The 60,948-nt window shown below is 42.1% G+C and overlaps 2 protein-coding genes across 3 annotated transcripts in view; both read left to right on the top strand.

Moving 5' to 3' along the window:
• Window positions 1-1,341: 1,341 nt before the first annotated feature.
• LOC139459821 (cholesterol 7-desaturase nvd-like) lies at window positions 1,342-45,718 on the top strand. Of its 2 annotated transcripts, XR_011652703.1 has the most exons (7): window positions 1,342-1,851; window positions 33,720-33,908; window positions 34,623-34,801; window positions 36,719-36,964; window positions 37,849-38,022; window positions 41,557-43,808; window positions 43,905-45,718. XR_011652703.1 is itself a non-coding variant. In XM_071241517.1 (6 exons), exons 1-6 carry the CDS (start codon window positions 1,395-1,397, stop codon window positions 41,722-41,724), a joined length of 1,413 nt encoding a protein of 470 aa, XP_071097618.1. In that variant the 5' UTR covers window positions 1,342-1,394; the 3' UTR covers window positions 41,725-45,718. The 2 variants fall into 2 exon arrangements, 1 of the variants encoding a protein (XP_071097618.1); XM_071241517.1 differs by having other exon boundaries at window positions 41,557-45,718.
• A 3,536-nt stretch (window positions 45,719-49,254) lies between these two features.
• Window positions 49,255-60,948, top strand: part of LOC139459820 (cholesterol 7-desaturase nvd-like) — a 22,775-nt gene continuing 11,081 nt past the window's right edge. The window contains exon 1 of the mRNA XM_071241516.1: window positions 49,255-49,966. Coding sequence (XP_071097617.1) covers window positions 49,510-49,966 — 457 coding nt within the window. The 5' untranslated portion in view covers window positions 49,255-49,509. The remainder of the gene's footprint in view (window positions 49,967-60,948) is intronic.

Genomic DNA, 60,948 nt, shown 5'->3' with positions numbered 1-60,948 from the left:
AATCATTATCTCATCCAATGTAATGCCTGGTAGTGGATGAAGTTCATTGAAGCGCCGTAAAATGAATACATCTCGTATGCGCCATAAGGTGTACGTGACTTAACGAGTGTTCCGTAACCAAGTGGAATGAATCGCTTATATTCCTTCATGATTATGTATCCGGGGGAGGGGGGGGGGATATTCCCGAGGATTTGTAATAAAGGATAAATGACTGATTAAGTGAGTTAACATCCATCACCACATCGTCAGGATGTCATCCTCATAGCCGGCTCGAAGATATATTCACGATTATTGTGAGCAGTAAATGGTAACATGTAAACAATATCAAGGCAACGTGTGGATAAGTGAGTGAGTTTATTAAAATGTTTGTTTGTTGTTCCAGCTGTATGACGGCGGTCTGTAAATAATCGAGTCTGGGCCAGACAATACAGTGATCGATATTGTGATCAGCGATCCACACGATCAGGGTACGATGACACGCAATCAACCAAGTCACCGAGCAAAACCACCCGATCCAGTAGATCGCCTCTTACAAAAAGAGGTGTGCAGAGATGTGTCCCTTGGCCACGCCAGAAACCTATGATTGTGGGTTCGAATCCCGGTTCGCCTCGATTATGTTTCTAGGTTTGTCAGCACCATACCCATGCTCATGGGTTTCACCGAAGTGGTAAACGTCTGAGACCTGCATCACTTCGGACTTTCCTCCCACATGAAACTCACACGGCGTGGTATAACTGGAAAACTGTTAAAAAAAGTGGGGTTAAACCAACTCACCCACTAACTCTTACGAAAAGTATAGATTGCTGGGAACCGTTCTAACCCGGAATCCCCATGGGGGTCAATCAAGCAAGTCCCCGACTCCCTCACCATGAGATATATCGCTGACAATACTTGACAATGGAAGCAATAGCCCATGAACTCAAACCCTGATATCCGCTGTCGTGTGTGTTCTTGGCTGTCCTGTACGCCAGCCGTTACATGTCTTGATTCTTGATTCTATGGGTTTCAGCCCAACCCAGCCATACAGCTAGGCTTCACCTAGACCTGATGTTGATGTGTTGCTATGGTCAAATACTACACAAACGTAAAGTCTTTCTTTCTGTATGTGTGTTGTCCTTTATCTCTCTGCCTGGAAACAAATTACAGTCTCAATTTTGATTGCCGATTACGCTATTGTCTTCAATGAACGAGCGCCACCTCATTGAACACCGCTAATTTGAGATTTAACGCCGATATAGCCGTCACTATTTGACTCACGGCTCTCAGCGTAAACAACCCCCGGCATCGACACTGCTAGTCACGTGACTACCGCGTTCGTAGTAACAGCGAGGGTTGGTGGGGCTCATTTTACTGTTGGCAGTAGGAGAGCACGTTGTGAGGTTTTCGCTGTGATCATGTCGGCCTTACGAGGCAATGTCGCCACACTCGGCTTGGTGTCCGTGTTTATTATTGCAGTCTCCGCATCGGTGACAGAGAAGCTCTTACAGGTGTCGCTGTTCCGAGTCGGTGAATTATGGATAAGCGCATGTACCGCTTTCATGTCTAGTCTGGTGTCGTTGATCACCACAGTGCCAGATTTCACGTGTTGGAATACCTATTTGTATCTATCACTTACATGTGCAGTAGGATATTTCGGATATAAAATTCTCTTCACGCCTTTGAACCGGGTACGTAAGTTGGGCGATGTCGGGTATGTACCCGAGGGAAGCTGGAACAAGAAGGAGGTGGCGAATATGGTCAGGAAGCGACGCCAGGTGGGGGAGATCCCCCCGGTGTACCCCAACGGGTGGTTCGGCCTGATGGAATCCTGGAAAGTCCAAGTGAAGGAGGCTGTCAATGTGAGCGTTCTCGGTAAGTCATTTCAATCATTAAATGTTTAATTTAACTAAGACAGTTAAGACAATGCATCTGAAGAATGGTTCATGGTTTGTCAGTCGGTTTTAGTTTGTGTCCAACTTGAACCTATATTCCATATCCCGATACACTATGAAGGAGATCCCCAGTATAACATCTCTATACATGTATATGTAACATCGTTGTAAGCGTGATAATCATTGAACTTTGAGGCGGATCCAGGATTTTGAAATACAGGATGAGGTGCAGATTATAACTATGACTTGGCCGAGAGCTCTCTCTCTCTCTCTCTCTCTCTCTCTCTCTCTCTCTCTCTCTCTCTCTCTCTCTCTCTCTCTCTCTCTCTCTCTCTCTCTCTCTTCGCCCCATGTGGTTTCAAGGGATCCCCCAGATCAACCCCTTAACAATCGATATAGGCTATAGGCTCTCTGTTGGTCATGTATTCCATGTGTTAGAAAGTACATAATGTGTATATAGATTCAATACCTTCTGCAGGCAAGGTCTCTTTCTGTGGACTAACGTGGCAATAATAAGTAGGTTGCAGATCCATTGACTAGTTTTCCAACACTTGCCTTTCGTTGATTTGACTTCTCAGCGTTGCTGGAGTAGATTGATCATTGTCACGGAAGAAAAAGCTGACATCATTTGAAAAACACTTAACAGAATACGCATCACTGCCCCCTGCGTGATGGAATCACGCAATCTTGGCTTTGGTATCAGGAACGACTGATTTAATTTCTTACGCTTGTGGAGAGATGAATGTCTTGAGAGGAGGAACGTGTTCAGTGCAGTGGCACACTACCAACATGTTATAGTGATACTTATGCGAAACCAGGAATATCATAACGTATTGAAATTTGTATTTATGATTATTTTAACTTAAACTGAGGTTAGAAATGTGTCAGTTCTATGGCAAAAAGCGACTGTGCTGGTCGCAATAGGCGACTGACGGGATCGGGTGGTCAGGCTCGCTGACTTGATTGATACATGTCATCGATCCCAGTTATGTGGATCGATGCTCATGATGTCAATCACTGGATTGCCTAGTCCAGACTCGATTATTTACAGACTGCTGTCATGCGGCTGGAATATTGCTGAGTGCGGCGTTAAACAAAAAAAAACAAATAAAAACTATGGTTACATGCAAGCATCCAGTGACATTCACTGAGAATATCTCCATCACAAACTGATCAGCAGAGGCCGATACGTCCCTCGCTTCTATCATAGATTACCGGATCTTTTACCCCAATACGATACCTCTCTTTCGATTACCGTAGTACAGTAAACTACGTTTATAACGAACACGCTTATAACGAAATTAGGGCTACAACGAACTGGTTTTTTTGTCTCGTCCATTTGCTGTATATACGCTGTATATTTGATTATAACGAACTACGGTTATAACGAAATGAAATTAGTGGTCCCTTTGAGTTCGACATAACCGTAGTTTATTGTATAATCTTCAGTCCGCCTTGATGTAGCTGTATCACTGCCGATGTCGTCGTAACGCAGCCGATGTAGCCGTAACGCTGCCGATGTAGCTGTCAATATTTTAGAGAATTATATGGTTTATTTATAAGTTGGAAAAATTACTTAAATCTGATTATTCCGAAAGGGAATCAACAGATTCTCGTGATTTCTCCTTTACCGATTGTAGTTGTTCCCTGGAGTGAAAGAAATGGGTGGGATAGTGTAAAGTATGGAATGGAATCTGGAATGAGACAAATGGAATATACTCTATTTACAAACAAGTCTTCTCTCTTCTAAGGCAGTTTATAAACAGATGCCCCCGACATGTGACAAATCAGCTAAGGGACGTGGGTGTCAGGTTCTCACTCCAGCCATTGCCCACAGCGTTTAGGAAGAGGAGATATACATAGACGATGAATCAGTTGATTCAACACACTAATGGACTTACGGAATCGGGTGGTCAGGCTCACTGACTTGGTTGATGCATGTCATCGATCCCAAATGCGTGGATCGATGCTCATGATGTCAATCACTGGATTGTCTGGTCCAGACTCGATTATTTTACAGACCGTCGTCATATAGCTGGAATATTGCCGAGTGCGGCGTTAAACAACAAACTAACAAAGAAACACTCTAATGGCTCATGGTAATCTAATGAAGCACTGCAGAACACCACGTCAAAGTATACACAATTTATGGATAACAGCTTCTTTAATACTGTAAAGGCGACGTTTCGGTATATTCCTTGTACCGTTGTCAAGGAACCTAACCGTGTATAAACGGTCAGGTGAGTATATTCCATTTTTTCTCATTCCAAATTCTATTCCAGTATTCCAAGCAAAACTCCATTCCATACTTTACAATATACCAAATTGTGTTAACTCAGACACACTGGTATGGAGCTCACGTGAAATGTATACCATCGTTAACACTGACCCGAGATCAAAGAGAATTTTTATATTGTGTGAAATTATATCTACAGGCTAATTAAGTCATTTGTGAGTCGGACACAACAGAGCTGAAAAGTGACCCAAGTTTTCTGTAAACAATCGTTGTTTGTCCTTTAAGGGTTAAATGCCATTTATTCAAGAAACCATTTCGTTCCGACGTCTTTGTGAACACGAGGCCACAAGCACCATGGGGACATAACGAGCTATAAGAGACTGTTTCAAAGGCTCCGTGTCGATTAAACATAACAGTTATTGTGTAAACATAAAAGCACTAGGGTAATTTACTTTGATTTATATCACCGCGCGTCAATCACAACGTGGTAATTATGCCCCCAAATCGCGCACCGACACGGAAACACGTGAATCAGAGGGGAGGTGTCTGTATGAATACATTGACAGTTCAACTTTCAATAGAATGAAACAAGTAAGATTTGACTTCAAAAAGGAACTAAACTCACATGTGTAATGTCAAGAGAACAACAAAAAAGAACCCGGAAATGGCTGAAAGACATGCTACTACGCACGTTTCCCGGCAGTTGCACACCGCACTTAAACAAACTCGCGGCCTTCGCCTCGATGAGCCATTCGGAGGAGTGTCTTAACGAGCGAAATGAACCAAGGAAAGTGGTAATGTTAAATTACGATGAACTGTGTGTTGCTAGTGTTAACAGGCGGGCGAATCAGACCTGTAAACCACACCACTAACAGGAAACGAGGGTTTGGGAAGAAGGAGGGGGGGAGCCCTTATCGACTACAAGCGGCGGTTATAACCAGCAGATTATGGAGGGATGGGTTTTATGCAAGGGATTATCTAGCGTGTATAGAAGTGTGGGGGGTGTTTGTTGGGGCTGTAGTTATGTTTATACGAGGACAAGAAGTATGCAACGTGGATTGTGATAATCCGGGAGGTATTAATAAGTTGAACACTATGAGATAATTAGCTGCCATGGCTGGGGACCCTTGTTTTCAAATCGCCGGGTACAAGTGCATTCCTGCGTATACCAATACTGGTGCACTAGTACTCACTCACTCACTCACTCACTCATAAATAAATAAATGACTACACCCGTCTCCATAGATACCGTTTTGTTACAACTCGTGTATTTGAAAATGTATCTTTGACGGACTTTACATAACCAAGTATGTCAAGTCTTTGAAAGCCATTTAGAAGTAATACACATAAGGAAGAGAATTGATGGATGTCAACTTCTTTATTATGAGGAACACAACGTTTCGGAGTATACACTTACTCCTTCATCAGGTGAATGAATGCCATGAGGCAGAGAGCATATATATGTACATGTAAGGACAACAAAAGTAATAAGATAACAAAAGATGGAAACTTAACAAGGGAAGCCAACATATGATTGGCGTTGATAGGTGATTAGCAATAGACAATGGAAGCCAACACTTTACAGTAATTCGCGCTGATAGTTATGGACAACTGGAAGCCAGGACTAAACCATCACTTATTAGTAATTGACAATGGACAATGGACAATGGACAACCAGGAGCCCGGGGTTAAGTAGCAATCTTGTAATTAGCTATACATAGGTAAAAAAATAGAAATAGCAATGGGCAAATGGAAGCTAGCTAGATAATTGACACCGACAAAGATCAAAGCAATAGATGCCAAGCACTGGGCAGACTGGGATCTAGGCCGACAGTGTCTATGCATCTCTGGTGTTTTGTGAACACATCGCAGTGTCTGTCAGGATAAGAGTGGACGTTGTAGAGTTGTACAATACCACCGACGCCGCCATTGGAATGACCTACTAATGACAAGTATAATCCTGTCCGCACCTGATGGTATCACACAATGTGTTATAAATGTCTATTGTTATTAAACGAATGATCTCTTCTTCGTGGCTGGGTTATGCAAATAAGAAGATTAACCCACTCGCAGCTCGGTACTATGGAAATATTGCCAAGCATTGGAAATAACAATATATATCAAGTCTGATTAGCACTCAAATCAACAAACGTTAATCCGACAATCGGCTTTATCCAAAATTAAAGATTATAACAGATTAATTCATTCGACACAGATAATCTCTCGAATTGTCTTTAAATCTGTCCAAAAGCGGCTGCAGTGTACATGGCGAAAATACTCGACACATGCGAGGTCCAGATGGACTGGCGTCTGAGGTACGAGTACCCGACCAGGGGAGATAACTCTTATGTTCACTTGTCTAACCTGTTGCTAACTATGACACGAAACGGTATAGTGGACGCATTTAGGCTTAGTTGTGTAAGGCGACGCAATTCGCCGTGCAGAGTTACGTCCCTTGGAACACACAAGGAACCTATGAGCGTGGGTTCGAATCCCGGTTCGGCCTAATTGTGTTTCTAGGTTTGTCAGCACCTAACCTTGCTCAAAGTGGTAAACGTCTGAGATATGCATCACTTCGGGCTTTCCTCATACATGAAACTGACACGCCGTGATATAACTGGAATATTGTTCAAAAGGGCGTCAAACCCAACTCACTTACTACATATACAGCCGTGCTAGTATAAACAATATATCATAAACATGCCGACAGCGCATATACTATGCTTGTTTATCTAAAATAGGATATGTACGTGCGTATACTTTCTCATGCAAAGTAACACATATACCGTAAATATATCTCTCCTTGCAAACACAAAATATCATATACACCGTACATATACCTCTCCTTGTATACTCAAAATATCACATATACTGTAAATATACCATTCCTTGTATACACAAAATACCCATATACACTGTACATATACCTCTCTTTTTACACACAAAATATCACATATACCGTAAATATTCCTCTCCTTGTGTACTCAAAATATCACACACACAGTATACTCTTACCAGACTATGCAAAATACTGTAGACAATGCATGCGTATTTACTAATATGTACTTTCTTGTTAGTATACAACAGTAACAACAAATAACGCTTTCGCGCAGCCACTTACAATGCATACAGTTATAACATACAATGCAAGTCACGTCACATTGTACAGCGAACGCAGTGCGACCCGAACCAAATTGTTGCGTTAAATAACGCCCCCAAAACCCTGCAGAATTGCAGACCCTAGTTTAATGTCATCATGACTGGGCAGGTGCACACGCTGCATGTTGAAACAAAACAATGCTCTAAGCTTCGATCCAACAGTCCAAGTCATACAGGATCGTGTTCATTTTAGATCTCGTATTGCCCCAGTTAAGCAACTCACGCTCGTAACTTGATTAGGCGTATTGCTTCTGTTTCACGTTCAGTCTTAAGAATCCATGCACGTTAAATAATCTCGCTAAAAACATTATGTAAACTCAGTTTTACGTTTAAAATGATATTTTCTTGTGGATATAACTTTTAAATTGATATAAAAAATGGAAGGAAATGAGTGATGTTGTCCTGAACAGTTCCTAATCTGAAACATAAGCATTCAACACCTGTTGGAGATACAGGGGGCTCCTCACTGCGTACTAAGCCCACGTGTGGACAAAGATGTGAACGGAGTTGACACATTGAATCTGCTGGTCTGTCGGCCTCGGTAATTACCCGTCATGTTGGGAGTTTATAGAGTACTGCAAGATAAGGTCAGACCCCTTCTGTGCCCCCCTCCACCTGTTATAGGTGTAGGTGGGGGACAAGACAAGCAGGGTTCGTGTAGTGCGATTGTGTTTCTTGAACACGATTATTTAATAAAACATTGTGATGAGTTTCGCACAAGCCTCATCCCTGTTTCTGGCCTAAAGGCGTGGGCGTCAAACGTGCAAGTCACGTTTCCTTCTCACGTGTACGCGGGAAATGATAGTGTTCGATGATATGCTTATTCGGGGCCCTTCATAGAAAATGCCGATCTAGCATTTTAGCTCGTTCATGGAAAGTAGAATTTCACAGAACGAATCGATTAGAGAGTTTGGCAAGAACATACTTGACCCAGATCTCACGTATGTGTGAATACACGTAGAAACAAACCTATCACTGGTTACTTTATAACAAAATACAACTATATATGGACACATCAATAGCCTGGCATTGTATTCAAAGATATATTGGCACATTAAGAAAATGATATTGTATTCAAAGATATATGGGCACATTAAGAGAATGATATTGTACTCAAAGATATGTTGGCACATGAAGAGAATGATATTGTATTCAAAGATATATGGGCACATTAAGAGTATGACATTTTATTCAAAGATATATGGGCACATTAAGAGAATGATATTGTACTCAAACCATTCGTATATATTTATATATTTGCGAAGCGCCAAAATCTTTGCCTTATGATGTACACTAGTCCTGCACAATGACTGTGGAATATATTATTTTATTATTTTTGGTGAAAAAAAAAAATCGGGAAACAGATCAGATATAAGTTCGCTGTAGAGAGTTCGTTATATATGTCAATTTTATATGATATTATATAAGAGATAAATTGGGGATTTTTTAACAGTTCGTTGTATCCGTTTGTTCGCTATATCCGTGTTCGTTATATCCGTGTTCGTTATATCCGTGTTCTACTGTATGTATACGAAAGCAAGTCTAGCCTGCTCCAGCTAGCTCTATACACTACGCCACCAGCGTCGGGAAAATAATTTGTTTAAGTTTAGAGTCGAGAAGGGTATTGTGTGATACAAGATTTCATAGACTTAATGTTAGTTTTGATGTACAATAGTGGACAGTATTACTACTGGATAGGATAACTAATGGCATCTTTAGAATATCTAATGCGTTTCTTAAGTGCTAAGAAAATATATTTCCCTGTTGAGTAAAGGCGGATTTGAACTTGAGAATAGCATTTTAAGTTTTTGTTATTTACGTTGTATAATGTGCCACTTGTGTTTACACCCACCAAGCACCGGGAAGGGGCAACGCGTCCTCACATGCCCGGGTCATGATATTCACCATTCGCATCCATGGAGGAATCTAATTGGAATAAAAGTGAATTGAGTTCATTGAATCAAAGATCAAGCGGTAGCTGCATCCTGTTGATTCAATCACACTACTGTGACACGCTGGATCGGCGTCGTGCACAGTGAATGTCACCCCCCTCCCTTCCCCAGCCTCCGATTCTCTGCGAGTGTGGGTGTTTGTGCGTGTGTGTGTGTGTGTGTGTGTGTGTGTGAGAGAGAGAGAGAGAGAGAGAGGTGGTTGTTTGGTTTGTTTGTTGTTTAACGCCGCATGTTAAACAAACGAGGTAGACAAACATGGGTTGCTGAAGACCAATTCTAGTCCGGATCCTCCCTGGGGTAGACAAATATGGGTTGCTGAAGACCCATTCTAACCCGAATCTTCACTAGGGTAGATCAGCATAGGTTGCTGAAGACCAATTCTAACCAGGATCTTCACTGGGTAGACAAGCACCTGTTGCTGAGCACCATTTCTAAACCGAATCTTCACGGGGACCTTAACACTAGACTACGTATACCACATCGCAATTAATAAATTTCTTAAACAATTCATTAATTTCCTTACAACAGTACTGGCGCCGTTATATCACTACAGCCACCCAGTCTGTCTGCGCGTTACTACCATAGTACCGTTACACCGTTACCTTGGAGCCTAATGACTAAAGGTGGATCTGAACGTATCACGCAGCTATCCATTATGTATGTCAGGCTAGCTCATCATTAGCAACAGCACAAACAAATCCGCGGTGTGGGTTGCTAATCATACAGTCCATGGCCTCTTCAAGACTGGAGACCCCGGCACAGCATGCGATATATGGTTTTGATCGACGAAACTCAAAAAAAATAATCTTGCAATGTGTATAACAATGTCCTTAGACGGCAGAGACGAGGATCGTGTGGCTGTTGGTACCAGTCCTTTTGATAACTCACACTTAAAGACAAATATACATTTTCTCAAAGTCTGAATGTTTTAAAAATGTATATTCAACTGTCACATCAGGTATGTGTGTACACAACTTGGAACTGTAATAGCAATAATATACTAGTAAGAAGTTTTCCGATTATTGGATTGTGAAGACACTATCCACAGTTCGTCTCGTATCCTGCTCTTTGTGGTTCAAGTGCTCGCTCGTCACGCCGAAGACCCGGGTTCGATTCTCCCCACGTGTGAAGCTCATTTCTGGGGCCCCCGTCTCAATATTGATGGAATATTGCAAAAAGCGGAGTAAAACCATACTCACCCACTCTACACTGAGTTGAATATAACTGCGCACGTTAACACTTTATCCTAATACTTACAAATATAAACTTAAATATACAATAACCCTTACTTGGTTGAGAGTTGCTCGATATAGAATAACATGACATAAAAACAAAACTTGCGCATCTTGCAAAATATCTTCCTGATAAATGTACGGATATCAGTCGAGTCATTTACTTCATATACGCTTTCGTTCTTGTTGGAGAAGTTCTTGACCACTAGTTAGAGACACTTCTGAATCAAACAAGTATGTTATGTCTAGCATGGCGTTATTATACAACTTCGGGAGCACGGGTGACCCAGTCGTCTAAGGCGCGCAATTCACTGTGCAGAGTTGCGTCCCTTGGGCACGCCCGAAATCTATGATCGTAGGTTCGAATCCCGTTTCGCCCCAAATTATGTTTCCAGGTTTGTCGACACTATAACCATGCCTGTGGGTTTCACCGAAGTGGTAAACATCTAAGACCTGCATCACTTTTGGCTTTCCTCCCACATCAAGCTGCCACGCCGTGATATAACCGGAATACTGTTGAAAGCGGCGTTAAACCCAACACACTCATTTAGTTGTTCTGTGGAATTCCCTTCCATTTGTCATCAGAAACTGTGGCAATCTGAACTAATTCAAGGCGCAACTCAAAACCTATCTGTTTGCAAAACCTTTGACTGAAAGCGCTTTTGAGCACAAGTTTGGAAATTACACTATGTGAAATATCTAATTTCATTATTATTATTATTATTATTATTATTATTATTGTTGTTGTTATTTTCCATACATTTCCTTTTTAAGACACTGAGATCTCGTCCAGTAATCTATGACTTGTTTCAGTTCATTTGATATTTAGATTGAATTAAATCCTTGCGTCTCAACGCTTAAAGCAACCACTGATAAACCTGTGTTACGCTTGTGATGCCCCCAAACACAATGACCAAGCTACACCATAGAGGATGTGATGGGCATTGTAACCTTCCTGCGTCCTTCCCCCGAGTTTTTCCTTGATAAAAGTCACTCGACTACTTCCTCCTGTCAATAAGAAACGCCCTTTCGACGACAGGGTTGTCATGTCGGGTCGAGGGATTGCTTTGATGGGTCACTCGCTACTATATGTCACTCAGCTTATGAGAACGCCATGTTTGTTCAGCGAATGATTGAACATGGTCTGGACCCTGAATTGTTATGGCAGTGTCTTGGTTACCGGATCGCTTGTCACCTGCCACACCTACTCGGCTTCTTGTCCTATATATTGAGCATTTGCATACCGTCTTTCAGCAGTGTCTCATTACATGTATGAACGACATTACGACTATTTAACATGAATGGGAGACTTTGTGTACCTGTCCTATCCTCCATTTCATTGAAAAACCGACCGAATGTTTGGTTTGTTGTTTTACGCCGCACCCAGCAATATTCCAGCTATATAACGGCGGTCTGTAAATAATCGAGTCTAAACCAGACAATACAGTGATTGACATGAGCATCGTTGCACGCCACCATTGCATACTCACATCGTCCTTGTGGGTCAAGACAAATCCATGGAGACGACGCCGGTTGTAATCCGTAAGATCCCTAGTTCCTTTTCTTTCTTATACTGTCGTACTTTGGGATTCACACATTCACTATTCCTATTTCCGTCATTTCGACACAATAGTCATTAGTCACCACCACCCCCGACTTAATACATAACGTAAAGGTCCGTAGGTCAATGTTCACTCATAATATCAATGAGGGGTGTGGACAAATCCATGGACCCGGATGTCACGGAGATTGATCACCTTTATCCGAAAGAACGCTATTTTCTTTTCTTTTATATTTATCCATTCAACATTCCTATTTCCATAGCTTTTAACACACAAATCACAGGCCACGTTAACACAGAACGTTAAGACACGGAGATCTATGTTTTTTCATAATATCAATATTAATCAAAGTAGGTTACTGTAGGTTACTTGTTATCATGCACCGTGTAAGTTAGAATATTACGTCCAGAGACAGACATAAACAAGCGACCAAAACAACGTTTATTCCCTTGAATCTGAATTGTTTTTTTAATGTTTTTGTTTTTTTTCTGTGGGGGGGAGGGGAGGGGGGGGGGTTGTCTTTTTTGATGAGCAAGCGAAATTTAAGTCGGCCGTAATCACTGGTTGCCTAACGTTGATATAACATTTCCGGAAACCTGTTTTCGCAATCTTCAGTCCAACGCGAGACGCACTTAAATCTGTAGCAGTCTCCAGCGGTCCCATCTCACCCCCATTCAACCCCCACACACTCACACATGGACACACTCCCGACAGGGTGCTACATGCAGGTTAGTGTTATAGAATGTGTGAGATCGTGCGGGAATGTCCCCTCTCCATGTTCTCATCGCGGGCGAGACGACATGAGATCAGGTCGCGTGTTTCATCGCTACCGAAATAACTCGAATCAAAAAGGGACATTGTCTTTTATCCGTGTTAATTCCGAGGTCCCCAAGTCAAATATTTGAGGGAGTAGAGTCAGACGACGGGCATGTAGTGTAGCAGGACTCAGGTGGCTGGACCGCATGCCGAGGTGAGGAGAGCCCGACGCTCATGACGTCGTCTCTCTTCCCCCCACCCCGCCCCGCCACACACACACACGTGTGTTGCAAGCCATCCCACCTGTGGGTCAGGTGACCACTACGCCCAGTTCGTCGTCCGTTGCTAATTGTTGCTGATGATGCTGATCTAAATTCATTATCATAACTTTTACATAACCCCAACCTTTACGTGTTATTAAGTTGGTGGTTTAACGCCACACCCAGCAATATTCCATCTATATGTCGGCGGCCTATAAATAATTGAGTCTGGACCAGACAATCAAGTGACTGACATCATGAGCATTGTTGCACGCTACCTTTGCATACTCACATCCGGTACACAACTAGATCCAAGTATTATGTGACTGCATGACTAGATCCAAGTATTATGTGACTGCATGACTAGATCCAAGTATTATGTGACTGCATGACTAGATCCACGTATTATGTGACTGCATGACTAGATCCAAGTATAATGTGACTGCATGACTAGAGCCAAGTATTATGTGACTACATGACTAGATCCACATGACTAGGTCCAAGTATTATGTGACTGCATGACTAGATCCAAGTATTATGTGACTACATGACTAGATCCACATGACTAGATCCAAGTATTATGTGACTGCATGACTAGATCCAAGTATTATGTGACTACATGACTAGATCCACATGACTAGATCCAAGTATTATGTGACTGCAAGACTAGATCCAAGTATTATGTGACTGCATGACTAGATCCAAGTTTTATGTGACTGTGTATCACACGATCCAAGTATTATGTGACTGCATGACTAGATCCAAGTATTATGTGACTGTGTATCACTACATCCAAGTATCATGTGACTGTATATCACTACATTCTTAAACAGTGCTGTTATTCCATTTGGGATACTCTTGTTGTTTTGCCGCAGTGCTAACGCTGTTGTTATGCAAACGTAATGATACTGTTGAAATGATATTGTGTTAGCACTGTGGCTGTAAGATATCAGAAAGGTTTCATAAACTCCAATTACGGCGTGCTCTATTGTGTCTGAAACGAATACATGTAGTATAGCTGTAATGATAATATACCACAGGCGGATCCAAAATGGGGTAGGGGGTGTCCAGAGGGTCCCCCCCCCCCCACCCCCCCACCCCCCCACCCCTTTTTTGAAAAACAAATGTAGTATGTGTTTGGCAGTAAACTTGACTGTGAGAGGATTTTGATATTTTGGATCCCTCCTTTTCAACAATGCTTGATCCGACCTTGTAGACGACAAATTAAAGTTTGTCTATATGTCCATCATAAGTTTCTTTTCAATGATTTTCCAACAGAAACCGCGTTTTGCTTTACCACTCTCTCTCACCACGTCTGCAAGAGATGTACAAATGTCACTCTCATTTCCTAATTCAATTGGCCATGTACAATAGCAATTGGGTAAACGACACACTATATGTCTAGTCATGCGTAAAGGGCGTGCGGTCGAATATAATCATACGAAGAACATATATACACATCCATATAAACACTTATCCTAACACTATACACATAGGAATGTCAAGGTCTCGCGGCTCTCGTCGGAACCAGTTCACCCAAGTCCAAAACATCAAAAGACGGAAAAACATTTTATTTGAAGACAGGACGAAACAAAAGCAAAACAATTAAACTATGCGTGTGTGTACGAGTTGCTTGGCTACCAGAATAGTAGAATTGCCCCACTGCGATCTGATCTCGTGTGTACAAACAGATAGCTTTGGCACACGCTATAGACGCTTAACCTGAAGGTAATGTGCTCTGCATGTCAACGAGAAGCCCGTTTCAACATGACTTTTTCTTCTGAACGGTTTCCATTCATAGCAACACTTATATGGCAGATTCACTGTGGGTAGTCCTAATAATGATTTTCAGTTTGTCACCACCACCAAACTCTCTCAGTGTTCGTGCATGGGTTTCGCCAAAGTGGCAGTACCTTTAATGTTCTTTTCACATCAAACTGCCATGCCGGTTTATACTGGCGAATATGCTTGTCGTAAGAGGCGACTAACGGGATCGGGTGGTCAGGCTCCCAATCCCGTGGATCGATGTCCATGATGTCAATTACTGGATTATCTGGTCCAGACTCGATAATTTGCAGACCGCCATCATATAGCTGGAATATTGCTGAGTTCAGCGTTAAACAACAAACAAACAAAGAAACTAGCGAGAGAAAAACCCTGTATACCATAACAAATAACGTTACAAAAAGTGTCATGATTTTTCAATATCATGCATGGTAATCATGTGTACCCATGATGACCTTGAAATTACACGTGCATCCGGTTATTGCATGCATGAAATGCCATGAGTAAGACATTCGTCACAGAATCACATAACACGTCGGTGTGTTAAACGATTATATCGTTGAAGAGTTTTGACTGTGAAAAAGCAGGTTTGTTGACGGCTAAACCTCGTAAACGCGATGCCACGCCAATCTGAAAATGAGCGGTTGCGTGCTATTGAAATGACTGAAATCGGCATTGCACAATAGGTTGTTGCTGATCTTCGTAACACCTTACAGTCACTCTGGGATCAGAACCAACAGACAAGCACCACTAGGGACCGTCCACATTCTGGACGTCCACGACTAACGTCACGCCGTTAAGATAATCATATCCGTTTGGTTCCAGACTGAAACGGCCGCCTCCGTGGTCTAGTGGTAGAGCGTCCGCCCGAAGATCGGGGGTTCGATCCCCGGCCGCATCATAACAAAAGACGTTAAACGATGGTGTACTTGGCGCTCATGTTAAACTGCGGCATGGTATCTCAGTGAGCCAGCAATTTAAATCGGAATTTGTCCGAACAAGTTCAAAGAGCTCAAACCCCCCCCCCACCCCACCCTCCCCCCATCACACGTGCATGGACTTCGGTATATAAATGCAATACTCTAGGGCGCGACGTTAACCCCCGTTCCACCTCAGCTCAGACGGCAACTTTCGAAGTTGACTTTGAGGGATCGATTACGAGAGCACAACGTCCGACTCAGACGTCCAACTGTATCTGCCACGTCATCCAATTGGAAGGCTAGCATGGTCAAGACATGGCATCGTACAGGTCACAGGGTTGGGAGTATTTCCATAAGGATATCGACAATCATGATCTGAAAATTCTGCTGTCATTGTCATTTTCTAAAGAATCGTGGTGAAAAGCTAACGAGCTATACGAAGGCTTTGTTTATTTTCTGTCATTATTTTTCATTAATCACCGCGAAACATATCTGTATAGACTCAAGCTATTTGGGTTGGGTTGTATCTATAAAATGAATACATGAACAGATTTGTTATGAAAGTGAGGGAAATTCCAGGATATTTGCACAGTTGATCCGTACTCTGAGATGAATATTTATTACCAAAACGTTTTAAACCAAAAAGCGTTATATGACCCAGTGACGTCATTCTTCTGACTCCTTGACGCACGTGAGACTTGTTTGTTGTCAACGACATATTAACTTTCCGACAGAACCCTTGAGAAAATCCGAAAAGAAATTTGAGAAAAACTGAAAAGAGAAAAACGTTATTTAAAATATTTTACAAACTCAACCCAAACACTACATACTATTTAACTGCTGGGGTTTTAAAATAATACTGAAATAACAACACAATTATATAGAAACAACATGTTAAATTAAAATTAACGAAATAATCACAACTCAAGTATTTTCTTTCAAATGTTTGCTTTGACATGCAGAATGTGTTCTAAGTGCACCGGGATTGTTCTTACTTTTATTACTTTAGTTATTAATTGTGACCGCTTGCTGGAACCAGGCTTACAAGAATGTGTTGCATGGATGCTCATGTATGAGTTTCGCACTGCCTTCAGACGGGCAAACGATCTACGTGTCACATAAAATTTATGTCATCCCTAATTGGTTAACTGACACATGTTATGTATGCGTGGAGGTGGGCACGTCAGTGTGTGTGTGTGATGTGTCTTTATATATGGGATATTTGTGTAGGGAAAATGATGTGTGTCATGTGTTTTTTGTACGTGCGTGCGTGCGTGCGTGTGTGTGTGACGTATTTGTCTAGGGATGTTTGTTGCATAAGTATTATGTCCTATGGTTTTTTGTTTCGAAGAAGGCGTTAATGAAATTTCAGTTTATTCAAACAAACTGGTCTGGATTCCACCCCATTCTATCTAAAACTGTTGGCGCCGACTAACGAACATTCATATGGTATTCATTGAAATACCCAGTCAAACATTTCAAACCCAGTGTGTGACAAAACCAATAAACTTGCAATCAGTGTATCATTTGGTTTGATGATAACGTTTGATGACGTTTGTAATTTTTTGACAAACTTTTAAGTGTATTGTTACTTATACCGGCTGTTTACAGAGCTAATTTAGTGTGCGAAAACCTCAGCTGCGGTCGATGTTGAAACTCCTCAACCTGCACCTGCGGCAGATATCAATGACGGGGTCGATGCTGGTGTAGAATCCTTCTGGGCAGAACATACTATGCGATATTCTGCGTGGGGTTGTTTACTTGTGTTGAGTGACTGTCTACTGACAAATGATCTGTCACACTGGTGGGATGGAGAATTGTTCAATCCTGTAAACCAATACGTATAAATCCGTCTCTCTTGGGAACCACATCAATGGAATTTTGAAAAAAAAATTGTTATTAGGGTTGGATATATAACATTTCGATCGCTGCCTTTATTGCGAACAGTCGATACAGATTATCAATGATTGATGAAGTAATTTCAATTGCTGTGTCGGATCATTCAGTTTGTGAGCCTTGGGTGAGTTCGACCCTAGGACAAACAGAATTGCCCACGATCAACGAGGAATCCGAGATTGTCTGTCCTGAGTGAATGAAGGCGTTATCCCCGAGGCTGTGACTCGTATCCTTCATTCACAAAGGACGTTTAATCTTTCATGTTTCGAGTTACTATTCAGTGTTCTCATTACTCGATTACTCAATAACTCAATGACATTTTAAGAATGAAGAACCTACTGTTCCCATGACGTAATGTGGTGGCACATGGTCCCATGCACAGCACAGGCCACAAATCACAAGCAGCGCTGTCGCGGAGAGTAGGTGGATGGGTGACCTGACTCCTGAGAGTTTCTTGTTCCTGCCCCCCACTACACGAAACAGTGAATGGGTACCCGGAAGGATGAGATGGTGAATGTTAATCTTCTAGCTCCTCACAAGGCAAATTGGACTGAATACTCCCCAAAGGAGCAGCATTGTTTTGTCAACCAACCTATCAGCGGCGGCGTTGTTTTGTCAACCCACCAATTAGCGGCGGCGTTGTTTTGCCAACCCCCCAGGAGCCCGTACTATCCTGTCCAAGTTCATCGATTGCATAATTTGGCGGCGTTGTTTTGTCAATCCACCAATCAGCGACAGCGTTGTTTTGTCAACCCACCAATCAGCGGCGGCGTTGTTTTGTCAACCCACCAGGAGCGCCGTAATATTCTGTCCAAGTTCATCGATTGCATAATTTGCGGAAAATATTGTGCCATTTAGCGCCGTAATCAATTCATTACAACTTGACAAATCGTCGAAGCTGACTCGTGACGTAATGAAGGTAAATGATATTTACACAGTCGAGGCAGGTCGATGTAGATAGCATTGCCTCCCAGATCCACACGGACTGGGTTCCGTGTTGTAAGAACGTTCGCGGATATCAGCTAGGGTCATTACATACAGGTGTTTCCAAAAACGGCAGTGTTTCGTAAATATGTCACTCTAAGGGCACTTACGACAAGGACATAGCCCTCGGCGACCAAATGTAATACAAGATCGCAGTTCGAGGACCATTAATCAAAGATGGGCGGAAAAGGAGTTGAAAGGCGGTTTAGAAAGTTTAGCATTTCTCTAATGGAAACATTTATATTTTCGAATAGCAAAAATAGATGCTACTGATCCATATGTTCAGGAGACACACATGATTGACAACTTTTGTTTGTTTGTTGTTGAACACCGCACTCAGCAATATTCCAGCTATATGACAGCGGTCTGTAAATAATCGAGTCTGGACCAGACAATCCTCTGATTGATATCATGTATCAACCAAGTCAGCGAGTCTGACAACCCGATACCGTTAGTCGCCTCTTACGACAAGCATGGGTTACTGAGGCGCCGCGATTCGCTGTGCTCGTGGGTTTCACCGAACTGGTAAACGTCTGAGACCTGCATCACTTCGAGCTTTCCTCCCACATTAAGCTGACACGCCGTGATATAACTGGAATACTGTTAAAAGCGGCGTTAAACCCAACCTACGGTTGTTGCAAGAGGCGACTAACGGGATCGGGTGGTCAGACTCGCAGACGTGGTTGATGCATGTCATCGTATCCAAATTGTCTAGATTGATGGTCATGATGTCAAACACTGGATTGGCTGGACCATATTTGATTATTTACAGGTGTTAAACAGCAAATATACAAACTAAACTTAGTCTGAAACTCCCATTGGGGTTTATTTTCATTTCCAATGTACCTGCTTGTTTTTATCTGACTATAAATCTATAAATTATGTATTTTCAGAGGCTAAGCGTTTGTCTTGCTGATTCTGTGTACCTTCAAATAAACACGTTTTTAGCTAAGTATGAGGATATCATTCTAAGCGTGTAACTTTAGACCTTAAACAACATTTATCCCCTGTCAATATACATCTTAAGTGTAGATTTAAGGACACCTTTTACTCAGTATATGCGCGAAAAATCTTATTTTTTATTCAGTATTATCAAATATGGGTAGTCGTCTGCGTCTATTTCAGCCGTGTCACGTGACCTGAGGTGAAGGTAAACCCCGTTATTCCAGACGATTTTACCGGAAACGGAATTACAATAGTCAACGAAGCAACTTATGTAACTTGTACGCCTGATGTCGGTACTGTCAGGGCTGGGTTAACGGGGTCTTGGCTAACGGGTTTTATTGTATAACAATTAACCAGAGAATTCAACAGTTGTACTGCCGTATATTGTCCTCCTTATCTGACTGTCTTTTGATACAGTTTACTACCGTGATTATTTTCAAAAATACAAAAGAGTAATAAAACATTTTCTATTTGAAAAAATGTGAGTGTTTAGAATAGCAGTCACCCGAGAATGTGTACAGTTTAAGGTGCATTTTGAAGGTGAACTACACGATCAAGATTTCTATACATGCTTCGGGGCTTTTTGTCAAAGGCTATATGAGGTAGAAATATGATTGTCGCCATACATGTTTTAGATCAGACACATTTCCGTGACTGCGCGCTCAAACGATTCTTGTCTCCTTTGCTATGAATGTATTGGAGCGCGTGAGTGAGTTTCAATAAGATCCAATGCTCAAGATAGTGGACCATTTCCCTGTGTTGTGTGAGAGCAAAACTATGGAAGCGTATCAGGGCAACAGTCTAAATTATTTTTATCATCTACGTTGATAATACTTTCATCTACGTAGGTGATACTTACATTTACGTGGATGAAAAATAATGGAATAACATGGAAAAGATAATGACAACACAGTGACAACAGTTCGCAGAAACTCAAAGCAACAGTAGGGGCGATCGGGTAGCCCAGTGGTTAAAGCGTTCGCTCGTCACGCCGAAGACCCGGGTTCGTTTCCAACATGGGTACAATGTGTGAAGCCCATTTCTTGTGCCCCCGCTATGATATTGCTGGAATATTGCTAAAAGCGGCGTAAAACCATATTCAGTCACTCAAAGCAACAGTAAAAACAAAGTAGATTCATTCAATATACACACTGATTGTCTATCAGTATTCTATGAAAGCGTATTAGTGCCACAGTTCAACTTTTTTATCATCTACGTAGATAATACTTTCGCCCACGTAGATAAAAACTTACTTTTCCGTAGATGATACTTACTCCTACGTAGATCATACTTCTTTTTAGACTGTGGCACTATACGCTTCCATGGAATACTTATATACAACAAGTGTGTATATTGAATTAATCTACTTTGTGTTTACTGTTGCTTTGAGTTACTGCGAACTGAGACCTCCTCGGCCAGTGGGAATCCGTACAGAAGTCACACAGTTACTTCGTATGTATATAGAAGTACACGTGTTTCCATGCACAGAAGACAATGTCTAGTAACAAGAAGCTACTATCTTGTATATGACTGATTCCGAGATGGTGCTGCGAAGGAATCTTGAAACAATATGCTTCTATGTGCTTATCGTTAAAATGGTTAAGTGTTCCAAATTTACTTTTAGATTTAGTCATGGGAGCAGCGTTTATACCCATAGTGGGCATAGTGATATAATGTGTTATCATTATTTTACCTGTTACGCCCGGTGCACGGGTGGCCCAATCGTCTAAGGCGCCGCGATTCGCTGTGCAGAATTGCGTCCCTTGGGCACGCCAGAAACCTATGATTGTGGGTTCGAATCCCGGTTCGCCCCGATTATGTTTCTAGGCTTGTCAGCAGCATACCCGTGATCGTGGGTTTCACCGAAGTGGTAAACGTCTTTGACCTGCATAACTTCTGGCTTTCCTCCCACATTAAGCTGACACGCCGTGATATAACTAGAATACTGTTAAAAGCGGCGTTAAACCCAACTCATTCACCCACCTGTTCCGCCAAATGTAATCTGTTTCGGCAGATAATCGAGACTGATAATTCTTCTGGCGTTGACGTTTTATATTTACATACAGGCTCAGGGTATGTATTCAGTGTATTCAGTGTTTGTAGTAGTGCGTGTCATTTCTCATTAGTCAAGTCCCGTTAGGTACGCGTTAGGTCAAGTACCGTTAGAACCTGTAATATAAGCTGCATGTATGGATAATTCACCCCGTGGACGTGGGACTGTGGGCTGGCAGAGATCCACCCCCTCTCATAGCCAGCGGTATCTAGGTTAAGTCTCATATGTATGTCAGTCATTTCGAGATTTGAATCTAAAATCTAAAAATGTGTTTCTTTTAGCAAAATACTGATAGACACTCTGGCAAAATAAATATAAAATAGAGGCAAGTGTTCATTTCAGCTGTACAAGATCAAAGAGATTCAGAAAATTACGAATAGTTATGACATACGTTTGACGTCAACATGTTGGTTGCAATGGTATCGTGATTGTTACGTCATGTATTTGCGACGTTAAGTGAACTTGTCATTTCATCACCTGGTGATAAATAATATATACTAGTAGTGAGGTCAAAAGAAAGTATACCGCGTTTTTTTTTTTAGGTAATTGAAAATTAAAAGAACTGTTGTTTAATTTGATTATGTCTATTTAACCATCACTCATTCCTGCAACAGTTTGTAAAAAGTTCTCTGTGGCTGTGTACTGTTATGTACAACTAAATTAGTTCAATGAAGACTTGGGTAGGAAATAAATTTGTAGCCACATGCCCCTACCTTGTTTGAAATGTAAAATTGTACCAAAAAAGCAAATTGATTGATTAAAAAAGCAAATTATTGATTTTCAAAGATAAGATGTTAAGATACTAATAAGCAGTTGTATATTATAAAATCTTTTTTATCCGTTTATAAAATCAAAACATGTAGAAATATTCTTGATTGCTGCTTAACCGGCAGTACAATTAACTGTTTGGATATAATATATACTTAACATATATTTAATTGCAAATCAAACATATCAAATCAACTGAAAGGTATAGTTTCTTGTGCTCCTCAGTTTATATCATATATACTACGACGATCTAATTAATGTACTTGTTCATCGTTGCTATTAATTAACAACGATCAATACTAGGATATATACACCTTAACAGTCTTCCTTGCGCAATACTGTGTAGCTACGGCGCATGTCCTTGTTGTTTCGAAGCCAAGATGCCGGCTCCGGGTAGCTGTGCGTGTCCGCCTCACGGGGTCACGTGTCGGGTTTCAGCCTGATAGTGGTTTGACATGCATGATTTAATTACACATATTTCGAGTAAACAAACCACCAGTAAACGTCACCTCTAGCCTTGCTCCAATTCTGTACTGAAAGAAAAGTCAATTGATGTGTGATAATTCTATCCTCCTAATAGGCAAGTCCGGATATGTGGGCGATCTAAGGACTCAGGTCTCTTATAGGGAAACTGGTTATTATTTAAATGTCTAGAAATTATGGTTTAAACTAATAATTATTGCCTTAGAGACTTGGGCAAGTCTGCGTCACCACGGGCACCTCTTTACATGATTAGTCTATTAACTTTACCTCTGTATTTAAACGTAGGTTTTATGAGTTAAAAAAATAAACATTTCTTTTCTCAGAAGCCACACGACCATGAGACAAAATTGTGGCGTATGACCTTAAATAGTGTCAAATGGCGGGTTTGACATCTCCTTTGAAAGATTGACTGTGATGTGTTCATTGATGTTTGTCATCAATGGGGTGGTTCATTCCAAGTAAAGACATTGTGTTAAGTATACAGTTTAGGTATTGGAGTATTCAGGAGGTATGCCAAGAAATATTCAGGTTTCAGTGAGAAGACAAACAATGTATGCATTTCTGAAATATTATGCAAATATATTCATGTTGGTGAATACAATTGCGCTGTCATTGGGCTTTGTAGAAAAGGAAGAGCAATATATATATTGGTAGAAAACACTGGGACCCGAAGGATGTGGTGTTTTTCAAATTTATGTTTTACCATATAATAAAGCATATACATATCTGAATTTCTTCAATCATGAATTATTATGCCTATTTTGATTGCATGTAAGAAAATATTGTTTCTTTAAAGTAAAAGAAATGAAAATTTAAAAAACATAAAAATCAAATTCTTGTGAAACATCACAAATGTGACGAAAACGACAATAATTTCACCAAAATTTATTCCGTTGGAATGAATATGATATTATATATCCAGATGCGCTACAGTTCTTGGCGCTATCAAGTACACTGGAGAAGTGAGAACGTGCCTGAATATTATGTTTTTACGCATTCCTTATTAAAGGTGCACCGACAATTTATTGAGTTGCACTCATTATGATCTACGTACGCCACATTACATTAATCAAAAGGATTTTGACGAGATGGTTCCTTATGTATTCGTCTTGACAATTATCTGTTTCAGGTACATTTATAACTACCTGCATAACAAAGTAAGCCGTATTCCCACCCAGGGCAAACTATTATGCAAATAAGATTGTTTGCGTTAAACATCTATCAAGTGGTAATTCCTTCCTTTGACAGATGCATGGCTTCAGCTCCACGTAAACTGTCGCGCAAAAGAAAGCATTCTCTTGAAAACTGGATTGACCGAAAAATTACAAAACTTATCAAAACGTTACCTGGCTGAACTGTAAACTTATTATCCTCAACACAACTTTGATACCCGTATCAAATAGATCATCACCAAATAGTAACTTTCTTGTTTGTTTTATTTTCACCCACAATCAAACATGGGTGTATAATTTCGTTTGCGCGGCAGTTTATTATAGTAAGGAAGAGAATTTATAGATGTCAACTTCTTCATTAGAGTTTGGTTTTAAGCCACTTTTAGCAATATTCCATCAATATTACGGTAGGGGACACCAGAAATGGGCTTCACACATTGTACCCATGTCTGGAATCGAACCCGGGTCTTCGGCGTGACGAGCAAAACCACTAGGCTACCCTAGACCACCCCTCTTTATTATGAGGACCACAACGTTTCTGAGTTTATACTTACGCCATCATCAGGTGATGGAGTAAGTATATACTCCGAAACGTTGTGTTCCTCATAATAAAGAAGTTGTCATCCATAAATTCTCTTCCTTATGTGTATAACTTCTAAATGCCCTTCAAAGACTCGAAAGACAAAGTAATATTGATATCTAATAATCATTGATCATACAATGCAGTGTATTGAACACGTTGTGAAACACCGACATTAATCCATTCTTAGCCCAATAGCAAACACAAACTGACACTAATTTCATAGAAAAGTCGTTCTCTTTGTGCATCTCGTTTTCTGTCTTATCGCCATAACAACCAATGCCTGCACCAAGAGCTGTATTGAGGCTTAAGTCTCTGAAACTAAACTTCCCTTTATCCTTTATCTCTATCAAGGAACGAACATTTGAAAGCTCTTAATTGTAATAAAGAAGTTGTTCATCCAAAAATTCTTATCCTTACTTTGAACAATTGAAACTTGTTACTCCCGACACCGCAAGACCGGCCCCCACTCTCACCCCAAACCCACCCACCTTTCTACCCCCCACCCCATCCACCCCAGGTTTAAAATCCCATTTTTTTATTCAATTTATTGGAAACAAACCCATTAATACTTTTTATTTGCGATTGCTGTTCACTACGAAGCATACGGAATATTCATGCAGTCCGTCTTGCCAGGGTGCGGCAAAATATAGGAAAATATTGCACAATACTCCCCTCCGTGACCTTGACGTTTGTTGTGGTAACCGACGTGTTACCTGCAACCGTCAGCCGACCTGGTTCCGACGGACGAATTAATCAGGGCCGGGAGATGTAAACAAAGTATTGACCCGTGTCTCCCCCATGCTAACAGTTACTTTGAATGTTTTGAACTGAATTGTCGGATACAATGTGACGAAAGTAGCGTGGCGATATGTTTACAAATTATGACATGCGAAGCAACAGCAAACTCATATGGGATCCACATGTTAAATAAATGTTTTTGTTCACATATCAACACCTAAGCCCGCACCCCACCTCTCTCTCTCTCTCTCTCTCTCTCTCTCTCTCTCTCTCTCTCTCTCTCTCTCTCTCTCTCTCTCTCTCTCTCTCTCTCTCTCTCTGTCTGTCTGTCTGTCTGTCTGTCTGTCTCTCTCTCTCTCTCTCTCTCTCTCTCTCTCTCTCTCTCTCTCTCTCTGTCTCTCCCTCTTATGTTTCTAGGTTTGTTAGCTCGCATATCAACACTCACGGTTCAACATGCCTAAGCCCCCGCAACCCCCCCCCCCCCCCCTTCTCTCTCTCTATAATTTAACAGAAACTGTTACTTAGGAAATGTTTAGGAATTATTATTATTATCATTATTAGTAGTAGTAGTATTGTCAGATACCATTTATATCTGCCCCCCCCCCCCCCACACACACACACAGACACACACCTCCTCTCTCTGTCTCTCTCTGTGTGTGTGTCTCTCTCTCTCTGTCTCTCTCTCTTTATAATTTAACAGAAACTGTTACTTTAGAAATGTCGCGGAAGTACGGTGTTTGACGCCCCCTGAAATACAAGAATAAACCTGTCTATATGTTTTGCTCCTGCAAAGAGACACGCTCACTAACAAGTGACATTCGATTTCAACATCTCAGTGGCTATTGAACATTATCTCAACATTCCACGAACCTCGAACACGTATTGGAACAATGAGCTGGTCATGTGGAACGCTTTCATGTCGTCCATGACGGTACATAGGCGTTGATCTGTTGTGCCAGCATAGTCCGTCTATTTCCATGTCGGCCACGGTGAATACTGGGTATGCTGACTGATGTCCTACACTGGACTGTTACGTTGTTGCTAAGGCCATAAATAAGAATATCGACCAGCAAATCATTTATTGAATATTGCCCTAACAGAGGTGCGCTAGCCAATACAGGGCCCACACAACACCATCAGAATACGAGAGCTTTGTACTCGGTACTATCACAAGTGTAATTGGCATTTAATTGTTGGTCATATCGACGGGAGCAGTCCACCCGACAGCGATCGTATGACGAAGAATGTCAAATGTTATCATAACGCCGAAGTATTAGTGTGAATGAATTGGATTTTCACAACTATCCAAAACGAGACACTTTAGGAAACCCTTCACATCTTGATCCATGGGGCAGTTGTCACTAAGTGAATGAGTGAGTTGTGTTTAACGCGGCTTTTAACAGTATTCCAGTTAAATCGCGGTGTGTCAGCTTAATGTGGAAGGAAAGCCCGAAGTGATGCAGGTCTCAGACGCTTACCACTTTGGTGAAATGGGCATGGTGCTGACAAACCTAGAAACATAATCGGGTCGTACCGGGATTCGAACCCACAATCAAAGGATTCTGGCGTGTCCAAGGGACGCTACTCTGCACAGCGAATTGCGGCGCCCTAGACGACTGGGCCACTCGTGCCCCATTTGTCACTAAACGCCGTCGCCATACATATAATTACATCTCATTAAGGTTAAGATCAATTTGTGGAAAATGAAAGCGAATTTCATCTGAAGTTTACTGTGAAAACAGTATGTGAAATGCTGGACTTTTTTATTGATAACATCTGTGTGAAATTTGGTATAAGACAAGTAGGCATCCCCATGGGCACCAATTGTTCGCCCGTTCCTATTAATCTGTTTCTTTATGCACATGAATCGAAATTTATTCTTGGATTGGCAAAATTCGAAATGAAGTAAATTTGCCGAGACGTTTAACTTAAGCTTCAGATATATTGATGAGCTGATATCATTCAAGAGTCAAATAGCTTATTTATCATTCTAAACTAGAAATAAAAGAGACCAGTGATACCACCTGACCTGTTTTATACTGTGTGTGACAAAAAATACCACAAGACTGCATGGCAAGAGAGATGACTTTAAACTTTCCAATTCTCAACATTCCTTTTATGTCCATCAATGTTCAAGCTGATGCAGCCTTTGGTGTCTACATTTCACAACGTTTGACGTACAATCGACCATGCTCTTTCCACGAAGCTAGTGACCAATATGATGTTTGATGCAGTTCTGTATCTTCACTTCTGTACCATAAGTCCCATGGAATGTTCAGAGAACACTTGACTAGCTTTTGCATGTATTTGTGACGGATGCTACCAGTTGGGCAAGATACGCTTACCTGTTCTCGAACTCCTAATCAACTTTCCTTTTTATGTGGAGCAATATTCCAACAGCTCCAGCCTTGATTTGGTGTCTATATTTTACAACTTTTGAGGTACAACATAGCATGCCTATTTGCTACGAACGTTTCAAAGAGCGTTAACGCCCACGCTGAATATATTTCATCAGGGTTACAGTAAAACCTTCAGAGTTTTATAGTAGCTCTGTGGAGGACATTTCAAATTTGACCCCTTATTTGGACCTGTACCATATGTTTCCGTTGTTTTTCGTGTGAACTATTGCCTTGCCTGATGTCATCACTATTTGATGGTGATTCATAAACACGGGCTTATGATGTGATCGGAATCGTACCATTGACTCATGTGGCGATGTCCATGATTATGATGAGTGAGTGAGTGAGTATGGTTTTTGCCGCTTTTAGCAATATTCCAGCAATATCACGACGGGGGACACCAGAAATGGGCTTCACACATTGTACCCATGTCTGGAATCGAACCTGAGGGAAACGTCAAAGAGGGAAGGGGCGGTCGGGTAACCTAGTGGTCAAAGCGTTCGCTCGTCACGCCGAAGACCCAGGTTCGATTCCCCACATGGCGTAAAACCATATTCACTCAAAGAGAGTACTTTACTCATTGTTTCCAAGCCGGGACGCAAACCAGGTCCTCCAACTTGACGGTTGAACGCTTAGCCCACTCACCTTATCGAGAATATTCCCGTGAGAGGAGTGGGTCGTGATGTCACTATTCTCTGAAGGATGATTATGCGCGCTGCATCACATCGTTCTCGTCATGAGGAGTTTCAGCCACGATGTCAAATCCACATGACTTTCCTCTCACACGGACACGTCATGCAATCATAGAAATTAAAACCCAACTCACCCACTCACACACGTGATGATGCGTCTCCACGTGTACATCAGCGGCAGGGGTTGCGCTACGCATTATGATGAAATGTGACAGTATTGCTTAACGTTGAGTGAACATGTTTTATTATATTTGGATAATTTGGATAATTATGTCGTCAAAGTCGACTAAACTTGGAAAAAGGTTCCTATCTCATCACGCTGACACACCGAATTATTACTGAAATACTGTTAGACTGGTGAAAAACAAAACTCACTCACACATATGATGTAGCCGACATCCAGCTCTAGGTTTTTATTATTTAGATTATTATATTTAAATCATAATAAATATTTGACAGTTTTGAATGACAAGATATTCCTCAATGAACTCATTTGCTTGCGTTCTGGTCTTAATCTGAAAAATGAAGGGTGATGGTTAATATTCCCTTAAGAGAATGCCCAACTTGTAACAATTAATTGTCTGGAGGATGAGTTACTAGTACTTTGTGTTTCTGTCTTTTTCGTGGATGGAACAAAAGGGAGATAACTCTGCACACATATTAAATTGTTATCCACAGAAAAACACCGAATTGATAGAAAGACTGCCTATCGCTGCGTGAAAACCCTACAGGCGGATACAATCAACGGTTCAACGGCATTTTGGGATAGTGTTCCCTAGAGTTCATGTTCGCTAGAGTACAAATCAATATACGACACACAGTCGATCCTTGTTACCTCGAATGTACAGATATATCGAACCTATTAGAACCCGATGGCCTAAATACATAAATGTATAAATTTGCCCGTTTATCTCGAATTCGAGAGGAAAATACAAATGTTGAACATTGCTCTGTGTTGAACCTTTGACTCGGTCCAAACTCGGGTTTTAATGTAGAATGTTGTACCTAGGTTCGTCATAACGAGGCTCGACTGTATCTATCAAAACGTCAGTTCCAAACCTCCAGACATTAAAAATAAGACGTCTCCGACATAACCTCCCATTAACGAGTCTCCCGTTAGTTAAACAACTTTTTAAAAAAACACAATTCATGGTTGAGTGAACAGCAACTTAACTAACAATTAAAGTTAATTATTTTGATGTTACGGACATGCATACATTATACACGAAGCAGTAGCCTACCCAAGGCAAAGTAGGTGATAATTAAATCAAATATACAATCCATAATTATTTTAAACCTGTTGTCTTTGAGAGACGTAGCTTGTTACTGAAACGTTAGTCTATTATTAAGTATACGACCGACACTTTCTAATGTTCAGGATTGTTTCAAGAACCTTATTCCATCAATGACGTGACAGGTCTAGTCCCAAACCTCTGCTTCCACCGCACTTCATCTGCCGATACAATCTTGTCTGGGTTTTGTTTTGAAAATAACTTTCTTGATTTTATCAATGTAGCAGAAAATATATTCAAAGGAAACGCTCGTCCACAAACATTCTTGTCACAACAAAAATACAAGTGTTGCCCTCAAGGGAAAACAGATAAACCTTTTTTGCACGTCACAAATGACAGAACCTTTCAAACACATGAAGAATGCTTTGGAAGTTCTAGGGGGTTGGGCTGCTCTTTAGACTGCCGTAGTGGTAAACATTGCGGTGTTACTCCGACGTTGTACAAGGCTGAGAACAGGGTCGCGTGAAGAGTGTTTACCGGCTTCTGCTGACAATTTTGCTGATGTGCCAAATGACTACAAATTAACCCGTCAACGCGATGTTTAGCAGGTACAAAAGACCCCGTTATCACGGACACCTTCAGTCTAGACACTCCAAAATATATGTGAGGAAGAATTCTCTGCAATGCCTACATAAAACAAATTATTACATGTCATGATTCGTTAATCCGGTAATTTGTTAATCCGTGCGAATACATTAGTCGTCCGGATTATCCGGGTCAGAATAAAGTAGTGTTTTAGCGGTTAATTAATCACTGTACGCATTGGCAGGAGCACTTCGGCTATGCACGATTAAACTATGGTTTGTTTGTTTGTTTGTTGTTTAACGCCGCACTCAGCAATATTCCAGCTATATGACGGGCTTCTGTAAATAATCGAATCTGGACCAGACAATCCAATGATTGACATCATGAGCATCGATCCACGCAACTGGGATACGATGACATGCATCCATCAAGCCAGCGAGCCTGACCTGATCCTTAAGTCGCCTCTTACGACAAGCATGTTATCGAAATTTCTACTACTCGTGTAATTAGAAAATATAACATTTCTCTAAACATTTCGATTTCTTGATTATCAGTTATCTAAATAATGTATTTTTAAGGTCAAAATATATTTCTCAAAAGGACTTAAGGACCGCCCGACTTTTTTATATTTCTATGATTAATCTGTCACTGCATGACAGGAGTTACGTGAAAGAATCGGGTGGTCCTCAACTTCTTTTGAGTAGTACAGCAAACTGATGGAACATAATGCCGTGCATATAAACCCCTGTTGCGAGGGTAGTATCTTGGCAACTATTGGCCAGTATATGCACATTCATGTATAACATGAATGTACCAGCTATGTGTTGCCCAAACGTTGAGTACGATTTTACGCCGCTTTTAAAAATATTCCAGCAATATCACGGCGGGGGACACCAGAAATGGGCTTCACACATTGTACCCATGTCGGGAATCGAACCAGGGTCTTCGGCGTGACGAGCGAACGCTTTAACCACTAGGCTACCCGACCGCCCCCCAAATGTTTTAACATGGAAGTCGGGCATCACCCTTGGGACTCCGGGTTAGATCTGGCCCCCAGCAACCCATGCTTGTCGTCACAGGCGACCAAGGGGATCGGGTGGACAGGCTCGGTAACTTGGTTGATTGCGTGTCATCGTACCCCGACGGCGTGGATCGTTGCTCACAATATCGACCAACTGATTGTCTGGTTCAAACTCGATTGTTGACAGTCCGCAGCCATATATCTGAGTGCGGCGCTAAACAATAAACAAATAAAACAAATAAATGAAAGTCGGACACCGGTAGCAAAACTGTCAACATTTCCCAGCAGACTGTCGCTAAACGGGTTCTTGCTAAATGACAGCCGTGTTTAGTTGACACACAAACGCGCACCAAGAATGAAACTATTTCAGCGAAACGTTTAGAATTAGGTCTCCGGTAAATAGTTGACGCCTTCGCAAATTAACTATTTGTCTTCAATGAAACCATGTACGCTCTCAAATGACGCGATAGGTTTTATTCGTTCACAATACGGTATAACACAATGTTTAGATGCTATATCAGGACGGTTTCAGGTGTCTCGTTGCGCAATAGTACTGTGTTGTGGCGCCAGATGTTATATGTATTATGTGATATGGTGTATGTTACATAGTTAATGACATATACATGAAGTTTATGGGATAGACGTTATTCCATTCCTGTCGTAATAACATTCGGCATTTCCGGATATAAAAGTATATATCGGCCATTGCGTGGTGCTTATTGTAGGGTCGTGAGCGTTCGCTGCCCTGAGTAGCTGTGTGACTTTTAGCAGATTTGCAGAGGTGTCCACGTGGTTTTAAGGAACAGTTTTGCATCCTTCAGCCACTCGAGGATCCGCTGAGGTGGACAGAAGTAAGCTTCACCTCAGGGGAAAAAGCGTTTACATCAGCGTGAAGACAAACTCGCTATTGGTAGCCATGGTTCAGCTCTCTGTTGGTAGCCATGGTTCAGCTCTCTGTTGGTAGCCATGCTTCAGCTCTCTGTTGGTAGCCATGCTTCAGCTCTCTGTTGGTAGCCATGCTTCAGCTCTCTATGGAGTAGCCATGGTTCAGCTCTCTGTTGGTAGCCATGGTTCAGCTCTCTGTTGGTAGCCATGGTTCAGCTCTCTGTTGGTAGCCATGGTTCAGCTCCCTATGGAGTAGCCATGGTTCAGCTCTCTGTTGGTAGCCATGGTTCAGCTCTCTATGGAGTAGCCATGGTTCAGCTCTCTGTTAGTAGCCATGGTGTAGCTCTCTGTTGGTAGCCATGGTTCAGCTCTTTGTTGGTAGCCATGGTTCAGCTCTCTATGGAGTAGCCATGGTTCAGCTCTCTGTTGGTAGCCATGGTTCAGCTCTCTGTTGGTAGCCATGGTTCAGCTCTTTGTTGGTAGCCATGGTTCAGCTCTCTGTTGGTAGCCCTGGTTCAGCTCTCTATTGGTAGCCATGGTTCAGCTCTCTGTTGGTAGCCATGGTTCAGCTCTTTGTTGGTAGCCATGGTTCAGCTCTTTGTTGGTAGCCATGCTTTAGATCCAATGGGGTAGGCATAGTTCAGCTCTCTGTGGATAGGCATAGTTCAGTTCTCTATGGGTAGATGTGGTTAAGCTCTCTATTTTGTAGGCATGGCTCAACTCTCTATAGAGTAGGCATGGCACAGCCTTCTATGAGGTAGGCATGGTTAAGCTCTCTATGGAGTAGCCATGGTTCAGCTCTCTGTTGGTAGCCATGGTTCAGCTCTCTGTTGGTAGGCATCGTTCAGCTCTCTGTTGGTAGTCATGTTTCAACTCTCTGTTGGTAGCCATGGTTCAGCTCTCTGTTGGTAGGCATCGTTCAGCTCTCTATGGGTAGATATGGTTCAGCTCTCTGTTGGTAGCCATGGTTCAGCTCTCTGTTGGTAGGCATCGTTCAGCTCTCTGTTGATAGTACATGTTTCAACTCTCTGTTGGTAGCCATGGTTCAGCTCTCTGTTGGTAGGCATCGTTCAGCTCTCTATGGGTAGATATGGTTCAGCTCTCTATTTTGTAGGCATGGTTCAGCCTTCTATGAGGTATGCATGGTTCAGCTGTCTATGGAGTAGCCACGGTTTAGCTCTCTATGGAGTAGCCACGGTTCAGCTCTCTCTGGGTAGGTTTGGTTTAGCTCTCTATGGGTAGGTTTGGTTCAGCTTTCCATGGGTAGGTTTGGTTCAGCTCTCTATGGGTAGGTTTGGTTCAGCTCTCTATGGAGTTGGCATGGTTCAGCTCTCTATGGGTAGGTTTGGTTCAGCTCTCTATGGAGTAGCCATGGTTCAGCTTTCTATGGAGTTGGCATTGTTCAGCTCTCTATGGAGTAGCCATGGTTCAGCTCTCTATGGAGTAGGCATGGTTCGCCCTCTATGGAGTAGGCATGGTTCAGCTGTTTATGTTCACTAGGAATGATAGATATATTATCTGTACAACTAATAACACTGTTGTCTTTCCAGGGTTGGACTTGGCCGTATTCCGTGACGAGAAGGGAGAGGTGCACGCCCTCAACGCCTACTGCCCCCACATGGGGGCCAACCTAGCGGCGGGGGGTCGGGTGTTCGGGGACAATCTTGAGTGCCCCTACCACGCCTGGCGGTTCCGGGGGGACGACGGGAAGTGTACGCACATCCCCTACACCGACAAGAGTAAGTGGGGCTTGTTCATGCAGAGGGTTAAGCTATCTGCCAACGTTACTCTTCAGTCTTTTAGTCGTTGTCTTCAGAATGACAAGGGGCATGAATGGCCGAGGCGTCTAAGGAGGCGCAATTCGCTGTGCAGAATTGCGTCCCTTGAGCACTCCAGAAACCTATGATCGTGGGATTATATCCCGATTCTCCTCTTTCATGTTTCTAGGTTTGTCAGCATCATACCTGTGCTCATGGGTTTTACCAAAGTGGTAAACGTCTTAGACCTGCATCACTTTCCTCTCACATTAAGCTGACATGCCATGATATAACTAGAATAGTTTCTTCAAAGAGGCGTTAAATCCAATTCACTCACTCACTCAGAATGAGACTAATGGTAAGGATAGACGGTTTGATTATACACGACAGATATAGGTTCCCAATGGGAAACAAGACATCAAAATGATCCTTCATAAAACACTTCAACTTGTGGCTGGTGCTGGGAACCGCAACTCGCTGTGAGGAGTTGTGTCCCTTAGCCTTTCCAGGTTCCGCTCGTCTTTGATCAGAATCCCAGATTTCATGTCCAAGAGCCGTCCCGATCTTTCTGAGATGCCTCATCTAGAAACGTTAGAGTAGATGACAGTCTTCTGTTGTTAATGACGCAATATCAGCACATGTCTGACTAACTAGCTGCATAGTCCCACTCACTCACAAACCCACTCCCTGTTTCAGTTCCTGACATCGCCAAGGTGAAGTCGTGGCCGGTGACGGAGTTGAATGGATGGATTTACCTGTGGCACCACGCCGAGGGCATTGACCCTGCGTGGATGTTGCCGGAGTTGGAGGAGATTTCTAACGGGTCGTGGACGTACCGGGGCCGGAGCGAGCACATCATCAATGCTCACATTGAGGTATGTGTCATCACTGTGGAAGAAATGCGCTGCTTTAGCATCCGTGGTCTTGTGGTAGAGCGTCCGCCCGGAGAGCGGAAGATACGGGGTTCGATCCCGCCCGCATACCAAAAGACGTTGAAAGATGGTACTTGTTGTTACCCTGTCAGGCGCTCGGTTTTAAGGGGCTAAAACAAGGACTGGTCGGCTCGGAGTCACTATTCTGTGTCTGAGAGGGGTATTCATGTTAATCTGCGGCATGGTATCTCATTTGGCTAGCACTTTAAATCGGCATCAGTCCGTAGTACAAGCAGCCACAACCAACCAGTATTGCTGGAGTATTGCTTGAGTATTGCTGGGATATTGCTGGGGTATTGCTGGAGTATTGCTGGTGATATTGCTGGAGTATTGCTGGGGTATTGCTGGGATATTGCAGGAGTATTGCTGGGATATTGATGGAGTATTGATGGAGTATTGCTGGGATATTGCAGTGGTATTGCTGGGATATTGATGGAGTATTGCTGGGGTATTGCTGGAATATTGCAGTGGTATTGCTGGGATATTGTTGGAGTATTGCTGGGATATTGCTGGAGTATTGCTAGGATATTGCTGGAGTATTGCTGGGGTATTGCTGGAGTATTGCTGGGGTAGGGCTGGGGTATTGCTGGAGTATTGCTGGGGTATTGCTGGAGTATTGCTGGGATATTGCAGTGGTATTGCTGGGATATTGCTGGGGTATTGCTGGGATATTGCTGGAGTATTGCTGGGGTATTGCTGGGGTATTGCTGGAGTATTGCTGGGGTATTTCTAACAGTTGTGTAAAAGCATACTCGCCAAACACTACAAGCGGAATGACCCGTGAAGATCCGGGAGAGAATAGGTCTTCAGCAACCCATGCTTGCCGAAAAGGCGACACTGTTTGTCGTTCGAGGCGATCAGGTGGTTAGCTTCGCTGACTTGGTTGATGCATGTCATCGTATCCCAATTGCGGGGATCGATGCTCATTAAATCAATCACTTGATTGTCTGGTCCAGACACGATTATTTACAGACTGGCGTCAAAAAGCTGGACTATTGCTGAGTGCTGCATTAAACAACAAAAAAACAAACAAAATTAGACATACAATTGGAAAACATATAGAGTGGGTACACGCAGACAAACTGATTGCAGTGCACACAAATAAACACTGCGTTGATATATACAACATATATGACACAGACACACACACAGTGGATATAGACAGACACATTGGTGTACACTGGACACAGCGTTCAGGCCTAAAACACACCAAATTGGATCGGTGGGATCTTTTTGCACATGTCTTCGTATCCCAATATCGTAAAGCGAGGCTCATGATGTCAGTCAGTGGATTGTCTGGTCCAGACTTGATTACTGACAATGACAATGACAAATTGTTTATTTCTGTCTCATCGGAGATACAGGTTATAGGCACATACATTATTATAAAAGTACACTATAAAGTATCTCTGCCACCCACGATGTGGGTTATAAGAGACCATACATAATACATAGTAAAACAAATTGAGTAAAAACATAAAAAACAATATAAATATATATGGTGTTATTGGTAGTGAGGTTTTCTTCGGACAGCCATTTTGTAGCACTTACTACCTAGTGTTGAAATGATATTATAATCATTTAAAATATATACAAGCTCAGTATAGTTATTTAAGTTGCCATTTGTGGGGTTAAATACTTGTGGAAGGTGGGTAACACGGATATCGTCGTAAAGTGAGCAGTGGAGTAGAAAGTGAGTTTCATCTTCTACACATCCAGGGCAATATTTACAAAAACGTTGGTTATACTGGCGCAGGGGGGTAAGGATTATTTGGAGACCGCCGTCATGTTGCTTGAATATTGCTGAGTGCGGCGTTAAACAACACGAATGACCTCACACTGATGTCCATCTGTCCACAGGAGATCCCCGAGAATGGTGCGGACGTGGTGCATCTTGGTCAGGTGCACGGGTCGTTCATCGGTGCTGGCATAGACCTGCGTCACATGTGGAACAAGTTGTGGGGTTTCGCTAAACACGAGTGGAACGCCGAGTGGCAGGCGTTGCCATCCCCAGATGGCCACATCGGTCAGATCAAGCTGCAGCACAGCATCAACATGTTCGGCATCCACATCCCTCCCGTCGACCTCAACATCAGCGCCCAACAGGTACGTCATTCAATTTGAAAACGCATAGCGGAATTGTCACATAAATACAAATATGAAAAGTTTATCATAATGGTCTTGTCCATTGCAACATCCCGTCGTTAATGTTCACATACAGCTTGAATCATAATTAAAGTGTGTGGCCTGACTGACCGTGTCACCTAACAAGGACGTGTCAGTGTTTCTGCAATCAACCGCTGATTTAGCTGGAATATTGCTGATCGCGGCGTTAAACAACATTCAATCGTCATATTGTATCCATTGCAACGCTGGGTGCGGCGTTAGACAAAAAACAAATACATACTATTTTATGAAAGGGTGAGTGGGTAGAGCAGGGTATACTTACCCTTATTGCGAACACCTGGTGTCATCTTAATTTCAAGACCGCCTCCGTCGTCTAATGGTAGAGCGCCCGCCCGTTGAGCGGAGGTCCGGGGTTCGATGCCCAGCCGGGTCATCCCAAAAGACGTTAAAAGATGGTACTTGTTGTTACCCTGTCTGGCGCTCGGCATTAAGGGGCTAAAACAAGGACTGGTCGCCTCGGAGTCAGTATACTGTATCTGAGTGGGGTATTCATGTTAAACTGCGGCATGGTATCTCAGTGTGCTAGCACTTTAAATCGGCATCAGTCCGGACTAGTACAAGCAGCCACACACACACACACATACACGTGCATGCACGTCGCTATATATGTGCAATAATCTTGGACGCGACGTTAAACCCAATTTCACCTCACCTCACCTTAATTTCAAGCAATCTATGATATAATTTTCATAACTAATTTGCCTTTTATGCCCAAAGGAATCTGTTTCTGCAGACAGGCGATGCTTTGTTGTGGCGTTGACGTTTTGAACCTGTTCCTTGAAAGACCTCGTCCCCTGTTTCAGATCGGCCCGGGGGTGGTGTACCTGGAGTTCACCAGCATGTTCGGGAAGGGTGTCTTTATTCAGAGTCTCACCCCTGTCGAGCCCATGGTCCAGAAGCTCGTCCACAACATCTATGTGCACTGGACCATGCCCACATTCATCGCCAAGTTCTTCATGTTCGGGGAGGCCATACAGGTATGTTACCATGGAGATGTTACAGAATGAACAGACACGCCTGCGCACGAGCATGCGCATACTTATAGTCATAGCCCGGACTAGTACAAGCAGCCACACGCAGGCACGCACGCACGCGCGCGCGTGCATGCGTCGTTATATAAGTGCTATAATCTTGGACGCGACGTTAAACCCCACCTCACCTCACCTCACCTCACCTCACCTCACCTCACCTCACCTCACCTCACCTCACCTCACCTCACCTCACTCAGAATGAGACTCATGGTAAGGATAGATAGTTTGATCATATCTGACAGATATAGGTTCCCTATGGTGGAACAAGACACCACAATGAACCTTCACAGACACACTTTGACGTGCTTCTGCCATATTCAGTGCGACTCAGGTGACTGGTGTTGTGAACAGCAGCTCGCTGACGACACCTTACCACCCACTCGATACACTCAGTACACGATACACTCGACACATGATACACTCGACATATGATACACTCGACACATGATACACTCGATACATGATACTCTCAGTACACGATACACTCGACACATGATACACTCAGTACACGATACACTCGACACATGATACACTCGACATATGAAACACTCTATTCACGATACACACAGTACACGATACACTCGACACATGATACACTCGATACATGATACACTCTATACACGATACACACAGTACACGATACACTCGACACATGATACACTCGACACATGATACACTCGATACATGATACACTCGACACATGATACACTCGACACATGATACACTCGATACATGATACACTCGACACATGATACACTCGACACATGATACACTCAGTACACGATACACTCGACACATGATACACTCGACATATGAAACACTCTATACACGATACACACAGTACACGATACACACAGTACACGATACACTCGACACATGATACACTCGATACATGATACACCCAGTACACGATACACTCGACACATGATACACTCAGTACACGATACACTCGACACATGATACACTCGAAACTTGATACACTCAGTACACGATACACTCGACACATGATACACTCGACACATGATACACTCAGTACACGATACACTCGACACATGATACACTCAGTACACGATACACTCGACACACGATACACTCGACACATGATACACTCGACACATGATACACTCTACACATGATACACTCGACACATGATACACTCGACACATGATACACTCGACACTTGATACACTCAGTACACGATACACTCGACACATGATACACTCGACACATGATACACTCGACACATGATACACTAGACACATGATACACTCGACACATGATACACTCAGTACACGATACACTCGACACATGATACACTCGACACATGATACACTCGACACTTGATACACTCAGTACACGATACACTCGACACATGATACACTCGACACATGATACACTCAGTACACGATACACCTGACACATGATACACTCAGTACACGATACACTCGACACATGATACACTCAGTACACGATACACTCGACACACGATACACTCGACACATGATACACTCGATACATGATACACTCAGTACACGATACACTCGATACATGATACACTCGACACATGATATACTCTATACACGATACACTAAACACACGATACACTCAGTACACGAGACACTCGACACATGATACACTCGACACATGATATACTCTATACACGATACACTCAGTACACGATACACTCGACACATGATACACTCGACATATGATACACTCTATACACGATACACTCAGTACACGATACACTCGACACATGATACACTCGACACATGATACACTCGACATATGATACACTCGATACACGATACAGTCAGTACACGATACACTCGACACATGATACACTCGTCATATGATACACTCTATACACGATACACTCAGTACACGATACACTCGACACATGATACACTCGACACACGATACACTCTGCATACAACACATTCATCTCATCAACAACATCGAACAAATACAGGATATTGCAGTACTCTAACAGAAAACAGACGGCGCATTCAACACTTCAGCAAACAAACAACCTTTGTCGTTTGAGGAAATTAATGTGTTTTTGGAAATACTATATGAAAACACCCACAATGTCATGCAATATTCAGACTGCGATGTGTGTCTGTGTGGATTTCTCTCTTCAAAACATTGATGATTATTATGCTCAAATGATTAATGTTCCATTGTTACAAACCAAATTAATAGTAACAATACTTGCACAGAAACGCATAACAATAGTAACAACTGTATTGATATATTCACGACGAGAAAAGGCTGCCGTAGTTCTCGCACATTGAAGGATAATTTACACAGCTGATGTCACAGTCGATGTCGTTGACGTGTTGCCTATCACGTCGAGCTGTTTAAGAGTACTGTAGGTCAGGGAGCTGTTGACGGTTTAACTCGTCACGCGGTTGACACGCGATTTCATCCCCACGTTTTTGTTTGTTTTTTTGTTGTCTAACGTCGCACACAGCACAATGCTCCTACTATATGGCGCTTGCCTGTAAGTAATACAAACCAGTGAGTGATATTATGAGCAACGATGACAGTCAATCAACCCAAGCTTGACCACCGGATCTATTTGGTCGCCTCTTACGAAGTGTATGGGTTGGGGAACGCTTCGAACTGGGATTGCCCCGTGGAATTCTCATAATGAGGAAGTTTATTGACTTTTGAACCTTCCTGTTGGAATGCTAAGCGGCTTGAAATGACATTCATTCGTACTGGGTTTGTCGTTAAAAGGAGTACATTTGCATGAATTGCTTGAAGACCTTCACAATTTCAACAATGGCTCAAAATATGTCCCCAGTCTGTGGAAGATGACCAGAATGAGGATCTGGTGTTTATAATGAATGAGTGAGTGAGTGAGTATTGTTTTACGCCGCTTTTAGCAATATTCCAGCAATATCACAGCGGGGGACACCAGAAATGGGCTTCACACATTGTACCCATGTCGTGAATCTAACCCGGGTCTTCGGCGTGACGAGCGAACGCTTTAACCACTAGGTTACCCGACCGCCCCGTGTTTATAATGAATGACTTGGCTGTGTTATCGTACCTAGGCGGCAGGGGGTCGTTGCTCATTATATCAACCATTAGTTTGCCTGAACCATATTACAACAGACAGCGGGGTTAAACAACTTAACATTGCAATCGTGAACCATTAACATCATTAATTAATTAGAAGACCCGTGAAAATCCGGGATAGAATAGGTCTTCAGCATCCCATGCTTGCCGTAAAATGCGACTATGCTTGTCTTAAGAGGCGACTAACAGGATCGGTGGTCAGCCTCGCTGACTTGCATGTCATCGTATCTCAATTGCGTAGTTCGATGCTCATGATGCCAATCCCTGAATTGTCTGGTCCAGACTGGATTATTTACAGACCGCCGTCTTATAGCTGAAATATTGCCGAGTGCGGCGTTAAACAACAAACAAATACAAGTTAATAAGAACTCTATGTACGGTTTGTTGTAGGTTGAGCGAGATGTCATGATATGGAACAACAAGCGGTATGAAGGAAGACCCATGTTCGTGAAATCCAAGGAGGACTCGCTTATCGCCAAGCACAGAAGATGGTATTCTCAGTTCTACTCTAAAAGCAGTCGTCGGCTCACATTCCAGAAGGAGAATTTGGACTGGTGAAAGATACTTCCACAGTTGCCCCACAGTAATCATGATCATCATCGTGCGTTGAAGAAAACGCAAACCTTTCTAAGGGAGTTGGTGGCATTCGGATTCGGATCTCTACAAATGAGGTGGAAACGTTGGTAATTTTCCGATTTAGAAAAAAATTAAGTGATGTGGAGGAGTTGGTAATTTTCGGATTCGGATCAATATGAATGCAAGTGATGTCGACGAGTTAATAATTTTGGATTCGGATCAATATCAGTACAAGTGATGTCCAGGTGTTCGTAATTTTGGATCCGGATCAATACACGTGATGTCGACGAGTTAGTAATTTCGGATTCGGATCAATACACGTGATGTCGACGAGTAAGTAATTGTTCATTTGGATCAGTACAAGTGATGTCTAGGAGTTCGTAATTTTCAATACAGGTGAAGCTGTGGGAGTCGGTAGTATTCGGCTCAATACAAGTAGCCCGAGTTCCCTGGAATTGTGACATCTAAGGAACAGGAAAACACCGAGATAATACAAGTGTCGAGATAGCGAATCTGAAAGGAACAATAACGTTAGTTCGAGACAACAGGTTGAGTGAGTTGATATTCAAACGATGTTGAATCCTTGATATACTGTTATCGTTTGCGAGTATTACTGGTTTCTGCTTCAATGGCCTCGCTGTGATAGGTCAGAGCTCAGTATTAGGGCAGTGTGTGGAGCTATACATTATTGTGCTTCCGGCTTGTCGTAGTCAAGTTATAGTTTTAAATACATAAAACAAGGTTTATTGAAATGGTGAAAATGTCACCCTTGCATTTTCATTTACATGCAAATATATTTGGAATATATTACATGCAAATATATTTGGAATATATTGAGATGGTTGACTTAAGTCTGTCGCTAACTTGCTTTTATCCGAAGTTCTGTACCTGCTGTTTGTGTCCATGTCGCGACGAAGGTCAGTTGGCCAGTTGGTCTCTCGGCGTTTCAGGCAAAATGTCTTACAGCGACTGACCACCAAACACAACCTTTGTCATCTGTTCACAGTCGCACCTTTTTAAACTGTCAACTGGACACCGTAAATATATTCGTCTATTGCTGGTATGACGTAATGACAGAAACTGGTCGATGACGTCATGCGTGTAGTAAACAATAGCTTTGAAACAAAAGAATAGTGATTGTCGATCTCAAATTATCGCTTCGAGTTGTGTGTGATGGTATTTATGTAACCTTCAAGCAGTTTCAATGCATCTCTTATCTTTCGACGTCCCTCAAAGTGCCAAGATTGTATAAGACAAAATGAAATATTCTTTATTGGAGAGATTGGTTTGTGAGAATGTGAGTATGTATTATTATTTACAAATCAAAACCATGTGTGAATGCCAGGAAACATGTGAATGACTGTCTGACAGCGTGCTGAGGTTTAATGGGGTTGAGATAATCGTAAAATCTCACGTGTTAAGTAGAGAAATCCTTTCCAGTCGTGTTTTCACATAGGTTAGGTCATTGTATCCACTGGCGTTATAACAAACTGTGGCTGAATGGTATATTTATTTTACATGTGTATATAATGTTAATGTATATAGCGATGGATGTGAAATATTTATGTTTATGTGACAAGCACTCTGTTTCAATTCTTATCTTAACAGTCGACATTTGGCCAGACATTCCAAAAGTGTATCGGTGGTGCAGTTTCATATTTAGGATGTTGTCGCCAATTATCCTTGAACGTGAAGTGTATGTACGAGTGCATTGTGTTGATATAGCGTTAAGAGTGTTAAACGAAACATGGCAGAGTCGCGATGTGGTGTGTTGTGGAATAACCATAATGATTTTTAGACTTTCCCAAATAGTTTCATCACTCGAGGTCCATGGCCACCTTTAGTTTCAATACTCGAGGTCTATGTCCACCCTTAGATTCATCCCTCTACGCCTGTGTCCACCATGGTCCATAGCCACCTTTAGTTTCATCACTCGAGGTCTATGTCCACCGTTAGTTTCATCACTCAAGGTCTATGTCCACCATTACTTTCATTACTCGAGGTCTATGTCCACCGTTAGTTTCATCACTCGAGGTCTATGTCCACCATTAGTTTCATCACTCGGGGTCTATGGACAACATCAGTTTATTTCACTCGAGGTCTCTGTCCACTATGGCTTCATCACTCGAGGTCTTTGTCCCCCATTAGTTTCATCACTCGAGGTCTATGTCCCCCAATAGATTCATTACTGCAGTGGTCTATTTGGACTATCGTACCAAGAACATATGTTAATTCATTTCCTGTGCAATTTGTTACGCTTCCTGAACATAACATTTCTGCCATATAGTATTATTACTCAACGTTCGCCGCTCGTATCAGTTAAGGTCAGGTCACCACTGCACAGGTTGTGTCATACATAAACTATAGCGAGATAAGCGGAAATAGATATGTTTCTTATATGTGTCATTTTGTATCAAGCGGTAGCGTAACATAGAAGTATTGACTCTGGAAGAGAGATTGTATCGAAAAGCAAACACGTGGCATTTACACAAATTACACATTCACAAACCAAGGAGCTGGATTACCTTAAATTGAAGAAAATGTATATTCCTAAGTCTATCTTAGTCTTGTCGACATGGGGGGCACGGGTGGCCCAGTCGTCTAAGGCGCCGCGATTCGCTGTGCAGAGTTGCGTCCCTTGGGCACGCCAGAAACCTATGATTGTGGGTTCGAATCCCGGTTCGCCCCGATTATGTTTCTAGGTTTGTCAGCACCATACCCGTGCTCGTGGGTTTCACCGAAGTGGTAAGCGTCTGAGACCTGCATCACTTCGGGCTTACCTCCCACATTAAGCTGACACGCTGTGATATAACTGGGATACTGTTAAAAAAATATTTTTACTCCATTGGGTCTAGTCTATTGGGTATTTTTACACCAAGGATCAGTATGTGTTTTAATTACTTCTGCTTAAAGGGCGTTTTTTTTATTATTTCTAATTTGAGTGTGTCTGTGTGCTGCCACAAGTGATAAACATTTCGAACAAACAACAAGCGAAATATATCGCCTTGCTATGCCTTGTTATTCACTGCAGTTGAAATCAAATATATGTGACGCCTGTATTCGATCAGTAAATAAAGACGCGTAAAAAAATACAGAAAAGGATATATTGGGTCATAACCGAGGGCATTGTTATACAATCGGCTTTTTCAACAGTTTCATGGCTGCGTATTTGTACTCAAGCAACTCAAAATTAATTGGGTATAAATGGTGATTTATTTTGCTTTTTTATGCAAATACACAACTCCCGAATGCCTCCTGTCACATATTATGTGACTTTTGGCGCCCGCATTAAACCCAGGGAGCAATAACAATGTAGATTACAGTATGTGACATTTGCTGCGCGTGGCTGTTCCTGTAAATAGTGCGGACAAGAGACATGTTTGACTGTCCTCAAAATATATTAGCATTGTGAATGTGTGCCTGACTTGTCCATCACGAGTGATCTCCCCTGTCTGTAACTGCCGGCTTAGCAGATACCAGTGTGCATGTACACGCCGCACTTTCTTAACCCACTGCAAAACTTAACTAAAGACTTAACTTTTTTTCAATAAATCGATTATATCATTTCCACTGAGCTTTGTTCATGGAGAATCACTTCTTTGTATTTCTTCGTTATAAGAGTCTGCATTTGTTGATTCGTTAATTTATTTATTTGTATAACCATTTACATATTTCTGACAGGTGTACAGGCATCGGTTTAGATGTGCAATCATACAGAAGTAATTAAATCACAGTGTTGTTAAAATGTACGGCTTCGCGGCTTTCATTTGTTGATATTTATACGAATGCTTTTGTTGTGTCTTTGTTTGGACGTGGAAAGTTGGGACCAAGTGTTGCATAATATATATCCCGTCTTTCACCTTCTGTACGGTCGTCATGACAACAACTCCGTGTGCTTTCCACTATTACCACCTCTGTCAATGCTAAACTGTATATATGTATGATGTTAATATGCATTAATAAATTATTATTTTTCTATTATAGTTGTCTGTTCATTACATCACTCGTTATTTATTCAATTATTATTTATTTATTTTATTCATTTATTACAAACAACAACGACTTGTACAGACGCCAGTCTTGATTGCAACAGAGACAATCACAGCGCTACCTGCGTGTCGCGTTAATCTGACTATCACTCTTAGTGGATGAGGAGGGGTGGGCTTTTGCTGCCTAGCAACCTCGGCGGACTGTGAATGAGTATGGTTTTACGTCGCTTTTAGCAATATTGCAGAATAGCACAGCTGAAATGGGCTTCACACATTGTACCCATGTCGGGAATCGAACCCGGTCTTCGGCGTGATGAGAGGACGCTTTATCCACTAGGCTACCCCACCCCCCCTCGACGGCCTGTGATGTAAGTTTGCTGGACAAACCACACATCTTATCATACTATGTGAAGAGCAATGGCCCTGTGTGTGAGAAAGGGGGGTGGAGAGGCCCCGAAACGAGAATAAGGGAGACAATGATATAGAGAAGGAAGAAATATAATTACAGAAATTAAAGAGAGAGAGAGAGTGGGGGGGAGGCCCCGAAACGTGAATAGCGAGACAATGACAGAGAGAAGAGAGAAATGACAGAAATATATGATGATTCACCGTCATGGTAACGAAGCTGTGTAAATCCTGAATACATCTAATTAACTTCACAGGCAGAACAGTGGTCAGTGGCCGCGAGTATGACCCCGTGCACAGGTCAACCCCTTTCAGGTCAGTCAACATCGTGGTACGATGACCAGCCAGTCTGCGCCTTGCTTCCGAATCAGTTGCCCTTCGTGTGCCAAGCAGCATATAGTTAGTTAATAAGTGTCACATAGTTAACAAGCAGCATATAGTTAGTTAACAAGTGTCACATAGTTAACAAGCAGCATATAGTCTGTTAACATGTGACATATAGTTTGTTAACAAGCAGCGTATAGTTTATAAACCAGCGGCATATAGTTTGTTAACAACCAGCATATAGATTGTTAACAAGTTGCATATAGTTTGTTAACAATCATCATATAGTTTATAAACCAGCGACATATAGTTTGTTAACAACCAGCATATAGCTTGTTAACAAGTGGCATATAGTTTGTTAACAAGTGGCATATAGTTTGTTAACAAGAATCATATAGTTTATAAACCAGCGACATATAGTTTGTTAACAAGTACCATATAGTCTGTTAACAAGTGGCATACAATTTGTTAATCAGCGGCTTATTGTTTGTTAACAAGTGGCATATAGTTTATAAACCAACGGCATATAGTTTATTAACAAGCAGAATATAGTCTGTAAACAAGTGGCATATAGTTAGTTTACAAGCGACACAAAGTTCGTTAAAAGTGGCCTTTAGTTTGTAAAGAAGCAGCACATAGTTTGTTAACAAGTGGCCTTTAGTTTGTAAAGAAGCAGCACATAGTTTGTTAACAAGTGGCCTTTAGTTTGTAAAGAAGCAGCACATAGTTTGTTAACAAGTGGCCTTTAGTTTGTAAAGAAGCAGCACATAGTTTGTTAACAACCGGCGCACAGTGTGTTAACAAGCAGCATATAGTTAGTTAACAAGCGGCAAATAGTTTATTAACAGGCACGCTCACATCACAATCCTCGTTCTTACCGGCGGGAGTGAGGACGAAGTGGCAATAACACGTGACCAGCTTACACTGTGTGACGTCATGCTCCTATCGTTGTTCGTAATGTCAACCACTGGTTGTTCGCTGCCTTTGTACTTACTTCATGTGTTCAAGATGATCTCGTTTTCAATGCTTCAAGAGGAATGCAGTCAGCTATTCTTTATAACAATATAATGATATCAGAAAACGCAAACACGCAAAACACTTGTTCTCGGAATCGTTCAACCTCTCCCCAACGCAAATATTACGTGACCAGCCTCTCGTGAACATGGCGTCACGTGGTCAACATGGCGTTGTCACCTGGTATGTCACGCGATCAACATACGCTCTCACCAAAATTGTCCCTGTAGTGCACGAAACTGTCAAATTAGGTCGGATGCGTTCAATAGCTGACCGTCAACACTTGAAGTAATTAGATACATGGTCTTGATATAACTTTTATCCGCTCTGGGCGGTTTATAACGGAGAGGTCCATGACTACGAAGAGATCGTATGGGTAGCGATTGGTTCTTTTCAGTCTGTAACTGCAGTAGCTAACATTCTCTCGATACAGATATCCTTGTTATGGTTCAACGTTTATTAATTTTCCAAAGACATCTGATACTTTTCGCAGATTCTATCAACTAAAACGTGGGAACCCCTTTTAAGATTTACTTATGAAAACAATGAATCATCTGATCATATTACAGGCCCTATGACAATGGCACATAGAGATTACGGCACGCATGCCTGCTAGATTCCATTTATTCTTCAACTCGTTGCTGGACAAACCACAAATAACATGAGAGAGAAAGTGAGTGAGTGAGTGAGTTCTATTTAACGCCGCTTTAACAGTATTCTAGTTATATCGCGGCGTTTCAGCTTAATGTGGTAGGAAAGCCCGAAGTGATACAGGACTTAGACGTTTACCAGTACGTTGAAACCCACGAGCACGGGTATGGTGTTAACAAACCTAGAAACATAAGAGAGAGAGAGAGAGAGAGAGAGAGAGAGAGAGAGAGAGAGAGAGAGAGAGAGAGAGAGAGAGAGAGAGAGAGAGAGAGAGAGAGAGAGAGAGAGAGAGAGAGAGCAGATATTCCCCGGATTTTTACCATAAGCTCTATAAATGTTATATCAACAGACAAATCTTGTCCAGATACAGTGGATGAAATATAGGACAACTCAAGCGCAGTGTGGATGTAGCTCGCCTAATGTATTGACTGACCTTAGGAGACATAGGAACGTAGCTAGGCACCCGAGAATGTGTGAACGATGTAACTGGTATATATTTGGATGTATAGGATGCAATTGAGGATAAATACCATTTCATTTTAGTCCCTGATAAATATGATAATTATGGCAGTGAATATGTTAATCTGCATTTTAATGCAAATCCATCGACAGATAAATGTGCACCCCATCTCAACTGTTCACAATATATTGCATAAGAAATTTATCCATATTCACATCGCTTGTCATATTTGCTTACAATTCAGTTTTGTAACTTGACAACCACTTCAAAAATCATCAGTACGATAGACCCTTGGCCTTACATTAATGAAACCAACCCTTCATTCATGAGGATCCATTGCCCTCCTGTATACCCTATACGGAGTCGTAATTGTGACACCATGCATTCACGAATGTAAATTTCGGGAACATTGACTCGGCCCCACTGACAATAAGTTCTGTCAAGTTCGTAATGCTATTTAAAAAACATTTTTGTGTACCCTAAATTTTATAAATGTATATCAACCAAGCAGTGAATAGCATCAAGCGTACACAATGTGCTTGTTTCACGCTAATATTTAAAACGCCTAGACTTAGCTCGTCATTAACGCGTTCATAACGGACGGCGGGTATTGACTGGTTCGTAGTTGCTAGCTGTACACATTGTTGTCGAGCGAATCTTTCATTCACTGTAAGGAGAATACAGGTCACGCAACGCTTTCGCAATTCCGGCTCACGAGAAAAGACTCCCACAACAGCCATGCGAACATTGCACAACCTTCGCCTCGTATCTCGACCTAGGGACCCAGATACAAGCCCGTAGACTGAAGTTATACGGGCCGATCGATTTGTTTGTGTGTCAGAGCGGCGGATGTGTGGTCGTGCACGGAAGAGGCCGAGCGTCCATGGGAACCCGTCAGTGGACAGGTAACACTGTACGAGTAGGATGGAGCCGCGGTGCATATACTCCGCAACAGTGTGTTTTCTGTGTACATTGACAAACTTCGTGTCGGGCAAGGAGACGGGATTCCCCAAGTCCTTGAAGGAGGTAAAGGCGCTGTGGATTGAAACTACTTCTTCATTGTTTCATGGAAACGGATTAGCGGTTGAACTTTGTGCGTTTATTGTGGAATGGCCTATTATTACTACGGCATGTGCCTTTGTCATCGCTCTGCTGTTGTACTATGGGTATCGTTTATTTTTTGTACCTCTCAACCGGGTACGTAGATTGGAGGATGTTGGATACGCACACGACCCCGCCCTGGGGAAGCGAGAAATGGCCAATATGGTTCGCAGACGACGGGCAGTAGGCAATATACCCCCTGTCTACCCAAACGGCTGGTTCGGCTTGATGGAATCCTTTGATCTCGCCAAGGGACAGGTGAAAGAGGTGAACGCTCTAGGTATGTACATCTCATTAACATTCAATTACCACGAAATTATACATTTCCTAGTGTCATGCCAAGAGATAGCGAGGTGGAAGGTCGCGTGCAAGAATTCATGTAATCGAAGGAGCATTGATAGATCTGCCTGGGGCTGGTTATGAATGAACGGACAGATCATCCTTCTTTACACACGTGCTTAAAGGTTCCCGATGTCGACAGAGCTGGCTTTACTGAGACGAATGATCATGGTCAAAAGATGTGAATATTGAGGCACGGCTGGCCTTGTCATCCTAATTAAAGGCATCTTATTTCGCAGCGCAGAGTTGCGTCCCTTAGACTTGCCAGGATCCGGGTTTTTCTATTACCAAATTCGCCTTGATATTGAACGTTGGTTTGTCAGCGCCGTGACTGTGCCTGAGGTTTCATCTTTTTTGTAAACGTCAATATTGTTGAGTTCCCCAGACATAATTGGAGTCGTTAGAATATTAATGAAACAATGTTATTAAGCGGCGTTAAACCTAAAGCTCGCACAGTGTGACACCTGATTGCGTGGTATCATACCGTTATATGGCATGAATCAGCCCTTATGCTGTTGATAGGGTGTGTGGTTTGTCCAGCAGAATTACATCACAGGCCGTCGAGGCGAGGGGTGGTGGGGTAGTTTAGTAGTTAAAGCGTTCGCTCGTCACGCCGAAGACCCGGGTTCGATTCCCCACATGGGTTCAATGTGTGAAGCCCATTTCTGGTGTCTCCTGCATTGATATTGCTGGAATATTGCAAAAGGCGGCGTAAGACCACACTCACTCATTCACTCATGCTGTCGACCACCTGTTACCGGCGTAACGTATTCACCGTCCTTGTTTACACAGGGAAACCAAATTCACAATCTCATTAAAATCAGATCTAAGTTCTCGCTGCCGCTAAACAAAGATCTGAGGACATCCCATTACGGGTCACGTCAGAAGGACCTTTCGCGAACTTGACTTGACCTCTGAAGTGACTAACAAGAAGTCGACATCAGCCAATTAGAAAGCAGCTTTCTCGAACGAAAGACGATAATTCTGACGGAATCAATCGTACGGGCCGTAACTGTCGTTCGGAATACCCCGTGTTTTCGAAGTTGCACATTCCGACTGTCACTTTCATGATCTGGTAAGCGACTCTTTGGTTGGTCGGATGTAAGGTCGTTCTGACATGACCCGTAATGGAATGTCCTCAGATCTTTGTTCAGCGATAGCGAGAGCTAAGATCTGATTTTAATGAGATTGCCACATTCACTATGGTCCCGCGTTGTCTTTTGTTCGCTCGGTTCCATATCCGGAGGTCTCCATCTTAGTACTGTGTCAAGCAGGGGCGGTCGGGAAGCCTAGTGGTTAAAGCGTTCGCTCGCCACGCCGAAGACCCAGGTTCGATTCCCGACATGGGTACAATGTGTGAAGCCCATTTCTGGTGTCCCCCGCCGTGATATTGCTGGAATATTGCTAAAAGCGGCGCAAAACTATACTCACTCACTCACTGTGTCAAGCAACATCCAGTGTTTGTGATGTTCGACTCCCAAGTGAAAATGATATTTGGTTTCTCAGCACCATGTTTTGTTTGTGGACTCTACAAAGGTCTACACGTGCGTCACGTTTGTGTGCCAAGTGTGTGTGTGTGTGTGTGTGTGTCACGTGTGTGTTTAAAGTGTGACTTCCTCACTGAAACGAAACTGTATGTACAACTGACATGTTCCAAGCATGTTAGACATCTCACTGTAACTGTGATACTAGGAAATACTTATTTCTAATCGATCAATACAAGTATATATCCTAGATAAACAGGCCTCATTTTCAAGGAACCGCAATACATCACAGGAGGGAAACAGATTAAACTTTGGATGCTCTGACTTAAACTGTTATGTTGACGTCGCGCTATTGTTGTTGTTGTTGATTCTGAGTCAGTAATTCACTGGCCAATCTGAACTTCCGTTCTAGCAAGTAATATGGGACGACCGGCTTTATATTCCACATAAGAGAGAGAGAGGGATGGAGGGGGGTGGGGGGTGGGGGTGGGGGTTGGTTAGAGAGAATGAAATGAAATGGAATTCACGGGCCAATCTGAACTTCCATTCTAACAAGTAATACTGACCTAACAACAGGTCATTATGCAAACTTATAGAGAAATTATATAGCGACCATAACATGGAGAAATCGGAGAAATCACTTGAATGTGGTGATTCCGAAAGTACAATCAACACGCCCTTTCGGGGCTCCTTTCGGGGCTCCTTTCAACATCCAGAATCAAGAGATTCAAGTGATTTCTCCATTACTGCATGTGTTGATAAAAACGGAAGCTAAAACAACATGTTCTTTTAAGTACTTGATTTTACTACTTCGTTTCATGTTTTACAACAGCCGCCTTAAATGCAACGAACTATAGATCTTATTTCCTGGATCTTGCAAGTCGCGATGACTGAAAGTGAAACATGTTCATTAATCACAGGTACTTCCTGTTGTCGATGTCTTAATTGTAACACCTATTTCATATATAAATATATACACATATACACATGTTCATATATACATACACATACACTTATATATATGTACATTTTACATATATATACACATGTACATATTTATACATATACATAAATAATGCATATATATATATATATATATATACATGTACATATATACACATATACATCTACATAAATTACACATACATATTTACTCATATACATATACATAAATTACACAAATACATATATTCACATATACACATATATACATACATAAGACATTACATATTTACACATATACATATACTAGTATACGTAAATACACATAAACATATACACATGACAACATACATACATTGCATATATACACATATACACATTAACATACACACATAAAGACATACATAAATTACATTTACACATATATATAAAGCAACTTGCAGCTCATGGGCGAGGTGCTCCTCCACTGCGCTGTTGTCTGAGCTCCACACAGCGCAGTAACTGCGAGCTCGACGTCACCGCAGTATATTCTGGAATGTCGTTCAAGATATGACGTATTTACGACGTGTCCTACCGCTAATGTTACATTGAGCCGTGTTACAGTTGTCCTGTCATCCAGCATGGGTCACAACTATGCATGTTATATGCCATATACGTGGAGGCGTTACACGACGACTGTAGTGTGGCGAGCACGTTGTCGTTCCCCCTGTATTTAATCAAGCGTGTGTCGGATGTATATCTGTGTACAAGTGTTGGAGATATACTTTTCCAACATTACATTGGAGGAGAGAGAGAGAGAGAGAGAGAGAGAGAGAGAGAGAGAGAGAGATGTGTGTGTGTTGGGGGGGGGGGGGGGGGAGGCCCCGAAACGAGAATAACGAGACAATGATAGAGAGAAGGGAAGAAATATAATTACAGAAATTAGAGAGAGAGGAGGGGGGGGGGGGGGGGATTCCCCGCATTATTAGATGAATGGTATCTGGCAATAATAATAATAATAATAATAATAATACCACATGTCGTCAAGTGTTTTAAGCTAATTTAGAATATGATGTCGGAATATGAAACGACTGGGCGGACAACGCCAAACTTAAAATAGATGAGTGTTTATATGTTTAAAAATCATGGCGTACAAAAGGATGTAGATTATACAGAGACACGTGGTACTGGGGCACAGCGATGTAGTTGCCCAGTTACATAGAAGACAGTGAATACGTAGTAATTGCCAACGTTTACCTGTGTTTACAATTAGGCTTGTATTGGAAACTAATCGATTACAAGTTACAACATCTACAGCGGGCATCACTTCTCTACATCAGACTCTCTACATTATCACTTGGCGTCAGAAAATAAAAACGACTATTTTTTTAAACTGAATGATTATTTACTGCGTGATTATATTATCTCTACTGAGCGCTAATAACATCCTAGCTAAGCGTGTGGGTGAGGTGAGGTGAAATGGGATTTAACGTCGCGTTCAAGATTATTGCATTTATATAGCAACGTGTGTGTGTGCGTGCGTGCGTGTGTGGCTGCTTGTACTAGACCGGACAAACACCAGTTTTATAGTGCTAGTCAGCTGAGATACCATGCCGCATTTCATCCTGAATCTCCGAGCCGACCAGTCCTTGTTTTAGCCCCATGATGCCGAGCGCCAGGCAGGGTAACAACAAGTGCCACCTTTTAACGTCTTTTGGTATGACGCGGTCGAGGATCGAACCCCGGACCTTCCGCTCAATCCGGACGACGCTCTACCACTAGACCACAATGACGGTCCTGACCGTGTGGGAATAACGGACGTGACCTTTGACATGTCGGATGGAGCCACAGAATAAGCTCCCGTTGGGATATCGGGTTAGAATTAGGTTCTTGTCGTAGGTGACCGATTGGACCAGGTTGTCACGTGATTTGGTTGATTGCGTGTCATCGTACCCCGACGGCGTGGAACGTTGTTCACAATATCGATCACTAGACTCGATTATTGACAGCCCGCCCTCGTATAGCTGGAATATTGTGCGGCGTTAAACATCAAATAAACATAATCAGCACTGTTGACACGAATATTAAGTGTATTTTATTTCCATTCTGTTTTGATACCAGAGATCCATTCGACACGACAGGTTCCCCTTGCGCCCGAGGAGTGATACGCCGTTCATATTAGCCATCCAATCAAATTACTCTCTTGAGGTTTAAGTGAAATACTTATCAATGTCAACTCATTCACTCAATAAACGCCGTGTACTGTAGAATCGACTTTTATGAACTACATCCCAGAGCTCTCTGCCTCTTATCCAAACAAATAGCTGAATATAACTGAAGTACCCTGTTAGAGAGCTAATGGCGTTGGAAACATGTCTTCCCAGTATTGGTGTATCCGTCGATTGGCGTTGAAAGAGAATCGTTTAACAAATGAGGTGAAAGTGTGTGGTAGGTCGATCATGTAGACTAACGCTTAATCTCTGAAAATATATAATTGTTATAGAAACAAGCAACTACATTTAAATTGAAAAGAAGCTCCGGTGAGATTGGAGGTTCATACTGAACGATGTCAAACCTAGACTTGCTTCATTTAGAGTTATAGCATTACGTAAGGGCTGGGAAAGGAAAATAGTATGGTTCAGGGACTGAAAGACAGTCTAATCGAACATGAAACGACATGTCTGAAGGGAAATCTCCTTCAACTGTTTCATTCAAGATTCTTAGTGACATTCAACCGAATAACTTCAGATAAAATCAATGAAGCGACACAACATGAAAAGCAGACTGGTCAGCAATGAATCTGTATACCGTTGGATCATACGTTTTCGGGCGACTACGTTTATCGCGATTACCACACAGAAATTGTAAATACTCAGATGCTGGCTTGTACATGAGATCAGAGCTCCAGATAAGCTTTTGGTGTTGTGGGTATTTTACCCATGCATTTTAAAATCATTGGGTATCAGTAATTCTATTTGGGTATTCAAATTTCTGTTACCCACTAGTTTTTACACAGGTGGGTATTTAAGTTAAATATTTAAAAACACTATTCATCTAGTCCCTGCAAAGTGGCGTCGTGTGGGTTCGAGAGCTTTATAGGACTCAAAAATATCACGATACTTCCACAAGAAAGTGTGATGGCAAATGATCGTGATGTAACTGTCATCGTGGAGTTTGGCAAGGTTGAAGGAATGCCCGTTTATAATTTCAAAATAAGTTGCTGATTTGCTAATTGAATACGCAGGGTTACTTCACAATATTTTGATGATACGCACAAGTTTTAATTTTGTAGCGTATCTGTAATGTTCGTTGCGTATTTGATAGGCTTGGATTTGATTTTACTGCGTATTTCTGCATTTCTGATGCGTATTTTACGAAGATACGCAGCTTATCTGGAGCTCTGGAGATGTTGTGCTGTTGTTCATGTGGTTAGAGAGAAAACTTCGACTGTTTCTTAAGCGTCCGAAAGCCCACAAGACGGGGATATATATGGTCGCGTCGTGCAATTACGAGGTATTTCTCTTATCTTCCATTCATTATGTGTTTAAGATAGGCTTATCTTCATGGGTTTCACAACACTGTATATACGTGCAGGTATCACGTTACCTGAAGATCTGCCAAGTTATTAACTTACATTTCAGCACCTTACCCGTGCTCGTGGGTTTCACCGAAGTGGTAAACGCCTGAGACCTGCATCACTTCGGGCTTTCCTCCCACATTAAGCTGACACGCCGTGATATAACTGGAATACTGTTCAAAGCGGCGTTAAACCCAACTCACTCACGCACCTTCCTTCACTCTACCACCAAAGCATCCCACTCTTTGCCTGTATTACATGTTCACACAAGACCCATGAAGATCCGGGGTAGAATTGGTCTTCATCAACCCATGCTTGCCGTAACATGCAACTATGCTTGTTGGGAGAGGCGACTAACAGGATCGGGTGGTCAGGCTCGCTGACTTGGTTGATGCATGTCATCGATCCCAATTGCGGAGATCGATGCTCATGATATCAATCACTGGATTGTCTGGTCCAGACTCGATTACATACAGACCGCCATCACATAAGTGGAATATTTCTGAGTGCTGTGTTAAACAATAAACAAACAAACAACCCAATACAAAGTTATATTATATTCATATTTGTAAGAAATCATACGTTTTTAAAATGCATCATCGGCTAGTGAAGCCATTAGGTTTGGCATAATTACTACAATCGCCCCGTCCCTCGATAGGCAACATCTGTACATGTGTACATGTATGGCGAGATGGCTTCAGGAACTGGTCTATTGGTCTACGGCGGCACTGAATGTAATAATGGCCTTTAGTTTAAACAAACGAAAACATACGGTTTGTAAGAAAATCGCTGTCCAAATGGCTGACATGCCACTCAGTAAATACTTTGACACTTGACCTTTTGACCTGACCTCTCAAACACAAATAAATAACAAACAAGAAAAATGTTGAATAACGCACCTGTTCCATATCCAGTGAACTCACGAAGCCTATGTCGGGGATGGCGATTTGTTCTCAATCAAATGTGAAATAGAATGACTACAGAGATGTATTTTATGGGGAAATGAAATTTATAAGTCCTGCACCATGACTGTGGAATATATTTATTTTATTTAAAAAGACAATCTAGATACATGTATGTATACAAAAGCGAGTCTAGCCAGCTCTAGCTAGCTCTATCAGCATCGGAAAACTTATTTGTTTAATTTTAGAGTCGAGAAGAGTATTGTGTAATTTGATTTCATAGACTTAATGTTGGTCTATAATGTTTTATGTTTTTGACAACACAACAAGTTAACTAGTGTCAAATCATGTCTCAAACCAATTACGTCTGGTGGAGCAGTTTTCAAAGCATTTATTGATCATTTCTTATATATTGCGTTCGACGCCCTGAGAGGTATAATGCTCTTATCGTGGTTATTTCTTTCACAGGAAATGGACATGTAGGAAATTGGAAGAGCAGAATGCTTAGAAATCAAAGAATGTCTGAAGAGCAATAGGGTCTTTGCGAGAATTATTCAATATATAAACCCATAAATGTGTTTTGTCAAAATGAACATCCACTTAAGTATCCGAATGGAGTTGATAATAGTTTGCTGGGTCAAGACAGTATATCTTTGTGTCAACTAATACGGAAACATATCTCTGTTCAGTTGCCATGGCAACGCGATAAGGCGCCACGTTATACAGACGTCATGCACTGCATATACTTCATATTGCCGCCATGTTGTTTATGACTTCGTGTGATTGATGCCCGACTGCACTTGTAAATATTTTCAAGTTGATGATTGTCGCAGTGGTTGGTGCCGAACCTGACGAATGTCTGTGAATGACTGAATGAATGAGACACAATTAGTGTGAGACACGTGTAGTGCAGTGTGAGACACGTAGAGTGCAGAGTGAGACACTACAGTGCAGTGTGAGACACGTATAGTGCAGTGTGAGACACGTATAGTGCAGTGTGAGACACGTATAGTGCAGTGTGACACGTAAACTGCAGTGTGTAACACGTATAGTGTAGTGTGAGACACATATAGTGCAATGTGAGACACGTATACTGCAGTGTGTAACACGTATAGTGTAGTGTGAGACACGTATAGTGCAGTGTAAGACACGAACAGTGGAGTGTGAGACACGTATAGTGCAGTGTAAGACACGTATAGTGCAGTGTGACACGTATACTGCAGTGTGTAACACGTATAGTGCAGTGTGAGACACGTATAGTGGAGTGTGAGAAACGTATAGTGCAGTGTAAGACACGTATAGTGCAGTGTGACACGTATACTGCAGTGTGAAACACGTATAGTGTAGTGTGAGACACGTACAGTGCAGTGTGACACGTATACTGCAGTGTGTAACACGTATAGTGTAGTGTGAGACACGTATAGTGCAGTGTGAGACACGTATAGTGCAGTGTGACACGTATACTGCAGTGTGTAACACGTATAGTGTAGTGTGAGACACGTATAGTGCAGTGTGACACGTATACTGCAGTGTGAGACACGTATAGTGCAGTGTAAGACACGTATAGTGCAGTGTGACACGTATACTGCAGTGTGTAACACGTATAGTGTAGTGTGAGACACGTATAGTGCAGTGTGACACGTATACTGCAGTGTGAGACACGTATAGTGCAGTGTAAGACACGTATAGTGCAGTGTGACACACGTACAGTGCAGTGTAAGACACGTATAGTGTAGTGTGAGACACGTACAGTTGAGTGTGAGACACGTACAGTGGAGTGTGAGACATGTATAGTGGAGAGTGAGACACGTAGTGCAGTGTGACACGTATACTGCAGTGTGAGACACGTATAGTGCAGTGTGAGACACGTATAGTGTAGTGTGAGACACGTACAGTTGAGTGTGAGACACGTACAGTGGAGTGTGAGACATGTATAGTGGAGAGTGAGACACGTAGTGCAGTGTGACACGTATACTGCAGTGTGAGACACGTATAGTGCAGTGTGAAACACGTATAGTGCAGTGTGAGACACATATAGTGTGAGACATGTAGTGCTGTGTGAGACACGTATACTGCAGTGTGAAACACGTATAGTGCAGTGTGAGACACGTATAGTGCAGTGTGAGACACATATAGTGTGAGACATGTAGTGCTGTGTGAGACACGTATACTGCAGTGTGAGACATGTGTAGTGCAGTGTGAGACAAGTACACTCATGTGTGAGACACGTAGTGCTGTGTGAGACACTTAGCTGCAGTGTGAGACACGTAGTGCAGTGTGAGACAAGTACACTCGGGTGTGAGGCAGGTACACTCCAGTATGAGACAGGTATGGTGCAATAGAACGCTATACCTGCGCAGGTATGAATATCATGTAGATATGTCCATCACTGACATACGGTATGAATATCTGCAATGTTCGCAGTAAAGACGACTCTCAATAACAGTAGCTGTGTCCTTCACGTCCTCCAGCTTGGATCCGAGTGAGTGTGTATGACATTGTGAGTGATGGAATTTAGGTTACCGCGCCCTGCTACACCCCCACTGTGTGATCAACCACGTCCATCATACCAACTGGATCAATAGTTCCAGAATATGTCAGCATTGCCGAAACTTAGATTAAACCGACGCAAACTTCCGTTTCTGTCACACAAATTGCTTTAATAATCGCTCTGTTTAAGTTAAAGTAAAGGTATCACAAAACTCAAGCCGTACGGCGCAGTGTGCGAGAGGCGGAAGTAACATTACATAATCCTCGTATAGAAACGGCAGGTTGGCGTGTAGCGTATCCGGCGTGAAATACCACACACAGCCAAAATACATGAACAGCCAACACATCATGGACCTCCACCTCTAAGTAGGTCAAGGGTCGTTGTACACTGCGAGTGGATCACGTCGCCTGTGACTTTATAAACATGCTACCTGTCAGACTGACTGCGGGCTGGGCCACAGTGGGCATGTGTCAGTTCTCTTTCCTTTTTGATAAAGTATGGAAAAACGTTAATACAAAAATAGAGAAAGGAAAACGGTTATACAATCTGTACATTACTTAATTATATGAACATTATGAATTGAAAAAAAAATTAATAAATATATACCATACAGAGAGGTTTATAGAATGCTAAACTAATTTTATGAAAACTCGTGAATAGTTCTAGTGTCTGATGAGCCAAAGAGAGTCAAATGCCAGAACTATACACGAGTTTCATATAAATGGCATAAAACGGGAGCGAGTTTATGATTTTATTTATTACTATATTTTCATGGATTTTCATAGATTTTTAAAACCTCGTTTGTTCTAAAGGGGGGCGGTCGGGAAGCCTAGTGGTTAAAGCGTTCGCTCGTCACGCCGAAAACCCAGGTTCGATTCCCGACATGGGTACAATGTGTGAAGCCCATTTCTGGTGTCCCCCGCCGTGATATTGCTGGAATATTGCTAAAAGCGGCGTAAAACCATACTCACTCAATTGATCTACAGGAATCGGCATAAAGAAGGTCTAGCTTATGAATGCACTATTTCACTGTCGTGTTTAAATAGACAGACATCGACGCGATCCACAGCATTTTCCAATTGAGGTAATCAGAATGATACAACTTCGAACACATTAAATGTTGACACGTATTAATATAATACCATACAATGGTCTACCTTTAGAATTCAGCAAAACGTACGAACACGTCACAATACTCTATGACGATATTTGTGAAATTTTGTGGCAAGACACACCGGCGAAACAATGCCCTATGACGTCAATCAAGCAACAGGGTTACTGGAGTCAAGCTCCTCTCAGTGTTCTATCACCTCTATATGCAATGTCATTGTATAAGCCCAACGATGTTGAGAGTTTTAATAGAACAGAACATAACATAGGTTTATTTATAAAGACTCGCGCTTCCAGCACCTTATCTTACATTTACAAACTAAAAACAAACACTTACAAATGGCAGAGGGAGATCAGTAAAAATACTTCTTATGATAAACATGATTTTATATATTTTACGATGTACTATGTCACTGTTTTATGGTAACAGCTAAGTAA

This window comes from Haliotis cracherodii, unplaced genomic scaffold (genome assembly GCF_022045235.1).
Source record: "Haliotis cracherodii isolate W230 unplaced genomic scaffold, xgHalCrac1.p SCAF_13, whole genome shotgun sequence".
Lineage (NCBI taxonomy): Eukaryota > Metazoa > Mollusca > Gastropoda > Lepetellida > Haliotidae > Haliotis > Haliotis cracherodii.
Note: the sequence above shows the minus strand (reverse complement) of the source record. Positions and strands in the feature narration are given on the sequence as shown.

Excerpts from the sequence above, each read along its gene's own strand:
- LOC139459821 (XM_071241517.1), top strand. The coding sequence starts at position 1,395 with ATGTCGGCCTTACGAGGCAATGTCGCCACACTCGGCTTGGTGTCCGTG. Across the intron at positions 34,802-36,718 it reads TCATCAATGCTCACATTGAG|GAGATCCCCGAGAATGGTGC; the intron begins GTATGTGTCATC and ends ATCTGTCCACAG. Across the intron at positions 36,965-37,848 it reads TCAACATCAGCGCCCAACAG|ATCGGCCCGGGGGTGGTGTA; the intron begins GTACGTCATTCA and ends CCCCTGTTTCAG.